Source organism: Cinclus cinclus, chromosome 13 (genome assembly GCF_963662255.1).
Source record: "Cinclus cinclus chromosome 13, bCinCin1.1, whole genome shotgun sequence".
NCBI lineage: Eukaryota > Metazoa > Chordata > Aves > Passeriformes > Cinclidae > Cinclus > Cinclus cinclus.
In genome coordinates, this window is record NC_085058.1 from 8,181,124 (window position 1) to 8,244,298 (window position 63,175).

General features: G+C 37.1%; 1 protein-coding gene across 1 annotated transcript; it reads right to left on the reverse strand.

The window, feature by feature from the left end:
* Nucleotides 1-4,022: 4,022 nt before the first annotated feature.
* Nucleotides 4,023-43,367, reverse strand: CGNL1 (cingulin like 1). The gene is made up of 18 exons (XM_062501473.1): nucleotides 41,787-43,367; nucleotides 41,172-41,266; nucleotides 40,155-40,248; nucleotides 39,115-39,216; nucleotides 38,560-38,708; nucleotides 37,930-38,065; nucleotides 35,960-36,172; nucleotides 21,234-21,440; nucleotides 20,805-20,909; nucleotides 17,393-17,545; nucleotides 16,599-16,769; nucleotides 14,067-14,228; nucleotides 13,190-13,279; nucleotides 7,609-7,692; nucleotides 6,441-6,565; nucleotides 5,780-5,888; nucleotides 4,734-4,897; nucleotides 4,023-4,167 (listed from the first exon to the last, which is right to left on the reverse strand). The coding sequence occupies exons 1-18, from the start codon at nucleotides 43,365-43,367 to the stop codon at nucleotides 4,023-4,025; spliced, it is 3,885 nt and encodes a 1,294-aa protein (XP_062357457.1).
* Between the last annotated feature and the right edge of the window lie 19,808 nt (nucleotides 43,368-63,175).

The following is a 63,175-nucleotide window of genomic DNA, read 5'->3' on the forward strand; positions in this document are numbered from 1 at the left end:
ATTTTGAGACGACAATGAAATCTCCCTCAGTATAACACAGTAGGGTCAGGGGGGTTAAACATGTGACACAGTCAGAACCTTCTGCAAAAAAAAGAATAAATTAGATGTGTTAGAAACCCTGGTGATTTCTAAAGAATGTTGCTCTTTCAGCAAAGTCTTTGAACATTTTGCAATGTTACTTGATAAGTGCAGTTGGTAGAAATTAAGCAGCTGAAATGTGTAGCTCTACTCACAGGATAGGAAACTTCAGTGAGCTAAAATAATCAACATTTAATTACTAAAATATGCTGTGTGATCCAGAAAAGACTTAAAAGCTGAAGCTATTGCACTGTGTAGCTCACTCAGCAAAGCACACAGCTGGTCTGTAAAAAATGATGAAAACACATGGCCTTTGGAACAGTTTAGAAAATAATTTATAAATCAGAATAGATTATTTAATCAGGAAAAGGGAAGAATTAAGATTAGAAGAAAGAGGATAAATCAGAGGAATACACAGATTAATCAACAAGTTACAGTCTCACCAGCAAGAGTCATGGGGCAAAAACATGCCTGGTGATTGAACAGTAAAAAGCAGTGATGAATTAAAGTATTTGCATAGTACAGGAGTTTCCTTAAATAAAGTGCAGTTCAGGGAAACATGTACAGGGGACAGCAAGATGACGACAACTTTTTATTTCTTCAGGCACTACAAGAGATATGATATGTCTGAAAGATCTTGATGCTTTTATGAAAAAGGGATTCCTTCCAAATGCAATGGCATTAAAATGCACTATTGTGATGAGTATCTTTAATTTCATTACTTAGTGAGTGAGGAATCTATGGAGGACAGAAGGATTTTCTTCATTTGTTTAACATTCACATATTTTGTATGGTATAGAAGCTGCCATGTAAAGATCTTGGAGCACTTGCCAAATGCTGGTGATTTAAAACATTAAAAAAATCTTGTAGAAGTAATTTATCTTCTATCTACAAAAACAGACTCAGAAAACCAAGGCCATTAATCCCAGAAAGGACAAAAAGTTAACTGCTCAACTATAGAATACTTATACTGAGAGACAAGCATCTACTGTAAAAATTATCAGTTTGGGCTTATAGAAAACATGATTTATCTTGGTCCATTTATTTAAGAGATATTATAGTACTGTGGAAGAAAACTGAAGGTCTCTACAGCTCAGAATTCAAGCCATTGTCTCTGTAATACACTAGAAAATCTGATGTTTATACAAACTTCTAGGCACCGAGTGTCTTGTAACCATGTTTCTGAACATATACCTCCCTCTTGCTTCATTTTATGGGTCAAGATTTTCTTCTGGAATTCATTTAAAAATAAATTACATGAAAAAAAGAGGAAAATTACTCTAAACTAAACTTTGACTGAAGATGAGTTTTGATCAGAGCAAACTGGAGGTGGAGTGAACAAATAAAACTACTGTAAGCTATTATAAATTTTGTTTGTGGCAATGAGGATGATTTTACCATCACCACAGTTAACATGTATTGAGAAACAGAGCTACCACCTTTTTGGTGAATGAATTGAAATATCCTTTTCAGTGTCTTAAGACTTTTAGTCATATTATCTGAGAACTCCAAAGAGGAAATGCTGGCAAGTCAAATGAAAAACTAAAGACAAGTTCTTTCTCTGAAAACACAGGTGGGGAGGGAGGTTTACTAAGAAGGATCACTGCCAGTAGGACTCTGCAACAATACTGTCTTCCTGTCTAAGATCAAATGAGGAGTCTTATAGATGTTACACCTGCCCCCTTCTTTACAAGTAACAAAGACAGTAGTCATCCAAAGAGATGAAAATGCAGAAATTTGTTTACAGCACCAGTATTTCCCATATAATTATTTTCTTGTTATGTTTTAAACAAATCTGTATGAAATTCAATTGTCTTATCAAGCTATATGCACAAAGAACTGTAAGCACTGACTATTTATTTTAAGTGAATTTTTCTTTTACAGTTTTGTGTAACCGGAGGTAGATGCAATATTTTTTTTTCCAGTGGTTTGAAATAAGCCATCTATGAACATTATAGGATAGATTACTAGGGATTGGAATCAGTTGCTTGAAGCTAAGTCTACATACACATGCAAATAAAACAACAAATAAATCACAGCAGTTTCTATGATGTTTGTCAGTACAGTGTAGCACAGGTGTTCTTGGATGAAAGGCTGTTTCTGTGATGTCAAAACAGTAATGCCAATACTGCAAAAAATTCCATGTGTATGCTACTGGAAAAGATACAAGATTCAGAGATAAAGTATTACAACTATGCCATTCCTATTATTTCCTGTATAACTCAAATAATCAAAAGCAAGTTGAAGGGAATCACATGGCAAAGAGTCTGTGTTCTGCTATGCAGGAATATATTTCTGACCTTGCAGGCAGGAGTTTCATTTCATGTAACTGTATGAAAATGGATACTGCCATTGTCAGGACTTTTGCCTTAACCACATCTGCCAGCCTCACTGTCAGAGCTGTTAAATGTGTTCTCTGAAGCAGATTCCTTTGTGGGAATAATGGAAGCTCCCAGCAACTTCAGTTCAAAGTATTTTTTACAATTCCATGCTTACTTGATCAAGTCAATTAACAAGTCCTCACTAACCTGTAACTGAGGACAAATACTGATAAATAGATAGGACCTAATTATGGTTTATTAACAAAATTTTGTAGTAATGCCCATTCCTTAGAATTCCAGATTTGCAAAGGAGCAAAACCAGTCTGGTGTAATACAAATAGCAAAAAATATTTTTAGCATAGCAACAAAATAGAAAATGTCTTTAAAATAAAATCTTCAATGCTCTTTCTTTTAAATTTTCCACAACGTTTGTTGAATAGATGGACAACCCAAAATACAGATACTTCTGTAAACTGAAATACTAATATGTATTGGCAGATATGACCATGCACTGCAATATATCAGAAGTAGATCATCAAGAAGAACTTAGAAAGAAAAATCAGATTACATACTTTCTGTTTTCTTGGTGCAATTTCTTGCCAGCAGCATAAAATTTACATATCAATTAACAGATTTAAGCATGTACTTAATTCAAAGACCACAAATAATTTTACTGGAACAAGTGGGACTCTTCAGAAGCTTGCAAGATAAGACAGTCCCAGTCAGCAGGCCTATAACATTCTGCCTCTGGCAGAACTGAATTCCTTTCAGGAAATGAAAGATACCAAATAATAACTGACATCATTCTCAACTTTCCCTACTAAGAACAGAAAGCTTCCCAAATGAAGTTTACCAGGAAGTTGAAGCCAACTTCATGCAGATATGATGGTCCTTTTAAAGTCAACAGGCAGGATTAACATTTGACCTCTAATATACAGAACACATACAATAAAACTTACACTGGTTTTAAAATGTACTTCCTGGCCCAGAAACTATGAATCTGCTCTGTAATGCATGAAATGTATTCATTTCCATTTGTTTTCCTCTTAGTGAAAACCCAAACATAGCATTCAATATAAACTTAAAGATTTTATATATCAAACTGATTTATATATATTTGAAACTTTACAAAATAGTACTAAAGTAGTCAATAAAAAGACCAAATTTAAAATATTTACATTTTATACATAATTTCCCCTTACTTACAATTATTAAATAATCTTCCACAGTTTCCTTAATTTTAGGGAAAAGTTTTTAATAACTAAAAGCTAATTTTGAATTAGGATCAGATGGCTTTTTACTTGAAGAGAATTTTAGCAAAATCCCATTTCTAAAATGAAACATTATCCCCACGTTTTCAGTAGCAGTTATATATATATATATATATATAGTTTTAGAATGCAATTATAAATTCATATATATATATATATGCTGTTTCATAATGCAGTTCTGTTTTCTATAATAAACAGTGGAGATCTAAATATGAAAATAGTACAGCATGGATAGAAATATTACGTTCCCAACTCTTAAATCCCTTTTTGTCATTTGGCTTCTAGAATATCCAGTTTCTTGATAATTCATGTTATTCTTCCAGTATTTTCAAGGAATTGCATCCATACTTATTTAGATTTTTGTGTCATCATCTTTTGACAAATTATTTCCTGAAGATACTTCACAGAGACTATCACCATCTGTGCTGAAATCATCATCGTCATCATCATCATCATCAGAATCAGCCAACACTTTACTTGGTGTCTTCTTCAGTCTACTAAAACAAAAATACACATATTTACTATTAAAAAAGCACATCTACACACAGAACACTTACACAAAGCTTTAAACACTGACAGGCAGGATTCACATTTTTGAAGGGTATCAAAGTGCTCTGGCAGGGGTATTTTATCATAGACTACATCTTACATGAAGGAAACATACACAAGATGGAGCAATCACATTTTCAAGCACCCCTAACTAAAGTGGCAGAGAGAGGAAAACTCCAAGCTTTGAACACTGGGATGTTCATAGATGGCCAAGGAAATCTAACACAGGATGACTGTACCTCTCAGCCATTTGGGAAATTTTTACTGCTACAAAGGTGTCAAGTCCCACCACTTTTTTCCATTTTATATTCCCTGCCTCAATTACTTTATTCAGTAGGAGGATCTTGGGAAGGAGGCTGGGATATCTAGAGAGTTTCACAGGTCTATGTCAAACTGTGTGTGCTGATGAAAAACTTGTAGAGGAAGTCCTCAGTTTATGGACTACAGGAGCAAGTGGTCAAATGTGTGAGAAGTAGTGTGATACAGAACTGGAAGGTCTGACAACTCATCCTACCTTAATTCTTTCTTCACAGTGTTAAGCTGTCCTTGCAATTGTTCATTTATGTCTAGTTGCTCTTCAAGTTCTCTCTGAAGTTTCTTTTTAGCATTTTCCAGTCTGTCTATTTCTTCTTCAGCTTCTTCAACTTGACGTTTCATTGCTTTCAAACGCAAACTCAACTGCAATATTTACATGTCATCTGGTTAGAGGACTATTTTAACAAAGGAATTTTATTCTTCCAGCATCTATGAGAGGGAGAATAAAGACAAAACTTTGCCAGAGTAGTGACACTACTAATCCTCTGCTTCAGAAATATTTGAAAGTCAGCATTAGACTTTAAGAAAAATAACATGACACGGGGTTGTTTTGCACAGAAAAACCAGCAACAAGCAAAGAGAGTTTTGGTAGAGTAAGACAGTATTATGTGATAGCAAGAGCTGGTTATCAATTACAACAGAGTAGTGTTATAAGTGTGTCTAAATTAAGCAGCTTTACCAGAAAGACACCAGAAAATACATTTCAAAAACTCAGAGGATTTTTAAAGATCATTCTTGTAATAGATGTTTGTAATTTGAAACACACTGTTTGTTTTCCAGGCAGAATATTAACTGTTGACTCATGTGCTGAAACAAACCATGTTTCAACCAACAAAGACTACAGTAATGGTAGAGCACATTGCTATTAGAACATCAGTGCGTGTTTAGACTTACAGCCTATATTAAACAATAAACATCTTTTTTCTTTAAACAAAATTTTATCATGGCAAAACAGAATATATTACTTGTTGGTGTATTTATAGGATCAATTACTGTCTGTTATTTGCTTTACTTCTTAAATTAGCATTGCTTCTGTAACTGCCTTCTTTTCATGATTTTCAAAATTAATAACAATTTAGTGCTTGACAAAAGCACATGATGCAATGGCAGCTGCAAATATCACTAAATGGGGATTAATAAACAGAAGAGTAATCAGAATCTACCTCCATTCGCATTGTATCTTTTATACATGATGGTTTATGCTAGTAGGATTAATATGAGATGTTTGCATATTAGTCTTTCTACCTGGTCCTTCTGGTCAGTCAGTGACAGATGTTCATCATCTACTTGCAACATTAACTCCTTCACTTTTCTCTCAAGTCTGCGGTTACTTAGCTGGAAATTGATTCTATCCCTAGGAAAAAACCAAAACCAACAGAAGACAAATTTTTAAAAAAGGATCTGAAATGCTCCCAATGCTGATAATTTAATTCCTTAACAATATTCTAAGAATCAAATAAATACTTAGACTCTCTGCTTGGATTTACTGATTCCATGCAACATATTGAAAAATTTGTCCATAAGCAGAAATGACTAAGGATAATTTCTTCTGTCACCGCAACAACATTTAGCAACAAAAATACACTTCTCCAAGAGTAAACAAAAAATGATCATGCAAATGGATGTCTCATAGTACACTTAATATTTCTAAACCTGTTCCAGACATTTGACTTTTATAAAGTAAGGAGCTATGTAACCATGTTACACTGTGCCCAGTCTTAAATTTTAAAGCAAACTTCTACTGTTCTTGCAGTCAAAAAGAAAATGTGCAACACTTTAATGAAACAGTAACCGTTTTAATTTGGTGAAAAAACCCTAGTTAATTGTAATTGAGACTTTATATTAGCAAGAGGCCATAATAACAAACAATATGTGCATATTTAGATCTTAACATAACTGTTTTTACCTCTCTTCATTTGCAAGCCGTTCTTCCAGCTCTGTAATCCTTGCCTCCATCTGAGCAACAAGTCCCTCCTTACTGGATCGGTAAGAACCCTCCAGGTGAAGGATTCGGCTCTTCAAGTCCTTGTTCTATAGTTGGAACACACTTGCTTAATACACACTTACTCAGATTGACAAATATCATCTTAACGCCAAATCCACATCTCCAGGAAAACATGTAACAGTCATCAGTATAGTATTTAGTGAACATGCAAAGTCACTGAGATTTTATAGTTTACGACAAACAAATTTTCTACTACTGTGGCTTATTGAAAAGAATTTACTGTTCAGCTTCAGTTAAAGTTTTAGGATTAAATGAACCCTTAAACCTCAGCTGCAAGCCCCTTCCAGCAGTACTTTTTAATATACCAATTTTTTTTTTTTAAATATTCTGTCAGATCTGTCTTATGGTCCACCCAATTCTTTTGTAAAATTCTGTGTTCCTGCCCTGTAAATCACTGGTGTATGGCTACAACAAAGAACAAGTAGACAAAGAAATTATTTACATCCAATACCATTTTACTTTATCAAAGCTATTAGTGGGGTGTCACCCTGCCTTTCTTAACTCTCTGATGCTATTCCCTAAGTCAAAGAGTTGACAGAAAAAAATTACCCAACAAATAAAGAGTTGCATGATGAACAGAAAAATAAAGCTCTTTGTTACAGAAAGCCAAAGCATGATCTCAGGTCTCAAACACAGAAAAAAGGACAATGACAGGAAGATCAGAACTAAAGTATAAGAATGTACATAGTATATACCAGTAGACAGCATTCTTTTTTTCTCAAACAATTAAGATGAGATCAATGTCACATAATTGAAAGCACCTAATTAGGTGTGTTGTACTAACATGTTCTCTAAATTCCCATTACAATCTGTTTGATGTTCTTGAGTTTTTAAATAATATTACCACTTGCTGAGATAGTTTTCCTCTGGATCTCACCTAAGGGCTATGATAAGTAATCTTGCTGTCAAAGACCACTGAACTGCAGGAGAATTGTTTACTACTACAGAAGTTAACACTCAATTAAAATCACAATTACTTGAAATATCTTCAACAGTGTTCCTGAAGTACTGTTAAGCCTTGGCAGAACAGCTCCTCCAAAAGTGGTCATTTATAACCAGACATAATTACCTGTCTTTCCAACGAAATCTTGTCACACTCCAGGTCCTGCTTTATAGCTCTTTCCTGAAGTAGCTCTGTCCTCATTTGTTCAATCTATTAGAGAAAGAAGATAGAAATTTTAGTAAGAGACTTAACATTTATCTATACGATACCGTGTGTATGTATATATATAAAAACTAGATACCTATGCAATAAGCAGTACATTCTTTCTCAGAACTCTAAATATATACGTGATTTCAGATGAGCTTTACAGCTACAACATTGGACAAAAATTTGTGCTTCAGGAAGTCCATGTTATTCCCAGTACTCATTCTAGGCATTTCACACCCACACTGGATATTGTTGATGTTTACCATATATATTCTGTAGCAAGGAACTGAACTCTAAGCTATTGTATGACAGACACATCATGTGGCAGGACACTGAGCTCTGGAACATCACATCCATCTTCAAACATATTTTCCAGTTGTTTTATTCCTACCTAAGTATGAACCTCTGAAACAGTACCTTACTTTTAAACTGCTGACTAGTCTAAATAAAGCTGATCTTTATTAAACACAAGCTGGTACCTGCAGAAGTGCCTAGAACTCAGTGAAACACTCGACAGAGAATTGCAGTTTTCTGTATGTATAGGAGTAGTAAAAGCTCTTTTTCAACAGACTCTGCTGCATGAGGGACACAAACATTGCTCACCTCCCTCTAGTCAATTTTATGCCTGTTTTACTGGAGGGCACCAACTTCTAGATTTGGAGAGGGTGTGGGTTTTGCTTGTTTTGTTGAAAGACAGCTTTTCCTACAGTTTCTGTTAGTATTTCCACTCCATATTCAACAACCACAAGAAAGATATATTGTCCATGTGTAAATATGTTAAAAAGCTACCTTGTCAATAGAGACTCAAGATAAGAATGCAAAATTAGTTTGTTTTAGCTCACTATTGGACTTGATTGGTAAAAAAAATTGAGCTGAAAGAAAAATTCTAAACTGCCTAACAGCTGCTGCTGAAACTTAGGTGCTAAAGAACAAAGTTTGTAGGGCTATTGAAATACGTATCTTGCTTCCAATCTTTCTGAAACTCCCCACAAATCTCTAAAAATGCTTTTGCAGGCACAGCAAATGTTACCACAGCATTTGTAGTTTACATTGCACAGGCTTATTATGATAGATAACATCTGGGGAATACAGTGAATATCTGTATAAATTACTGAAAAAAAAAAAAAGACTGATAAAGATTTCAGTGGCCACAGCATTCCATCAGTTACATATGAACTTGCATAAACACACCACCCCAGTTATGCAACTCTCAGTTCTCAGTTAAGGTCTTTCAAAAGTAATTGGGAATTCTTGCATAAAAAATCCAAAAGTAATGTTAAGAATGTGAAGGTTAAACAAATACAGTAGATGAAAATTTACCCTAGGCCTTATTTTTTAACTACATCATAATATTAAAAGATAAATTTTTAGTTAAACATGGTTAAAGGAAGTAATTTACACTGTTTCTGGAGCTTGGAAATTGATATATGAATGCAAATAATGGCAGCAATGCATGCACTTGCATTTGTTATGTCACAGGATGGGGACAGAAGAGTAAAGGCATTCCTGAAAACTAAGGTCATAACAGCTCCTAGAATACCAATGGCAGCACGTGGCTGTGTTCTCAACAGCTGGGTGATTTCTTAAAAGCTCTCATTGTCACATGGAAGCCTAATAATAACAATGTTTTATATATTATATAGTAAAATATTATATAGTAAGGTATTATTTTATAGACACAAATTAGAATTATATGTGTACAATAGCTGCATTTATTAATGAAATATATTACAAAAGTTATGAGGGATTACATAGAATTTAATCTGCTGTAATTGCTTTAGCAAGACAGACACAGGAAAAAATATAGCTAAATTTGTGTAAAATGAATGACTAATTTAAAATGTAGCTGTTAACTGAAGAAAAAGGTTTTGTTTTGTGTAGGAACTTGCTTAATGGACCACTCTGTGGTTCCACTGTGCTCTTACTGTGCTCAGAGGCTGTAACAAATTTGTGCTGTCTTCCCAAGATTCAAACGAAGGAATTATTTAGAGGACAAATATTATATTTCCAAGATGACTGCAAATGTTGTTGGACACCTCTTGGTAAAAGCAGCCTCACAGACAGGTAGTGGGAGAGAGAAAAAGAGTTGTATCAGATAAGGATCAGAAAGCTACGTGCAAATACATAAAAGAGCTTGCTATAAAAGAAAAGGGCAGCAGATACAATTCTTGCTGGAGGAGATATAAACTGTTTCATCTTCTTATGTTTTTCAAAAGTAAACACAAAACTAACATGCACAAAAGAGAAAAGCAGTTGTCTGCCAAAATGTGCTTGAAGTTCCACTTATTTCACAGCAGTAAGATGTACCAGTTTCATGGCCATATTTGGTGTATCTGCCACGTGGGACTTCATGTTCCATGTTCTACCTTTCCTAAGTCTAACATATCATAATTGCATTAAAAGAATAAACTATTTCTGCATCTTAAGGCAATAGTTATCACAGCTGGATTTGAAGAATGTTAACAACCAAGAATAGAGAAAAGCAACTGTATGAGACTTTACAAAGCTTTATATCATTTTGTGTCAGCTTTAGGATTATGAGCAGCTGTTGAGTTCATTACAGTGAAGGCAATTTGATTTCTAGTAATAATTTAGATGCCATCAGTACTGTTCACTATCTCACAGGTTTGTAGACTATGTTTCTTGTTAATTCCTAAGTAGTGTGTGTGTGTGTGTGTATATATATATATCTGCCCTAGACAATTTCCAACTATGTGACCAAAAAACCCAAGCAAGGGTAAATATTAATCAAGAAGAAAGCTAAGCAAATCCCTTTGATACTTCAAAATTGAAAAATAATCTTCATATCCAAGCTTCACTTCTTTGCTTCCCATAGCCAGGGCCAGCTAAAGAGCTCTCCACTGGGAACACTTTACCAAAAGGAAGTGAATAATGCAGGTCAATGCAATTTTATCTTTATCTATTTATTCTAATACTGTCATGAAAACTAGTAAGTCCATTTTTCACACTTACTGGAAACAACTCTTAAGTCAATAGACTCCTGCTTGCATTTTCACAGAACACAAGAATTAGTGAGGGTGTCATGAAGATTTTTCAATTGTTTGCAAAGTCAGTATGGCAAGAGGTACCTCATTTCACTTGCTCATAGGAAAAAAAACCCCACTTATTAAAATATGTCCTGTCCCTGCTCACTTTAGACTCAAAGAGTATCTGAGTGCACTAGCTTCCCATGTGTGTCTGTGGTAGTGTGGTTTGAGCATTTTTGTCTTTCTAGAGTTACTAATACGTTATCATTTAAAAACTAATAGGATATGACCCACTTTTCCCCAAAATTTTTTTCTGTTTCCACTCTGCTGTGGTGCTTCTTGAGAGCAAGGCAAGAGGAGATGAGAACGGTGTGTCATGCAGCCATTCAGATTCAAAAGGAGGTTTAAATTACAAAAGAATAACATTTCATGGCAAGTGAAATGTGAACTATTAGTCTTGCCAATATTTATTCAAACATTCAGCTTTGTGTAAAATAGAACCACTTGTTTAAATTTGTTTTTACTGGAAATTTCAGTATTATAGCTCATTATCAGTATGTTAAAATAACATACGTATAATAATAGTTTTAAAAATGTAGAGGAATACAGATATTACCCAAATAAATCCATTATAATTTCTCATGTCGTTATAAATGCTTAGCAGACCCTGAAATACTCTTTAGTAATTTGACTACTTAGTCATTCTGGCATAAAATCAAAACAAAGCAACCTTTATAACTCATGTGTGAAATGAGAAATTCCAGACCTCAAAATAAACATGTCTTTTACCCATTATGTAACGTTTTAGTCACCAAACTGTATTTTAGGTTTCCATTCAGTTTACTTCCATAGCAGCTATAACTAAAGTACTTTTATCCCAGGTTTACAACACAGACTCCACTATTAAAGGCTTCCTGATTTAACATCAGCATGACCCCCTATTATTATAGGTCCTTTACATTCTATTCCACCCATTGACTGGGAGTCTGTACTATATCAATGGAATAATAGCAGAAAGTCTTTACTACAATCAAATAGAATCTCCGTAACCTGAGTTCAAACAAACTCGTAATGGTGCCTTGGTGCTTCAAGGATGCATGGGAGAAAGCTGACCTCTACCTCACTTTAAACTCTCCAGCTGTCTCAGTAGAACACACAATTTCATTGAAAAGACACAAAAACTAAGATTTTACTTTCTGTTCTCCCTCTGACACTACAGCTATTCAAAAGGATGTCAGTAGGTTTTTTTTGGGTTTTTTTTTTTTTCTGGAGAAAGAGAAATGAGAACAGAACAGATTATGGTGGGTACCTCAGTGCTAATTTTCCCCTGAGCTTCTAGGGAATTACTATGAGCTGTAGTACTCCATGTAGAGTTACAGCAGCAGATATGCTGTAATGAGCTATGCATCAGTTTCACATCTTTCAGGAAGTAAAAATAAAGCAAAGAACATTATCTAGGCCATGATATTTCAAGACAGCCACATTACTGTATTTCTTTCCATTAATTATTACATCATTTGCATGATTCTGACTACTCAGCCATGAATGCCTGGCTACTTTTGCAGTAATCAGGGCCCATACTCTACTTTACTAGCTTATTATAAACCTTTCTTATAGGACCTATAATTTCTTATGTCAGTTCTTTCAGAAATCTTGAAGGATATTATTAAGGCTTCTGTCTTCACACCAATGAACTCCTAATTCTCCTAAGACTTGGTAATTTCCAACTCAAGGGTCTCTTTTCTGATACACTCGCTCCAACTGCTCCCCACCTGCACATTCACATTACTGAAGACAGGTAAAATGTTCCTTTATTTGAGAGGACATACATGGATTCCTTTTTATCTTGACTGAGGCCTTATCATACAGTCTCCACAACTTCTTCCCTCTTCTTATACAGACAAAAATCTTTTCATTACTTGTTTAACTTAGCATGATAGGTCTTACTTAGCTTGGCAAGTATTACTTAACATTTTCTGCCCCATGAGACACAACCTCAATAAATTCTTCTTCCCCTCTTTCTGGGCATATTACACTTCTGGAACAAAAGACTGATGTTCTTATGTTTTCATACTTGTAATGAAAATAAAGCTTCCTCTCTGTTGAAACTGGCTAGCATCCTTGGTTCAGCTGATTTGATTAAATAATTCCAAGTTTCCTAAAGCTCCTCCTCTTCCTTCTTTGAAATAAAGAGTCTGTTACGCTGAATTACTTTTCAGTATAATTAAAATTGTGATCTTTCAGTGTAAGAGACTTCACAACAGGCTTACTGGTCTTCAGTCTTTATATACATCCTGTGTCTGTTTTCCAGTTAGAACAACAGGAAAAAAATGGTCTGTGATGATGTGGACAGAGCATATTTAATCATGTTTGAGAACCATGGGTTTTTTGGATTTACCTGCTCTGCTCAATCCTATTGCTAATCATTATTTAGTTGACCAATATTGACTGTGATCCTAATAACACTTTTTCATAGAATCATTAAACAAAAGCTGGAAAACTTGCTCAAGTACCTGTTCTCTGCACCTGCTGATCCTTTCAGACAACAAATCTGAATTATTCTTTTCTTCATCAAGCTCAAGTTCCAGGTGAGACAACTTGTCCTAAGTGGAACAAAGAAAAGTAACCTCAACATACCACTTTCCATTCTCTTCAGATTGCTATCAGGGCATTCTTCTTTAAACTTCAAGGATCCAAAGTGTCTGAAAAACTAAGCTTGGAAACTGAAATGCCTCTTAAAACACACAGCAAGAGAGATGGCAGGTAGAGAGAATTTGTTTGACAGAAGTAAAATAAATGTTTTGTTTCCTTTTTAAAATTTTAATTACTTCCAACAATTTCAGGAATATAAGTGAAATTCTGTAATGTTTCTAGAGACTTTGAGTGTCTGCATTACATTATACATTTGGAAGACAAATTTCTTTTTATCTGAGTACAATGACATAGAGATGTTTATGAAAGTCAAATGACTACCTAGTTGAACAGAACAGTTATAAAGCCCTGTAACAACAGTCATAATGTTATTCAGAATCCTGAAATGAACTGATATCAAAGGCTAAACAGAACTTCCACTTCTAAATACTTTTGAAGTTCTGAATGATGGGCCTAGAAATGAAAATCATGTAAATTTGCATAAGCTCTAGATAAAATTAATTTAAAAGAAATAAATTAAAACTATTACAGAAAATTCTAATTTAGGACATATCATGTTACAATAGATATGCTAACAAATCACCTTTAAAATAGACCACATTAATTCCTGCAGTAATACTACAAGGATTTTCAACAACATGAAGTTATTTCGATTCCTTCCAAGCAGAATCAATGTCAAACACCAAAACTATTTTCATCTCCTCAAAAAAGAAACAAACCCTTAAGAATGCCTTTTACCTCCATTAGTTTGATTTGTCTTGCCCGATCGTCCTTTAAGTGGTTTTTGGCTTCCAGTTCATACTCCAAGCTTTTCACAGTCTGTTCCAATAACTGAGTTTTTGTTATGGCTTCATCCTGAGCTCTCTGGTGGTCCCTCAGGTTTTCTTCCATCAGACGCATCTGAAGCGAGAAGATCATGGGAATCCACTTCACACTGCACCTTCTACAAACAAGGGATGGCAGCAAGGGGGACTCGCTGCAACCACACAGAGATGGAAGCATGACTGGAATTCCACCGAGTTACTGCCTTTTCACAAGCTTTGTTTTGTCCACAAGATGGCACCAAGAAAATAAACTTGGATTATGACCTATAATGAAATGCTTCATCCTACATGTTTTACACTGACAATTATCTATGGTGTGGTTCTTAAAATTTATTTCCTTCTACTAAGTTACAGTAAGACATAATTTTGATAATTTTCTATATGGTTTTATCTTTGGAACTTTTTCTTTCCTTTTCAGACTCCCAATACCTTAGCTTTTAAATAACTATATAGTTTATATATAATGATGTACTTTCATGACATTGTATTTCTGATGGCATTTTACCAATGACATGACTGCAGATTTATATATACATACATATATATATATATGAGACTATTAGATACAGTGGGGCTACCTGCTGAGTACAGAAGTTCCTTATACAACAACTGCATGTTCTTGATAATATTATCCAAAAACCTTCATAGCACTTTAAATATATATATAATAAGTGAGAAGGGTTTTAGGTGAAATCATGACCACTCCTTGTGTGTGTAACTTGACTTGTAATACACACATAATACAGGATGAGAGGTTTTTTTCTTAAATAGCTTTCCACATTCTTCCTGTTACAAGAGCTTAGTTTAGTAATGAAGCTTAAATAATTTATTAGTGAATATCCACAGAGTTTGCTATCTACTGCTAAGTCCTGACACCTGCATGACTTCATGAACAGCTAGTAAAGTGCAGGGATCTGTACATTTATATCCTTTTATATGCATTTAATGTTTCAGAATGACACTGAATTGACAGCTTTCAAGATGGGTATCTTCTGTGAATCCACACCAAACCCAGAAGAGATGCAGCAGTGAAGAATTCCCATATTGCCTCACGAGACAAGTTTCACTGTTTTTCTACTGGACCAAGATGATACTCATGTTGCCATGATCATTAGGATCCTTGACTTTTGATGAGACTCTCAAGAAGAAAGTTTTGTGCATGGTGACACCTAGCCACAATTTTGATGGACAACAGTCATGTTGAACGAAAGGACTATTTATACTTGTTAAACATAAAGGAGGAAGAGGTAATAAAGACTTTCAATTGTCCTAAATATTTAGTCTCCCAGAAAGTCAGCTGTTTAACTTGCCTTTCCTATATTTTGTTTCCTCTTTTCCAGCTAGTTGCCATACTACATTTTAAAGCCCTAGCATATTGCCTCATAAGAAACATTGAATTTCACAACTGCTATTATTTTGCCCTTTATACAGTGTTTGGTTTACCTTTGTCTCAAATAAGGGTTTATTTTGTTCTTTTTTTTTTCTCTGTATTTGTTTTGTAATTGTAATAGATGACACTAGAAGTATTTTTCATAACTGCAAACACTGTGTGTTTACACTGTGTAAACATACATTTACATAGTTGATGTACATATTAGTGTAGGTATCTACATACAACTTCATGCAACTCAAGAGCTATGTACCCAAAATCATTGTTCTATCTTTCATTTTTCATCATGAATCCTTATCCCTTTACAAAGGCTCTCCATCCCTGAATGGAATAAATAAAAAAGGAAGACAACAATATACAGGAACTACTCTTTTCTCTGTTGCTCTTCTTTTAAATTTAATTCAAAACAAGCTTTCTGGGGGGAGAGGGCAATATAAGAGTTCTAAACTGGAAAAATCCTACTACTAAAATATTTCATATGGAGAAAACATCTGTGACCAATGTATTCTCATAGTTCTTCCAGCTGGAGAGCAGGTATATGCATATTTTTAAAAGACTGTATTGTCTTTATGCCAAAATTCACATACTACAAGGCACTCGAGACTGGTTGATTCTTGGTTGTACAGAAACCTCTGTCATTTAAAGCTGCACCTTGGCTCATATGAAATAAGATAATGTATGTTTGTGTGTTTGATTTTCCTAAATAACTGGTGGGTTTTTTCCTAATGAAAATATTTCTAAATTCTCAATTGCTTCAGTAGCAGGCATTAAAGAGCAGCAGATCATCAATGGAATTCTTGTAATATCACTTCAGGTGCATTCATTTGTCAAACACTGCTTTTACCTGTCCTAAACAGGAACCCCCATTTCCCCAGCAGAAATAACATGCTGATCACCGCCATGAAAAATCAAACTCAAAAGAATGCTGAGATCAGCCTTTCATTATGTACATGAGAGTACACAAAAGCATGATAGCAAACATTCATTATGCTGAAAACTACCTGCGCTGAATTCTGGGTCAAAGTTGAGAATTTCTCACTGAACATGAGTCATTACCTCATCTTGCATTCTTATGTTCATCAGGCGTGATTTTTCTACCTCAATGTTTTTCTCCTTTAATTGTCTCTGCAGATCTACAAATTCCCTGCGATTTTTTTCCTTGTATTCATCAAGCTGGGTCTGAAGCTCCAGAGTTGATGTTCTTGAGATCTCCACCATTTCAGACATCTGGGGGAAAAGTACATATACAGAAGGTTCTATTGTGCCAAATACAACAAACTACTTTTTCCTCCCGCTTCAGTATTCAGCTCAGTATTTTCAAAAAGAAAATTTATCAAACATTTCCAAATAAATTAATTTCTATACAGAAGTGGGAAAATACAAAACAGTAGAGTTAATTTCTAATAGCATGTGTGGCAAGACTATTCTCTTTTTGTCTGTCAGCAGCTCTTCCAGCTGAGTGACACAATGAACTATACAGTCACACTTCAGTATGTCAGTATTAGCTGTAAAGTTTACACACAGATGGCACAATAAATCTGATGCAGAAATTTTGAGAATCAGCTGTGAAATTCTGAAATATTGCTGTACTGTACATGAGAACTGAACTGGGATCTGGTTTATACAGAACTGGTTTACAATGCCATTTTGTGATAGTGGTGCTCTAATCATTATTCCAGCCCTGAAAGCTTTTCATAAGAGCCTCTAGATTAAAGAAATTAATACTAAACTTCACATTTTACTTTCTTTTATACATTTAAAAATATATAATTCTTTACAATTTGCCAGTTCATTTACTTCTAGTGTTAAATATTCAGATCCCTGCAGCCTCTTGGGGGGTGAACTCATACCTCCTCCTGTAACTTCTCAACAGTCTTGCTCAGTTGCAATCGTTCATTCTCCATTTCATTCTTTGTCTGCTTCAACTGCTCCTTCTGCTGAGTTTCATCTTTTAATTGCTGACTTAACTGCTGTCGCTCCTGTGAAATGCAATGGATGTTCTCCTGCAGTAGATTAAAAAATACATACAATGAAACGTAGACCATCTTTTCTAATGCCTTAAAGGTATGTTACTTAACACAGCAATACCACAGTAATACAGCAGCTGCTGTAAAATTAAGACAAATGTCATATTTTACAGCTTGCTAGCTAGTATAGGACAAATATTGATATGTCATGCTAGAAACAACTGAATGTCCATTTATACCTCTTCTTTTAACTCAAGTATTAAAACCATGATGCAATGGGAATGTTGCTGCTAATTATCCAACTGCTGCAGCTCTCTCAGTGTCTGCCTGTTCAGTACACTATACTGAATTTCAGTATTTGAAATCTGGATGCCCTACAGGACAGCTTCAATGGTCAATTTAAGTATAATCTCTAATTTGAGTGCCCTTCATGTACAAAAATCCTTGAGCACTTTTCAGCAGAATTGCTGGCCTGTCACAGTATAACTGCAAGTCAGGCAAACAGTCTGTCAGTTGCCAATTTAAAGCCAATCATTAGTGGCAATTAATTAGTTTGTGAAGAAGCTAAAGTGTTATTATATGAAAAGAGAACAAAATGGGGGAAATGAAAAGGAGTCATTTGTTTTCACACTGACCTAAAAGATTATACTAAGAATTCTCTATTTTTTTCAAACAATATTAGTTAAATGTACTCCTTGCAAAATTAGTAATTCATCTCAACTGATAACTGAAAATTAAGAATGTATTTCAACTTACAGTGCTCTACAATGCCAATTGTAGATGCCTACCATTATCTACCACAATGGAAAGATAAACTTCCTATTTTTCCACCCATTGAAAGGATCACATGTTCTGACTGTTTAATTTAAAATGCACAGATTACTTGATGCTGCCATCCATAATGTCAGTATAATTATTACTTTTTAAGATATCACAGTACAATATATGCTATCGTTAAGGCACAATAATTAGGTCAGTTCCTTTCTCAATGGTACAAAACCATTGAGATGTATTTCATTTCCTGAAACACTGACCTACATAGAGGTGGCTACCCTAAAACAGAGGTTAGAACACAACACGAAATGCTACAAAAATACTCCTCACTTGAGCACCCATAAACAAAACTTCACTACAAAGGATGATTTTAGATGAAAGCACTAATGGAGGCTATCTATTACAATTAAGTGCATACCAGCTTTTACTTTTCTGACTAGAAATCCAGAACAGAGGAGGAATAGACTTGGCTGTTTCCAGTAACTGTTACAGTTCTATTGGTATTGTCATTGTCTTTCTTATACTAGACCACCATTACAAGTAACTTGTGTTATGTAAAAAAGCAAAATGGGACAGTCAGGAATTACATTTCCACTGGGATACACATTATTACAGTGCCAGAGCTTGTCGTCTAAATTGTCAACGATAACACAAGGCCAAATCAACCTACTGCACAGCATTATTCATTAGAACAACTCTAAAGACAGAAAGGCTGAATTGTTAAAAACAAAAGGCCTGCTGATTACATCCCAAGGTCTGCTAATGCTCATATCCGGTGGACAAGAGTGTAGAATCAGAAAGAGGATTAAATTCAGTGTGCCAGAATTTAGACATAAGTTGTGAATAAAATATCAAGACAGACTCTCCAGTCACCTTCCCTAGAATTCGTTCATTTGGAGACTCTGCTTGGAGGCAGCATTATTTGGCACAATGCCCTGAAGGATGCATAAACAGAAAAAAAAAAGAACACACTTTTCAAACATCTTGACCCAAAGCTAATCAAGATGCAGGAGATGTGTATGGTGCATTGATCCATGTTACACAGCAAGGTCAAGTCAGACTGTGACAGAAGGGAGTTCTTAGGGGAGTATGCTAAATGCAAGCCAGAGATGAGCAGTGTGCCCCTACAGTGATTGTGCAGACTATCAGTGATACAGACAAGCAAACGAGGAGAATCAGCGAGGGAGAGCAGATAAACAGCTTTAAAATTTAAAAAAACCCAAAACAACACCCCAACCCAAAACCAGGCCTGACCAAAAGCCTCAGATGAAACACTTAATATTCATGAAGTTACAAGAAACATCAGCTTGAAAGCATCATTTTGTAGAAACAAAACTCACCCATACTGTTAAAAGCTTATATTCTTGAAGCACATTTAATTTTAAAGACATAGAAGTATTTTTTGCTGTAGTTATTTTTTCTTTTTACCCTAATTAACTGAATCATGAGAACATGCCAGTTAACACAGTCTTTCCCTGGCTTTTAATCCACTTAGAGGCAAGTTTCATTTTCAGATTTTCAGAACAGAAATGTAATAATTATGTTGAAAACAACAGGGGAAAACATCTATTAAATTTAAAAAGTGGCACTAACAATTTACATGTACCCCACTTTTGATTCTGATGTGTTTGATAGAATCCCTTGAAATTTTAGCCTCTAGAAGTAAAACCAAGAGAATTCTAAACTGATAATGTTGAAATCACTCCTTCTTTGGTTCACGTAAAAGGTGAATTACAGAGAAGAAAAATTAGGTTTGTAGCTTTTACAGACACAAAATATGAGGTCAATAAGAACAGTTTCAAGATTTATACACATTCCCCTTGTTACTAAACAGATTTGAATTTTCACGCCATCTGAACCACCCAATCTTGACTCATACACAACACTGCCAACATCTCTCTCCACTGCTCTGAAGTAGATGCATTCTCCACATGTTTCATTTCTGGGCTAATCTGAGCAAAAGGATAACTTTTCCTGGACACTGGGTGGACTAAGGAGCAAGGTGGAAAGAGAACTGCATTCAGAATTTAAGAGGCTGTAAATCCTAGTGATACATGTTAAACGTCTCTGGTTCTGTGATCAAACATTCCAGTTCCATACAACATTTGCAAATAAGACAGGCTCATAAAAACAGAGAAGCAAACGTCCTGATATTTGTCCATCAGCAATATTTTTGTTTATATTCAAGTACAGCTTTTTATTCTTTTACATGTAAATACCTTCATTAAATGCATGATCATTGAAAATAATAGATTTACGAAACCTTAGGAAGTTTATTTGGCAATTTGTATCTCCAAAATTTTGCTAGATCCATAGAAACAGGAAAAAAAATTCAGCAAGAAACCTATTTTAATTTGATGGTGCTATGGCTTCAGTACACATTTGAACACTGAAATGAGGTCTAAACTTTAAAACAAAGTGTACTTCAAGAAGAATGAGACGTAACTCTACAGAAAGCAATAGTGACTCAGGTAAACAGAAAATTTAAAATTTAAATTATCCAAATACTTCTTGTTCTTACCTGCATATCTTCTAGCTGGCTTTCCAAAGCAGCTTTGAACACTAACAACTCTTTTCCCTCCTTTTCAGCATGTTTCAAAGCTTCTTCTAATTGTTGCTTCTCTTCCTGTAATGATATAATTGGATACATTCAGAAACAGTGGCCAGGCCTTTAATCTGACAAGTAAACCGAGCTGTGAAGTCTTTTCTCTGAAGTCTGGCCTATCACTGATTTTTCCAAGGTGCAACTTGGTTTGGTTCCACTCTGGTTTTCAATGGGAAAAATCTTTCCTACACCTGTCAGCAAACTGCATCCTGCTTCTTGACAACCTGGTGGTTTTCCTTCCCCTTTCCTATGGCATTGTCCATCCTTCTCTTGGTCAGTCTTTATTCTACAATGAATCCATTGCAAAGAGGAAGACTACTTAAGGGGCTTGTTTTCTTAACTTACCTCATATGTCTTTAATTTTTCCTTCAGTGAATTTTCTTCTCCTTTCATAATATCAATTTGTTTGTGCAGCTCCTCAATTTTCCTCTCTAGCTCAGTAAGTGTTCTCTTCAGTTGTTCATTTTCCTCAATCAGCTCTTTGACTTGATTTTCTACACTATTTCGCTCCTCTTGTGCAGCATTTTTTTCACTTGCAAGGACAGCAGCACTCTAGTGAAAACAAATTATGTCATGCTTAAAAAGAAAAAGAACTGGTGCTGTTTTCCAACAGGCGTTCCATAAGGCATCACAGCAAATACAGCTAGGATATAACATTAAAATATCAAGAGACTTTAATATTTAGCATTTTTTCTTCTTGGGCATAGCAACAGATAAATATATGAACCTGAACAATCTTATGCTTGTCATCTCATATTTTCACCTTAACATCTTCTTCTTTATTGCCCTAAAATATTTCATTACCAAATCCCAATGTTAAGTAATTCCAAGTAAACTAAAAAATTCAACCAATAGGCAAAGCCATATGGACCTTTAAGGAATAATGTATTTATGAAGAGTGTCTTCCACAGCAAAACAAAATTTAGGCAGTCTCACCCTACTGATGATTCCAAGCACTAACATGCAACACACTACACCCAAACAACTATTGGTGGGGTTGCAGAATAAATGACAGATAATATAAAGAGGTCTTGACACTAAATAAACAGTGGTGGTTCAACATGTATTGAATACTAAGTTCAACTTATATTCAAACAGACACACTTTTTTATCCAGAAACTTAAATTAATACATAGCACAAACAAATTATAATAATGAACAACACATCACAACCTGTGGCACTGAATTTTTTACTTTTTTTTTTGCAGGGCAGCTGGCTGCAGCATGTTATTTTTCAGGGCTAGTCATCACCTTACCATTTACCCTCTAACACACCCTACCATTTACTGTGGAAACCATGAGTAGAAGTATCTGGCAATATTGTTATACTATCTATACTCTTGTAACACAGACCAGACATGCACTGATAAACATTTAATTCTGTAAAGAGCAGGAAGGATTTAATCTTTGCTCTTCATTGACTTCTCATTCAGAATACCCTCCAAAGAATGTAAAATAACCCAGGATCTAATGGGTGGCTCTTGCTTCTGGACATCCAGGGGCTGATACAAAACAGTACTCTACAGAGATCTGGTTCTCAAGTGCAACTCCACTGTCTTCTACATCAAGACCTTGAACACCAGCAAGAACACCAGAACAAATATAGGAAGCAGCCTAGACCAGGATTCTCTCTCATGTCCATGGCTGATGCTTACAGGCAAAAAGAGGAAAAACAACTATGGGGCAAGCCTTTCATCATCATACACTCCCAGCTCTCACTGGTTTTCTTCTGTGAATGTATCTTCCACTAATTTCTCTAATCCTTCTCAAATCCATTTATACCATTATCTGGTAACAGTAAGTAATTACACATTCATTACTGAACCAAGTATTTTTTGCATGTGAAATTGTGTTTATCTGGATGAAAACAAAAGATATCCTGTCATCAAACTACTCAGACACTATTTTGTGAAATAGTCTATGAAATCATGAAAATCACTTTTCATTTATGCTATTTTTGATTGTTGCTCCTGATCTTCCCCTCTCCTTATCCAAAAGGAATAAGCAAAGTTATATAAAAGGGTGTTTACAAAGAGTGCCCTCACTAGACTGTTTTCTAGCAAGCAACAGCTTTAAAATCATGCAAATTAGATAAAGCGGTAACTCAGAAAACACTTAGACTGTCTACAGGGTCAATGAACTTATTATACAAAAACTGGCAGCATAAGCAGGCTGACAAGTTCTGGTCTTTTGAAAATCCTGAAAAAAAAAAATCATTCTTCTATGACATAACTAGTTAAAAGCTCTGAAATAAATCTGTCAATGCTTTAAGTTTTCTCAAATTGAAATTTCAATAGCATTTATATATTCCTTTAATTTTTGCTTTCTGCATGCCGTGAAGTTTTACTAATTAGCAAGCACTCAACCAGTGGCTCCTTTTAGTCTTATTTCTCCTTTCTGGAGCCGAGTGAAAGCAGCTGAGGCATGCTGGGGAGTTCAGGGAAAGGAATGTTGATTTGTCTGTTCTTTTTCGTCCAACTGCCTGCATGGGGCTGCACAGTAAGAGAGGACTGCAGCAGACCCATATCAGACCTGGAGATTCCACTACATCAACCATGGTTTGCTCTACTTTCCCAACACAGGAAGCAGTATTTACTTAAAAGTGGATGCACACACACACATACAAAAGCAAACAACCCAACAACCCCCAACTCTGGCCCCCCCAAGATCCATATGCATAAATAAACACAGAAGTAATATCTATCTACATATATGATTTAACCTAAGAGGTTCAAAATTAAGTTCAGATTACACTGATGCCATCATATCTAGAGATCTGCTCCAGCCTGCTTCTTGTTTTATGCATCTTAGGATAAAGGCTCTAGCATTAAACTAAACTATTATTTGCTCTCCTTTTTCACTAAATATTTCAGTAAGTTAGCAAGAAGTTAGGTGAATACATGTAAAATGTAGAGAAGTGTAGAGGGCAAGTTGCAAGTATTGTCTTTATTAACCTAATTTAAAATCCTGGAAATAAACTGGATATATAAATAAAAACTTCCTAAAGTTCCAGCTGATTGAATGACCAGCACTTACCCAGCAGAACTTCACAGGTCTCTAACGACCTCATCATTACAAGGGTTACACCTGCACAAACAAATTCTCTAACATGTTAAGGATAAAATTCTTTTCTTTCACACACATATACTTTTTCATGATGGTGGAAAACTCTCTTGGTATATATGGGGAGTTGCACTGTATTGTAGCTGGAGAGTGAACATTTTTCTTACTTATATTCTGGGGAGATTACAAGGAATTTTCCTCATAATATCGTTTCACCGTACACATTGTTTTAACTTGTTTCAGACAAGACTGAAAAGAAACACAGGAGTATCTATCTTATCAGTTCACCCTACACAATTTTACTACACACATAAGGCACGGAAGATCACCCTGAGGATATTGTTCAGGAGGATACTATCAAAACAGTCCAAAAGTATCTTCAATTTGATTGTGAAGTTTAAACAAAGTCAAGCCATACAAATACAGTTTACATGTTCCTTGTGTAAGAAAAAGAAAACATAGCATCACTTCTCCAAGAGCCAAATTACACAGTTTGGTTTAGACAGAAAAAAGCTTATATTCATTTTTCCCTAGAGTACTGAGAATTTCATGCAGAGCTTCTTCACTGGCACAAATGAAGTTTCTGGATTATAAGAGCTTTTGGCAACGTATGCCATATGCTACAGCATATTACCACAGAAAGCTAAGGTATCAAAAGTCTCCACAAGTCTTGCCTTGTATTCTCCACTGTTAAGTCCTCTCTGGCACCTCACATTACCTTTTCCCTCCCCTCCAGGCCTGCTCCTGGGAAGACAGGTGAACATGACAGCAAAAAGCCTAGGGATCACTGGAGAGTATACACAAAGCAGACAAGCACTGAAATACAGTTCCAACAGACCTTGCAGCAACACCATTAGGGGAGAACCTGGTGGAGAGAGATCCCTGTCCATGTATTGAACACTTACATAAGGTTCGGGCCAGCAGCTGAACCATACAAGCCTACTGCTGATGCACAAAAGGATTGCTGCATCCTTTGCCTATGGAATCCCTATGGAGCACACAGGCAGAGTGCCCCAGCAGTCCCACACAGCTAGCAGGCAGATCACCCACATACAGAGCATAGGTACAATTCAACATTGTCATTAGAGATGGCTCACTATATTCTGCATAGCTTCCCTAACAAAACACAGAAGTAGAAGATACGAAAACCACTGCATTGAAATGGCAGTGAAATTACTATGTATGTTGATAAAGTCTGAATGGCAATTCTGTGTTTCATAGGCTAAAACTGAATGTGGCAACAACAAGGACAGTTTAAACTGTCCAACAGTATTTGCCAATGGCCAGGGGTAATCTCTGGGGTTCTGCCTGCATCAGAAGGAACACAATTTTTCCTTGAAAATTCACGGATTGGCTCACACACTCAAAAAAAGGAGTTATAGGCAGTTTGCAAAAGCATTCAATTGGTGGGTTAGAGTGATGAGGATGAAAGAAGGAAAACTGAACACTGAAGGGGTAGTAAGTATACATGAGGAAAAAGCCAGGCAGGGAGACACTATGCTATGGATCATTTCCCTCAGTCCACATGCAACTTGTTTGTAATGGTGCTGCACATAAACAGTGTGAGTTAACTAATGTCCTCAAGGCTTAATGACATGGTATCAGTTAATGACTGGTTGGTGGCCATTCATAAATCCTTTACATTTATTTATTTGGGGATGTTGGAAAAGCTTTGGCAATTATTTTAACTAAGTTTATATATTTAACCCATGGTAACAGAACTACATGAAGGACACAAAGTAATGATTTTAGTTGAATATAAAACATTAACAGACATTGTTAATATAAGAACTTTAGTTCAAAGAATTGTGGATCAGTCTCCTCAGAAAGTTTAAAGGAGAATATGCACATAAACATACAGAGCACAAAACAGACAAAACTGGTTAAACAAGATTCTTGCCAACAAAACCTGGAATGAAATACTGTATATTCAGACATATTTGCCATACAAAGGAAAAAAAAACAAAACACCTCCACAAAAATTCAAGCCCCTCAAAAAACAGGAAGAGAGGATTTTTTTTCTATAAAAACTTGAAGTGGGCTCCTTTGGATCTTAAAATTAATATGCGTGAATTCCAATTTCGCAGTTTCTTCCCTGTGATACAGAAAATGTTTTTCTTGTTAGTCACACTTATTAGTTGTGGCAGCATGTTTTAGAAAACCAATTTCTTACTGTTACTATTTACTACATTGTATTAGAGAGTTGTATCAATGTAAGTAAATACCCCATGGCATTTTGCTTATTATGCTTATTTACTCACATTTGTTTTGTCTTTCCTTTCAATCTGCCTGTCCTTGCTCTGTCTTCCAGGGCATTCAGTGCCTTCTAGTCCCTACATTTGGACTGTTTTACATTCAGATACTCATCTCCTCAATCTCTGAAGGAACAACACCTTTCTCTTAATAACTACATAATTAGAAAACTTCTTAACCATACTCATAACACCTTCTTATTTGTTACCTTTGAATCCACTGCATATTTCATTATACTTTCTCAAATTTGATCATGTTTAAACTCCTGATTAAGACTGTGTAAGCCTTATAAGCAAACTTAAATTACAGAGATTAGGGGAAAAGAGCTGGAAATGGGTTATGAATTTCTGGAAAAAGCTGGGAATAAAGGGAATGAAGCTTGTCTAGAAGAAAGAAAACACAGTTGTACAGAGAAATTCCCACAATACAAAGTCCTCTGTGACTGACTGAAGATAAGCTTCTGCATTCTGGTGTTGTCATTATGCCAGGTACACATGCAGTAACTACTTATTAGTCCAGCAGCAGACTCAAACCAAATAAAACAAGTTATCAAATCCTAAAAGAAAGACAAACTGAAAAAAAATCAGTTTCTGACCACAATAATAGATCATACAGGGCATAAAATAATCCATGATGTTCAATAGCCACGGACTTTTTAATTGCTCTCATACATTTTAATACTAAAGCTTAAAGGATTAGTCAATTAGCTTCAAAAGTTAAGAGTTTACAGCAGAAATGAGTGAGGCAATAAAGAGAAAGGACAGTTTCACAGCTAAGGTACCCAAAACCAGCCCTTGAGAATCTGGAGTCTGTTGTTGTCTCTGCCAAAGACCTCCCGAGGCAAGTCGCTCAGCCACATTTTCCAGAGGATCAGTAACTACATGCTCCTTAACTTCCCTGGTGTTTGAGACACTGGGGTTTGCTTTCCATAGATGTGAGTGCACAATCACAACTAAAGCCAGCAAAAATTGTACCCCAAAGTGAACCTAGGTACTTCAGTTTGGACATGCACAACTAAAGGATCCCCTCAACATCAATCTCTCTACCTCTTACTATATTTAGTACAGGGAATAACATTACTTAGATGGCAGCTATGTTAAGAAAAGGAACTAAAAATTTGTGAAAAAGTGTCTATAATTCTTTCTCCAGAAGATGTTTTTAATAGTATGTACAAGCTCCATTTAATTTCTAACAGATGAGAAGTGAGTGAATGCATGCACATGCATACATATATTTATATACATATATATGACCTATATATACATACATATACCTGATCTATAAAGCTTTACCTAGTAAAGGTCTGCTTATCTGAACCACATAGTCACAGCTGTTGGAGTTTATATGCATGTGGCATTTGGTTTTCAACTCTAAGCCTATGGAACCTAAGAGAACATGAGCAGTAAAATACATTTCCCTCACCTTCCAGCCTGCTCCTTTCAGGTGTTTTGCATAACAAGAAATTAATCTAATGAAACTTGGGTTTGTGTCCTTGTATATAGTTATATATGCATCCAGAAGTATTTTTAAACATATTAAATTTAGTCGAGACCAAGTTAAAATAAAACAATACACATTGTTCCAACTCCTTTGTTGCAGAAATCTCAGTAAATACACTTATACAGTATTTGACTCTGAACTTTGTTGCAAACAGTGATAGTATAAAAGGCATCAAAATCTTTTCCAGCACTCATTATCCTGTAAATCCAATGAAACTGGACAGCACAGCCATCAACATCCTTGAGATGCAAACAAAATGTTTAGTTTTCAACCTAAACACAGAAAAAAATACTTCTGGATAGGAATGCAAAAATTATAAATTATTCTGTGGTTCCACACCTTTTTTTTTTTTACCACACCCTCAGCACTGGCAAAGACATGAGAGAGGTTGAGTAACTGATCATTAAAAAATAGTTTTGGCTGACTTCAGTGTTTTAGCTGGTGAAACTCCCCTTTGGCAGTGACTACACACTATGGGATCCTTACGGTACTTTTACAAAAGAAAGGAAGACTTAAAGTGTGTAGAAAGTATTTCATTTGCCTCATATTAGAATAATTAAATTTTGGCTAAATCCAATGTTTATCAGGCAAAAGTCAGCAAATACTTCTAAAAACCTTTACATTTCTTTTCAGAATCCAGTTCAACTGAATGGCAGGAATTGCATGTCCAGTTCTGGGCTCCCCAGTCCAGGAAGGACATTGAGGGGCTGAAGCAGGTCCAGAGAAGAGCAGAGCTAGGGAAGGGTCTGGACTGTAAGTCTGATGAGGAGTGGCTGAGGGAGCTGGGGGGCTCAGCCTGGGGAAGAGCACGCTCGGGGCTGACCTTAGCTCCCTCCACAACTCCCTGACAGGAGGGTGTAGCCGCGTGAGGGTCGGTGTGTTCTCCCAGGGAACAGCAGGACGGGAGGACGTGGCCTCAAGCTGCACCAGGGGAGGTTCAGATTTGACATTAGAATTTCTTCTCAGCCCTTGTGATTAGACACTGGAACCAGCTCCCCAGGGAGATGGTGGAGTCACTGTCCTTGAAGGTGTTTAAGGAAAGACTGGACGTGGCACTTGGTGCCGTGGTCAAGCTGACATCGTGGTGTTCGCTTATAGGGTGGACTCAATGATCTCAGAGGCCTTTCCCAGCCTAACTGATTCTGTTAGTCTGTGAAAACCATTTCAATCAATTAACTGTTTGTTCTTTAACAGCCATACTTGAAGAATAAATCTCCATTCCAAAATGAGCTGGAGCACAAACTGGAGCTTTTTAATGGAAGTAACAATTTTCAATTTTTTTTTTCCATATTCAGAATTGTGCAGTCTAAGTAAACAACAGGATAATCTTCCAAAATCTTCTGAAAAAGGGAAATGGTGCTGCTGCTTACTTCATTCTATTCCTGGTTTAGAACACTTCAGGTATCAAGGTACTGGCTGTTGAAACCAGCTCTGAAGACTCACGGGCCACCTTTTTAGGTTGATGCTGGACTAGTTCAACTTCTTGAGCTACATGTAAGAAGTTCCACGTGGCTTCAGGGATTCATATCTGCCCAGCTCCCTCAGGTGATCCAGAGGGGGCAGCAGTGACAGCAATATCAAATATCTTTCTACTGACTTTTCCTCTTCTTTTTGTATATAAACAAAATAGTCCAAATAAAACTAGACGCTGATTTCCTTAGGTAACATACAGGTGATTTCCAAAGAGAGAAAAAAACCCAAAACCATTCTACACCCAAAGTCTGACACCAAGGAAAAACAAGTATAGTGAGTCTCCACAGAGGGACAACTCTGTAATTGTAATCATTATTAGCTCTTCTCTAAAGGGAGCTTCTGAAACCTGTATTATTCAGCTACAGTCATCTAGTTTTCAAAGTTCATGAATGCAAATAGTAGGTTTTTATTTCTCCTTTAACTTCTGCTTGTAGTTCCAGCATTTTTACCCACTGTTTACCTTTAGGCAACTCTTCTAACCCCAGTTAAAGCAGTTGGAAGCCTTGGGATGAATAATAGAGTAACCATAGGATAGCATGGATAATTAAATCTTCTATCTCTACAAAAGGAGTACAAATATTCCTTAAAAACTGAATGTTAGGCTACCAACCCATCCTACCTACTCCTCCAAAAAAGATAACAACAAAAACAGCAAAACTTCTGGAAAAAAAACCTAAGTGGATGCACTTACTGTTTTTCTACCTGGCATTGATTGTATTAATTCTTCCCATCATCTCAAACTGAGGCCTAGCCAACTTTAACACATGACTATGCCTTTGGAAGTTAACTATTATTAGTTACCTATTAAAAGGGTCAGCCTTTTTTTTTCTTCTCTTAGCAAGGTACACTGCAACTAACTTAAATTCTCTGCTGTACCTCAAGAGGTTGTTCAGTAAGCAAGTGCAAAAATTTACAAGCGAGTCAGACTGGTGTCTCATCTCATTTCAGCTAGAGCCACTCTACTAAGTCGTTAAAAATTCACTGGTGACAGTTTAGAGAAAAGACTTGTTTTCTTACAAGGTCATTTTCACTGCTTCAAGTTGTACCATGTCCTTAAAATTATTTCTAAAACTATTTAGGTTTTCATTTATGAGATGCAAAGAAAGATTTAAATACCTACATCTGAAGACTAAGAATGCAACCCTCTTTTACACAGAGCATGCTAAACAAAATTTTCCAATTTAGGCATGACCTAACATTTATATAAGTTATAAAATCCAGGGCCAGGAAAGTATTAACATCTTAACCAGTACCTGCATCAATGTCATATTATCCCCCTGGCTATGTATCATGACATACTCAGATGGGCTTATACTAACAGTCTTTTGAAGGTCAGAAGTTGTTGGATAGACTGGAGTAAAATATTAACTAACTCTGTGTTCACATTGCTCCCTCCTGTTTGACAGTCAAACACTTCCCATCCATACACAAACACACATATACTGTCACGAGACAAACCACCTGAATGCATAAACTGGCTTCTGCTAACAAGGATTAGAAATCCTCCTGATGGCACTAAAGAAGTACCTGGCTGTACAATCTCTTGCAAAGCTTCAAAAATAAAGAAAATTAAAAATCACACAAACAACCCCCCTTCCCAACCCACTCTTAGTCCTGAAACAGTCCTAGCAGAGGAAGGTACACAATAGTTAAATTACTATTACAGATAAACAGGACTGGTTTTTTATTATCCTATAGATGTGGTCCAATCCAACTCAAAAGGAACTCTGCTGGACAGTTTTGCAGAGAGGCTTTCTTAGTATAAAATCCACTCAGCTGTAGTTTCATGGTACTGTCTGCACCCAAACCCGCACACGTACCTACCAAATAAACGGAGGAGTAGACTGCGCAGAAGGAAAGGACTAGAGGAGGTGGAACTTCAAGACACAGTCACTAAGTTACATATTCAGAGTACATCAGAGGCACATTTTACATTCTTGTTGACAACACTAACACTCCATAATTTGTTCGGTACTTCATTAAACGGGTCCTTAAAACATGCATGACGCTATTATGAACTTCCTTTCCACACACAGAACAGACATGTTGGGCAAAACAAATCAAATCTGTCTCTCAAATTTTTCATATACAGCTCTAAAATAGGTGTTTCCAATAATGATACCTATTAAGGAGTGCCTGCAGCTTTCCTTTCACCATCACACTTCTGTCTGCATACCCTCCCTCTCTTTTCCCCACTCCATCTGTGTTTGTACCACACTGAAAACCAATCAGAATCTTACCAGGCTTTTAGAAGGCTGGTAAAAGAGGGCATAAAATGAAAGGGAGAAAAGGGTTAGGTCACGAAAGATGAAACATTGACTTGGACCAGTCTCTCCACCATTTGACTCTGTACACAGTTTAGATCCCTTACCAATCAGCTTCTAGAACTGAAACAAGACAGTGTTACTTCAACATGGCAAAAGCTGCCTCAGGACGACAGAGGAAAGAAAATACCCACCAGTGGCATTTCAAATCCTAGATCACCTAAGTCTTTTTCAATTGTTGTGTATCTTGCTTGAGGTGAACACGCCAGTCTCAGGCACAGCATTCAGAATGCAGGTTCAGATGAGTTATGGATGTATGGATAAGAGTGCATAACGATGTTTCCACGCCCAAGTAATTCTTATTATATAATTTGTTTATTTTACTGCTATCAAGACCATGGGTTTTTAGCATGATTTATTATAGCCCTGAGATTCCACCTTACAGCAGAACAAGGTAGCAGGATCCTATTGGGTTTTTTCTGGATATATATATAATTTTACAGTTACATACATTAAATCACTGAAAGTACCAAAGTGGCTTTGCAATGCTCCACACTTTTATCTTCACTTTTCCCTGAGTACCTTGGGTAACTGCTATTCACTGGACAGTATTATTCCAAAATAGATTCTCAGAATATACTAGATTTAGTTATGCTTCATTTTACATTCCAACTATGAATTCCAAGCCATTTCCATAAAAAGGCATACAGAGTATCTCTCAGTGTCATTTGGAATGCTTAAGCCCTATGGTCTATGTGGGAGAATTTTATTAGCTTTCAGGAAGACATATCACATTATCAGGTTAAGCAGAAAAAGATTCAACAGTTACTTCTCATTTCAAAGCTCTTTACAGTTTGTGTTAGATTCACGTAAATTAACAAGATGGGAAAAAACCAAAACCAAGGCTTCTTCTCATGTATAATACCCAGAGATTTGTATTTTTTTCTTATCTTAAAAGAGGACCGTTTTAGTTCATAAGACATGCAGAAGGCAACCACTGTCTTTTGCTGCTCCTACATTTGCTCTGGTAAAATTCCTACTTTTCTCTAATCATAACAATCATATGTAACACATACATGTGTTAACAGTAACGTGATCACCAGCTTCATTGCATTCTTAAATGTGGTGATAAATTAATCAGCTCTGAATGTCTGTTTTATCATTCTGAGAACAAGGTCAGACATATGATATGCTAAATGAATCAGTCAAGGTCAAGCTTAGATAAGCCTTTTCCTAATGTAATGATTACAGCTTTTTCTGAACAACATCATTTGTTCAGACAGCTTCTCTAAATACAGATCTAAATTTGAAGTGCTGTGCAGTTTGCAACTGCCCTCCTGAACTGATACAATTTCAGTGGAACTTGAACACTGCTAGTTGCAATATGCTACACAACCTTTTACCTGCATCATTTCATTCCAAAAGCTATTTCCAAATTTTACTGAAACAGTGGCACTTCTACAGAGACAGAGCGCTCATGGTTAAAGTAGTACAATTCTGGACTGTTGTGTTGTAGAGTCAGATTAAATAACAGATATTTTTCTATGGCATTAAAAACAGGAGTAGGATTCATATTAATCTGTTCTAGCACTTGCAGCTACGGAGAAATCTAGTTTTAGTCAGAAAGACATTAATTTTTAAATTTATTATTAAATTAAAGGCAATTATTATTGCACAGAGGTATGTCATGGAAGAGTAAAACCTTTCCTGTTGTTAAATGGAAATAGTCTGGTCTCAATCTCAATAAACAAGCAATGAAGTCAAGAATAGTCTCAGCCATCTCAAGACCACCACAAGCAAAAGGCATAACACAAAATAACTTTAAAAGGTAAATTGTAGAAAAGAAAAATAGTATCTTAATATCTGTGACTTTATTTAAAATTCTCTATAAAAAAAACAGAAACCAGACAATGACAACAATAAAAGCCCCACAAAAAACTCCCAAACTCGCATCACGTTACTGAGCATGAGAACATAATCATAATGACAAACAACCCTGCTCTGTTCTTCTATCGGGTAATGTTAGAAACATACTCAAGGTTATTTGCAAACAGATCTATGTGGCATTCTAATTACACAGACTAAATGCACTGCACATTATTTGCCAACCTATCTGATGCCTGCAGCAGATGAAAATTCTGTTGATTTAACACTGGCATAAAAACTACTTCCTTTCTCCATGCAAAAACTTCCTTAACAGCCCATGTATCAAAAAACACCTTCATTCATTGTACCACCCTGGATGATTCAGAAGCAACATTAAGTACAAACATTCCTGTACATAGAGGTCCTTGATAAAACCTGATCTATCAAACAACTGTATTCACATTTTTTTGTATGACAAACCACTGTTACAGCATTTACACTCCTGTTTTGCTCATCAAATACAACAGAATGGCCCTTCCCATTAATCTTTGATGTAGGTTTCTTGTGTCCTGCCATCAGGTATAAATTTTTCCAACTTGCAGTAAGAAAAAACAAAAAAAAAACCAAACCAACAGACCAAGTAGCTTCAATTGTATATGTCTCCTGGGTATTTCAGATTAATTATAAACCAAATAATTAACAATATATATAAGATCACAGCAGATCAGTAGGAAACTTCCTGACAAGAATGGTTATACTTTCCTGACAAATGACACATCAAACTCAACAACTAATCTCAGCCAGCCAGCATAAAGATAATGTTGTGCCTCAAGAAATCATTGAGTACAAATACTAGCAAGATTCAAAAAAATTCAAAAACTAAAGAAAACATCACCTTCCAAAGAAACATGTTAAAAGTTCTACTTCAAACAAATACAAAAATTTCAACTCAAATGGGAAGAGAACTGGTACTTAGACCAACATTAATCAAATAAACTTCACTTTTGAACATCTTATTAAATTTACTATTAGATAGGCTATGTCATGCAAGTAGATAAATGCTATTTATAATATCTCTAAGCCAAAGCAACCCAGTCATAGAGCCATTTCCCAGACTGTGTTATTGTTATGCCAAACAGACTACTCTTTCATTTCTTGTCAGTCGTAATTACAGTTCCATAATTGAAATACAGTAAATTACCATGCACTAACTTTGAAAGATGGTTCACTGAGGTTGAGCTGTCACTACAATTACTATGTTATAAAAAATAATTTAAATGTTCTACTTTTCCCTCAAAGAAAAAAATTAATTCAGTTCATGCAGCTCAGGCAAATCAAATATCTTCATGATGATGTAAAACAAAGAGAAAACAAAAGATTTCAGCAAAGCCGAACAATCTCAAGTCCTAGGCTGCAAAAACAAACCAGCATTTATAAAATTTTCTAACCTCTGAAGAAAATTGCACATTTAAAACCTTTAAAAGGATAATCTTTTGTCAGGATTCAATCATACAATGCCTATCCAGCATCTTCCACATGAACTCCTACTTTGCTCATAGAGCATACAAAGCTTTGGAAACTTCTTTCCAGCTTCAAGGTTAATTTTCTCTCAGTTCTGTGTTATGTTTTAGGTCATGACCAGCAGGATAACTACAACCCACTTAAGATCCGTGTAAGTAACAGACATTAATTTCCATGGCTATTTCTAAGCATAAAACTGAGCCTTACAGTTCTGACATATTGGTCAAGCATGGTTTGCCTGCAGAAATTTTCTCCAACATTTGAGAAATAAAATGAGGGAATACAGAAAAGACACAAAAAACTGTCACTGTAAAAAGAATGCTCAAAACTTTAAGAGAACTGTCCCCATACCAAAAAAGTCTTTCAATATGTTCCTACCTGCTATCTCTACAAAGAAAATGTCACAAAAGACATCTTTTGGAAAACAGTAACAAATACACACATCTGAAACCTGTTCTTATTCTCCCTCTCACAAAGACTTCCTGCTGATGCTGGAAGAGGCAACTCCTTCAGCTCTGTTTTCTTCCTGTCTGATTCAAAACACCCAAACCCCTACTGTTTCTTGTGCTCACACTCCTTTGACCATTCAGTAAACAAGATCAAGTTCAAGAAAAGGATGCAAAATAAAACACAAAACCCCATGCTGATATTGAGAAGTTGAATGGACAAGGTGGAACAATGCAATCAGGGAACAGGATATGACACAAGAAGCTGAATGTAAGAACAGTGGACTGCAAAGACTGGAGAGCTGCTAGAAATATTTCAGAAGTACAACTGGTAATGCACACTAGTGCTCTTCAAGGGCATCCTCAAGATTTTGGTGGCACTGTTTAACCCAGGACAAGCAAAAGTTCTCTCCACTATACTCCCATCTATCCTCCCTCAAAGTTTGCAATTAAGTAAATACAGTAAATAAGTGCTTGAAGAAAAGACCACAACTTCAGTTGTGACAAAAAAATCAAAACATCAGTTGTGCATTAAATAAAACTTATTCTCATCAGCCAAGAATCTCCTGGCCTTAATCTTTGCCTATTTGCTAAGAAAATGGTAGTATCAGAAAGCATCTAGTATACAGCATCTGAAAGAGGTAGGATCTCTTCCCTGTAAAGGTAGTTGTTAGCACTTATGTACCTCTGTAGCTTTCTCCAGGCTCTGTCGAAGATCCAGCAATTCTTTATCATGTTGCTCTTTAAGTTTATCCATCTCTGTGTCATGGCTGGATACTTCTTCTTTAAGTGCTCCTTTCAAAGCTGTGAGCTCTCTCTCTCTCTTTCTCAAAATCTCTTCTTGTTGATCTTTTGCTAATAATACTTCTTGCAGATCCTGCTTCATTTGCATCAGCTCCTAAAGCCCAAAATTAAACACAGCTGTGTGTCAAACAGCCCTTGTGGATGGTCTGTTTATGTCTCACAGAAAGAAAGCACATAAGCTTCCCAAGGACAACTTTGTTTCATATGACTGATATATTTTTTACAGCTTTTATAGTAAGCTAAAAATTTGTTCAACCCTAATATTATTAGAAGTATAACATATAGCTAATGTTTTATATAATAGGTCAACATAAGATGCTGCAAAACAAAAGATTTTAATGGTGTATGTTATGCCATCTGCAAATAATGCAGGAGTTGCTCCTATGTTGTGCTTTCAGTAGCAATGAGGTAGATAAGAACAAAGACAAAGCATTTTTTCCCCCATTTGCAAGAGAAACAAACTTGGTGGTAAGTCTTTGCTTTCTTTTCTGCTGGAAAGAATACATAAAGTTGCTTCTTCAAGTGCTGAAGACAAAACAAGTGCTTCACAACCAAGTCTATCATCACACACTTCCTCCTCCCACCAGGGTAACCCTAGAAGTCATTTCCCCTCTCCAAATCCCTGAGAAGGAATGGGAGAGTCAGTGAATCTGAAGACTAAAGATGCATACAAAAACACAGACTAACACAAACAATCAAAAATGTACTGCTTCAAGAATTCTCTAATTTGGTATTTCTCCAGCTGTGAATAATTGTACTTCCAAAGAGAATGCAGGCTTTCCCTACACTGAAGGAGGGTCAGTACATCTAAACCACTCCTGACACACATCACCTACTCTGCCATTAAAAGCCTACAATGGAAGGGATCCTACCACCATTGCAGACAGCATCTTCCTCTGTTTAATCAACAGTATTAACAGAAACTTTTTCTAACACTTTCTTTAAATCTCTGGAGCTAAGTCTCATTTCTTACTCTGTCTCCACATAACAGAAAAATTGCTCACTATCACCTCTACAGCAACATTCTGTAAAATGTTTTTGACTCTTCCCTCACTTCTCCATTGAGATTGAAGTCCTTCTTTAAATGTAATGTTTTTCAGTACTATTGTCATTATTTGTGATATTCCCCTGCTTATGTTCAACTTGCAACTACAATGCCTGGGATTTAAGAAAGTCATTTAAGGGTAACTAAATCTCACCCATACAAAACAAGGTAATTATTCAACTCAGCAGATCTTGCGTGCAATCACCTTTAATATTTCTGCACTGATACTCTTACACATCCTTATCAACAAATTTAATAAGCTGTGTTCTCTGTTTCATCATCAGTATCTTAGTATAACCAGGGTACAGCCAATTCCTCTTTCATCCCAAGGTGACAGAAACCCTGCAACTCTTGTTCCTCTCCAGACTCATCCCTTCTCTCCCTGGTCCCAGCAATAGAAAGGCAACAATTTAGAGACTGCTTTGTTGAGTTCTTTTAATTTTCTTAGCTGAATCTCATCTGGCTTTGATAATATATACATTTTCTTTAAACTGATCTTCCTGGTCTGACCCCAGCTCATAACTGCTAAAGTTGACTGAGATTATTATCTGATAATAGCAGATAACTCATCTATCTGTCAAGCATTAAGATACCTGTTCTCCTGCTCCATAAAACAATGGTACTTACACTCTGCATTCATTTTAGGGTTAATGTTGCTATCGTAACATGCTTTCTTAGGTTACCTAATAATGGCACACTGGTTTGGATTAAAAGCAGAGGAAAAGCAAAAGCATGTATTTCTTCCATCAGTATCTTAGTCTCCTCTTTCCATTTTCATGCAGTTTTTCTGATACTTCATAACTAACCTCAATCAGAATCTCTTTCTCCCCTTCATCGGTGTGTTTCGCGTTATCCAGTTCATCATGCATCTCAGAGAGCTGGTCTTGAAGATCTCTGATCTCAGTCTGGTGTTTTTCCTGCTCCATCTTCACTTGAAAAAGCCTCATCAGTAAAAAATAGACAGGATTTTTTAATTCATAGAAATACTAATTTGTTCATTCAAGTACTAAAAAGACACACATTCCCATGTTGCCCACAGGAGAATGGGATATAATGAGGCAGAAAAATTAAATATCAGAGGGGTAAAAATGAGAAATATTCTAACTAGGTATTTAAGTGGGGAGTTGTATTTTATTTCAGACCCAGTACTCTAGTCATTCAAGTGTTTCCACATTTCAAAGACTTGAACTATATATTTTGACCATGAAATATTAAAAGCAATTTGTAGTAAGAGAAAGATTATAAATTCAGCAATCTTTCTCTTCCTTCCAGATATTCTAAAGATATGACTCTTTTAAATGGTGGAAACATTTCCTACAGTTACAAATACCACTTGTCTGGTTCCATCAACATAATCTGTGGACACAGGTACTTTTCATCTAAAAGGTTTAAGAAATGGTACAAATTTCAGTAACAACTTTGCTAAATTAACTCACTCCTCCAGGTTTTGCCTGAGTTCCTTCTCGTTTTCTTCCAGCTGCTTTTTCAATGCTTCCTTTTCACATATACTTTGATCAAGCTGCAACTGAAGATCTTTCAGACTTGCTCGTGTGGCATCTCTCTCTTCTTTGGAATTTTGCTGATTCTGAATTTTGTACATCAAAAGTTAAGCAAAATAATCGACAGCAGCTACATGATTAACACACAGCAGCTACAGCTTGTCTCTCAGTCCTTGTCTGTCTCACTGCAATCAACAAATTAGCATTAACCTTAGCAGACACCTAAGAAGTGCTTTGTGCCCGTGCTTAACACTTCTGTTCACTGCTCAATGCTCTATTCAACTCCTCAAATACTCAGAACAGATTTGTTACAAAGTGTAACAATGCTGTGACCAACAATCCTTTAAAAAAAGAGTCTTCTGAAAAAGCACAGGTATAACTGGATTAAGAAGAATATGAAGCAAAAGGGATTTAGCTGGAGGATCAGTTGTCACTTATTTCAAAAAGTGTATTTGAAATAATCAGAAGCTTTATAACATTAGAATGCTGTACCCTAATTTCCAGATCCAGTTTTTTTTCCAACTCTTCCACTTTCCTTTCAAGTTCTGCTTTTTGTTCCACCAATGCTTTTACTTCAGCCGAAGAATCTGAAACCTACAATTAAATAGAGACATTTACTCCCACAAAGCCAAGATGTTCTTTGAGAATAGTTTCTCTTTTTTTAATTTAAAGCAAAGCTACAAGCAAGACTAACAAAGCGCAGCATCAACTGCCTGAGCTCACCAGGGATTTTTCATATGGGTAAGGCCAAGCTAAGATTTTCAAAGGAACCGTGATTTGGTTTTCATAAAACTTCTTGGTAATTGCTCAAAGCATGTTGACAATAAAACAGAAAATATACAAATGTAAAGAAGAAATCAAATTAGGCAACATATGAATCAAATCATGTGTATTTTGGACCAATCTTACTGAGATATCACTAATTACACAAAATGGACATCAAAGGAAAGCATGCCCATATGTTAAGACAGGTTTTCAAATACCTTTTTTAGGTAATTGTCTGGGATGTATTTTGCAAATAAACAATGCTGTCATTAATATCAAAAAGCTACACGAGTCTCTCATGCTATGCCTGTCTCACTGCAATTGAAAGATTAACATTTATCTCTGCAGATGAATTTTATCTCTACCCAAGAAATTTTATGTGAATGTGCCTAACATTTTTTTTCTTTGTTGCTCTAAACTCCTTCTCAAATACTAAGATATTTCTTAAAAAAGGTTAACTGTGTTGTGAGCAACTACACTTAAAATCTTCTGAAAAAGCACAGGTATATCTAGAGAAAGAAGAATATGAAGAAAAAATGTATTTTATTTTTTATATCCCAGGATAAAATAATAAACAACAAGTATTTAATCCTTCTCACACCATCAAAATCAAGCTATATTCCAGAGGGACTACATGAATGAAAGTAAAATCTGAATCCCCTTATTGACTTTACTAGTAAAGTCAGTAAGGGGATTCAGATTCTTAAGGCCCTGTCTGAATACTGCACCACTTTGAAACAAGCCAAAGCGAATTAAAAATTCTTTACCTGCGTCTTTCCAGCAGCTCTTGACTTTAATGTCTGAATTTTCTCAAAAACCAAGTTCACTTTCCTCTTTGTTGCATCGTCGTTATCAGGACTTCTAAAGCAGACAGTACAAAAAAGCAATGATAGGATTAAAGTTACTATTTTGTTAACATCAAACCAAATTCCGACCATCCAAACTAACAAAAATCTCCATAAAACCCCCCAAAATAATGCAAACAAATCAGAAATTATCTTAACTATGATTTACAAAAATCTTTAAAGAGAGGAGTTAAAAATTTGTATTCCGAATTTTTTCTAAAAAGCCAACCAACCAAAAAAAAAAAAGACCACTGAACTCCTAAAGTGCAAATCTCTTCTGTAACATTGTGGCTGTGAAAAGACAGATATTCAGCATGTATATTACTCAGACATATAGGAGTAAGAAGTAGTTAGTTCTAGGTTTTAGAAGTCTTGACTACTGCACCATAAAACAGCACCTGAAGAGGTCCCAGAACTTGCTATATCAGGAATGAAAAGAAATTTAAATGCATCATATATTTTTAATTAATTTAACCTTCCTTTACCTTTCAATAAGTTATTAATAGAAAATATAAAGAGCTACAGGTGCAAAAAGTATTAAAAGCACAGCAACAAGAGGGCTTCTGTCAAACCTGAGGAAATAACCCTTCATTGTTGTTGTTTAAAAAACCCAAAGGCTTAAAATTCCATTATGTACTATTTGAATTCTCCAATAACCTCTATATTATACCAAGTTTAATTCCAGATGTATTTGAAAGACAAACCATATTTTGATTCAAGCACATTTAATCATATCCTATACAATACCTTATGCAAGTCCCGATAGCCTGGGTATTTTGAGATAAGATAATGCCTTAGAGGACACAGCTGAGATAGAGAATTGTGAAAGAGATGTTTGATTTAATTATAGCTTTCACTTTGCTGTTTCACATTTCAGATGTAATAGAAGACAAATATTGAGAAAATACAGTCTCCCAACCAAAAGTTATGTTTACTGACCCTTCCTTAAGGTAATTGTAAAGTATCTGCTTAGCAGTCTCTTCATTTGTTTGCTGTGCAAGATCTTGCTGGCCTTTTAAGAGATCAGGAGTTGCCTACAAGACAAAGATAAAATGTCAAAAGATAATCCTGTGAGAGCTGTAAATACAAACAGTACATTTGGACTTCTCCATTTTATCCTATTAATGAAAACTGTTATATACTAAGGACCTGAAGTTCTGAAAGATGCACTGGAGTTCTGGCTTACTGCAATAAGAAACCATGCTCCACACCAAAAGAAAAAAGAAAACAACTTGTTTCTATATACATATCTTTTCATATTCTACTTTAGTGCATCTATGCTTAAGACTCTCTATAACATCATTCACAAGAATCTGTTTGGCCTCCCCATCTTCCTTTACTCTTGCAAAAATCAGTTGTTTTACAATTCAGGTTTTCTATACTTAAAGTAATGAAAAACATCATATTTACATTTCTCCAGAACAATCCCATTTGGAAATATTGTATGATGGGAGTTTGTTCTAGTGAAGACCTGAAAATATACACAATTAACAATATGGCACCTTTCATATGCTAAAGTACAAAGGACAGCTTAAAGAATAAATTCAAAATTACCTGTATATTAGGGACAGATGAACATGTTTTTACAGAAATCTTCTTGGCTCCTGATTCAGGTGTAATTGTAACTCGGTTTGGCAACAACAAAGTAGAAGTTACTGTTTTAACCTCCTCTCTCTTACTCTGTCCTGGGAGTGTAGCTGACCTACCCATCAAGCTCTCTGTATCTGCTCCGTTCTGTTTATGGTGTTGCAAAGAGCTGAAACTGCTGCTCTGAGTGTCTTTATTGGGCATTTGCAGTTTTTCAATACTTCGAGCAGAAATCTTCGTCTCTTTGGAAGGTGAATTTTGATCTCTGGAAAACTGCTGGTGAAGGCAAACTTTAGATGGTCTTAGCAAGTGCTCAGTTGACTTACCCAAGCTTTTACTGAATTCACCTAAATAATCTGAATTTACATCAAGTCCTAATGACAAGGCACTATCAACACTTCTTGACCTTTTACGATCGTCTGGATGAATTCTGTTCCTTTTTCCTGATCTGCCTCTTCTGTGAGCATCAACTTTCCTATCGAACTTTTCAATTAGCTGATCTACACCCGGAAGTGAACCAGTGTCAATATCACGACCAGTTCCTGGCAGGAATGGAATGTATCTCCTGTTTTCATGCCGGTTAACGTTGTCCGCGTAGATGGCGTACTCTTGGTCATCCAGTAAAAATCTGTACAAGGAATTTGCAGAAGTGGGAGTAGCTGATGAGGATGAGGATCTTCGGGAGTCATTCAATACTGGCCCAGTTGAATCTTGCCTGCGGAAGGGAAGAACATCTGGTCTAGGTTTCCTTGTCTCAGGATAAGCAGTGGGACTAACACAGGGGGATCCTCCTGCAGGTGAAAATGACTCTGAAACACACACATCACTGGGGCTCATTGTGCTACTGGGACAATCCTGCAGCTGCTTCTTTGGATCTTCTACTGATCTGTTTGGATGTATTTTTTTTGAATTTGCTTTGGTTGGCTCGGCAGGGTACGTATTTGTTTTCTGTAGGGATGTTACTTTAGATGAGGAAATCCAAGGTTTTGCTTCCATTTTTTCATCTGCAAAAGACTTAGATTTGCTGCACACAGAAGACTGGCAATTATCCAAGTTCAAGTTATTTTTTTCAGGATCATAAGGCTGCAAAAGTTCAGGATGTCTTTGAAAATTCAACAAATTTGAAGATTTCACAGATTCATCTTTAAAATCTGGCATTCCACTTTCCTTTTCATTCACATTGGTTATCTTCAGTTTTTTAGGCACAGAGGGTTGCATGAGCTGTGTTCCAGCAAATTTTGTACGTTCACTGATTTTGTCCTCCAACTTAGAGGCAGTATTGGAGTCTGCGGCTGGCTTGCTTGCAGTCTGAGGAATGACCTGCTGTTCTTTTCCAGGAGGAGGAATATTTTCTGGCAAACAGCCTTCTGTATTGTTCAGTACTATGTAAGGATGTCCATCGATTCCTTGGACTCTAATGCTGACACCATAAGACCCCGTCCTAGAATTTTGTGCATTTTTAGTTTTTTGAGTCTCTTCACTTGTGAGCTCAAGAGTGACTTCATAGTCCTGCTGCTTGTGCTTAAAACCAGCAAAATATGGCTCCATGTCTATCAGAGGATTATATCTGAATAGGAGAAAAATTACAAAATTGTCATTGTTTTAAGTTAGATTATTTCATTAATTACTTTATTCCACCATTCAATGTGACTATGAAGACTAATGGCAATATGCAGGGAAATCAATATCCAAGCTCCATCAAGCGCAAAGCAAATACACTGGGATACAAAGACAAATGTCAGACTAACACATTCTGAATCAATGTAATGTTATTTTATGAATATTACCTTCACAGAGTTGATGCTCATTGCTTTAGAATCAAATCACTTCAAATATAAGCAACTCTGGTACAATTTTTCTGAGTAAAAGCATGACTTTTGGCTATTTCCACTACATTTACTGAAGACTGTACCCTTCACAAACCAATGATCATTTTAAAGCCAGCATTTAGTGCCAGCCATATTGACATTTAAACATAAGCTCAGAAGAACAAAACACAACCAGGCAGTTTTAGGTTATATGAGTTTCAGGTAACTAAAGTACTGCAAGGAAGGTCAATATCCTCATTCCTTTGAGTTGTGGTTTTTACATACTTGGGTTACAACATTTGTTTCTAATGGCATCTGACAATAAACTTTTTAATTTATTATCTCATTGTTACTGCTAAGAATAAACTTCCCAACAAACAGATTAATTTAACAATCTCCCAAATGCAAGCTTGTTCAAAAAAACACCAGTTGCTATTTTAAAACAAGACACTTTGCTGAGCAACAAAAATGGAAAAACACTGCTAGTATTTCCAAGGCTGACAGTGCCTTTTTCAGATCCAACAGGAATGCTAACTCCAGTCTATATGTGCCAAAACTGTTTCAATCTAGAAAACAATAAATTCAACTCTACCTGTGTTTTTAATGTTAAATGCCATTCTTTCTTTCTCTAACAGCTAACAGGCTTTGCAGGCAGATTTACTTTACTGTCTGCTGCAGATCATGCACCAACTGTCTAAAGGCAGAGGCAGTGCAGCGACAGTACGAGCTGTGTCTGTAAGAGAATGGAACACAACTGTGAGACTGGTACAAAACCTGGAGGGAATAAACTTTTGAACTGAGCTGGGGAGTTGAGTCATCACTGAAGCCTGACAAACCCAAGATCACTAAGCGATGGTAATCAGCAAGAGGAAACCAAAACAACAGGATGTCTCATGGAAAAACAATCCTCTGCAGCCAGTTTCACTCTTTTGTCTATCTCAGCATGAACCACCTCCCTCAGATTCTAGTCAGGAGCAGAGTTCTCATTTTTCCTGACAGTGAATGAAGAAGTTTGGCTCAATATTCACATTATACTAATTTCCATCCAATTCTTCCTCCTAGCAGAGGAAAACCTCAAAAACCTCTTCCTTTCCAAAAACCAACTCCAGCTCCTCCTTAGCAGCAGGTTTATAAATTGAAGTCTCACGTGGCACATTTGAATGTGGGTGTTTGAGAGAAACCCCTGGTTTACACATAGTTGGCAATACTCATCTGTAATGGATGGGTATGTGAACATCTTTACACAAAGCTCTCCACTCAGTAATCCCAGCTACATTAGAAATGCCATTAAGACAAACTAAGGAGTGTATGAAACTTTACACAACACCTTCAAGCTGTATTAGCAGATCTATAAAAAGAGTGAAGTTTATCCAAATGTGTCAATAATGGTAACAACTAAAAAATTTAAAAAGGAGTAAATAAAAATAAACCTAAAAGCCAAAAAACTAAGAAATATTTACATCAACCAGCACAAGGAACAAATACACAATACATTACAATATGGCTGTTTGGGGTGACTGCAAAAGCAGTGCTTTCAAACTCGTTGCAAAGTTGCTAAAAACATTAAATAACCAGGAAAAAAAAAAAAACAAACAACCCCCATCCCCTCGAAAATACCCACAAAACACCAACTTCCCTACTATATAGGGGAAACAATATTTAAGTTAATAATCTACCTTTAATTCATATGTTTAATTTGTCTCTAAAACCATAAAGAAGTATGTGGTTTTGTCTTCTTCCCATTCATTGTACTAATAAAACTCTTAATTTTACTGTACAAAAGGATAAAGCCTTGTGGAAATAAAAGAGCTAAACAAACAATTTTTAAAATAACACTTTTATCTTTCTGGAACTACAAAAAGAAGATTGCATTTACAAATTCCCATGACATCAGCAAGAAAGCATGACAGATGACCCTACTATTCAAATATTTGAAGGTTTTATATGGAATTTCTATTTTATAGGATGTCAAGTTGCATTGGGCAATACTCATATGAACTACATAATATTAAATAGTTGTAATAAAGTGGTTTTGCAATTTTGTAAGCATTTTTAAATTAAAGAAAAAGCATTACTGGCTTTCATCACACACAGCCTTTCTGAGGAAATCCTGAAACTATGCTAATTGATTAATTACAGTTACAGTCATTCTCCCGCACACACATGGTACAGTCACATCTCAGGCTCTGGCAGGGTTACAGCAACAGAGGAGGAGAAGAGGACTGAAGCTGTTCCTCTCCCATCTGTCTGCCCCACTCCTCTGACAGATGTCACCGTGTCAAAAATGAGAACATCTGAAAACTCTGCTGGCTGAGCACACACCTCAGCCATGAAAAACTGCAGATTGGCATACTGGGGTAAATGAAATCAGCCTTGTGCTCCATGCTGTGACCGACTGAAATCCTGACATCTGATCCAGTGCAGGAGCTGGCAGCTGGGGGCCCTGACAGCTACAACTGCCCGCTTTTAATCTTCCATAAGACTGCTGAAGCCCTCAAATGTTATGACAAAACAGTCTGTTCACCCTCCAGCTTATGCAAAGAGGTTAGATATTTCAATGGCACCTGGGAAGGCAATTTCCCTGTTTGTGCAGCTCCTTGTTACATACTTGGAGTTACTCAAAAACATAAAGAAGCCTTTTTTTGAAATAGAGAACTATAGAAATCCTAATTCCAGGTTTTCTACCAAAGTAATTCTTTAAATTTTAAACAATACAGTCTTGCTAGTAACTTTATTTGCTATCTCAGAGTTCAAAAATACAATTTTCAGAAAGTAGAAGCAATTACTCTATTAAAGTTTTAATTAGGTGAAAGACTACCATTCTATTATAAAACCAGTTCCTATCTCCTAGCTTGAAGCAAGTGTCATTACAACATCATATACAAATTAATCGGGACATAAAAAAAGACTACTTCAATAAATTATCTTCTTTTGAAAATATTCTACTTGCTAAAAAGGGTAATGCAGTCAAGGACACACAATTATCAGCATCTTGCTATCAGGTCAGCAAGTAAAGTACCACAGAATGATGGGATCACCTATTTTGTTCACAACATGGCCTTGGACTGCTTGAGGTGAGCAGAAAATTTCAAACTGAATTTGTATTTTAACTTCATTGTCAAGGATAGCAACCTTTAAAAACTTCTGTGACCAAATAAACAAAACTGGCAATCAAAGCTGCTCAAGCCTTCCAGTTTTGAGATTTCTTCCTAAAATAAGACTTCACAAAGGTGTTTAAACACTCATTTTAAAGACTGACTTCAGTGAATATGGAAGTCCCACATTTTATCATCACTCAGAAATGGTTTCATTTTTCTGAACAACTTATTTTTGCCAAAACAGAAACTATGACATTTTTGTTTGTAAAGAGAACTTGTCAGCAGAGGTTTTCATATCTGAAAATCCAATACTCTACATGTTCTTCTGTGGCAGTTTGTTGTTCAGTGGTGATATGATACTCTACAAAGAACCACAGGAGATGAACACTGAAGGTTTAACAGCTCAAAAAGTTTTTTTTTTAATTCCTTAAAAACATTTCCTTTCACAGCAATTTTATAGCTAGCTAACAGGAGCTATGTGAGACCTGCCTTACAAAAAAGAAAACCTCAGTCATGTGGAACCCTGGCTGCCCTCCCTGACAATATGAGTAGAAAAGAGTGCCTTTGAGAAACATACTCCTGTGCCAGACATGTCTCTTCCCTTCTTAACATTACATCATCAAAAAGGCATGGAATTGTCTCCACCACCCATTTCAGTTCTTCTTTAGCCAAAACTACAAGACAGATATATTCAGAAAAACTGCTTTCCCAATCCTGCTAAATGCCAAACTCTGCATGAGAAGCTTGCTCTGCTTTATCTTGCCCACACACCCTCATTACAAAGCATGTCCCACCTTGTGCTCCAGCCTGTGAGCCAAGCACCTGCCCTGGACAGACAGACAGACAGGGCTGCCAGGATACACAGTCCAGGCAGAGATGATGACCATCATGGGGGGACTATCCCCCACACTATCCCACCAATGGATATGCTCCCTGGCCTCCTGAACGAGCCACTCATCCTTCAAAGGCATTGCCTCACGTTACACATATGCTCCTTTTGCATACATCTAGTGAGGGATTATGGAGGAATAAAAGAAAAAAAGGAATAAAGGACTTCTCTTATGGCACTAGGACTCTTCCCTGGCTTCCTTAATGTCAAAAAACTAGGAACTCCCCCAAATCAAATATCATAATCCTGAGTCTCCTAAAACTGGATTACCTGAAGATTTTTCATTAAAGGAAGATAAGGGCATACCCTCATCTCCTCTTTGGAGGGGAGAACTTAAGGAATTCTGAAAATTTTAAATTATTTCAGGCTGAATTACAAATGATATTTAGTTCCATGTAATTTATTTCTAAATTTTATTACCATAAAGAAAAAAAAATCCTCATGGTCCACATTATTTAATAGTGTCTTTTTAGAAAAAGCGGGATGTAACAGTTTATGAATGTTTACTTCAGATACTTCACATGCACAGCAAAATGCCAGGAAGGAACTATAAAATTTGTTCTCACATAACACTGAGCTTGCTCTCCAAGCTAAATAATGATTCTCTGTGCAGCTGACTATTCAGAAAGTATCAGCAACATCACACAAAGTGGGTGTTAGGTCAATAATAAATGACAGTGCTCTGGAAAAAGGACAGGAAATAACTTTACAAGAGAAGAGGAAGGAAAACTTACATACTGTGTGAGGGTAAAGAAAAGGAAGCAGACAGGATAATTGATGGAAAGAACAAAACAGCAATGTTTTTACACTTGATGGAAAATATTCTCACAAACATGCCTTCCAAGTATGAGGAGAAACTTCATAATTGTCAATCCCACCTACAATTAGCTTCTGCCAAAGAAAAATGGGCCTGGGTTCCTGTCCCTTTTAGTCCATGTGGAAGACAACTCTGGAGTAGGATAAGTTTATTTGATCTACTGCTAACAGAGAGCAGAAGGAAGAAAAGTACAATTTTTAAATTCTATATATGGTGCTGTAAAAAAAGACAGTAAAACTCATTTAAGAGCAAACTGACAATATCCAGCAACAGAAAGACATCTGAAACAAGCCAGCCATCTTTCCAGCAGATTCCTTATTCCCATTTAAGATTGTTTCCTATTTGAGGTTTTCTGTCTATATAAAATAGTATTTATAGCACATGTAGCAGTTACTCCCCCCAATTATTAGAAAGAAAATTATGATAGCTGCAGTATACAATGAAACTGTCACCATTTGTTTTCCCCAGCACTGTCTGCAAACTGTAAACTGCCATTCCCTGGCTAGTGGTTAGAATTCAAAATTTTCAAAAGGCCTACAACAAAGGATTTTCTACAATATATCACGTCATTCTATATCTGCAGGCATCAGCGAGAAAAAAAAAATTACTCAGATTTATTTTATTATTGCTGTTGGCGTTTCTGATGTCAGCATCAAAAACCTACCCAAAATTTCTATACATGAAATAAACAATCAAACCCACTGAGTTTTCAAATATTCATTCCCTTTTAAACCAGCCCAAAAGCTTCATGTCCCATCTCTTCTTCCTACTTGTTGGAAGAGAAGATACTGAGACAAATTCTACACTTGAAAGCAATCAGCAGGTCCTGTGAACCTAAGCCACACAGCAAGTATTTTTCAAAACTCCATATACCAGTGTTAGACTGCAAGTGCTTATGCTTGGTAACAGACACAAGACCAAACCAAAACATCTCTTTCAACATCCAAGACAGGGCCAAACTATCACTATAGGCAGAATTAGCCTTAAATATTTCATAAAAAGCTAGCAAATTATATTCTTCCAGAAAACTTCATCTAAACGCACGTCACACTGGACACCATGCACCACTCTAGCTGCAGTCTCCCCATACACCTGCATTAGCAACTGGGGCAGTGCAAAGAGAAAAGGAGCAGGTTCAGGCTGCTGCATCCCACGGTGGCTCCAGGGCTGTACATCCAACCCGCACTGCTCCACAGTGAGACTCACACCCACTGCCAGCCCCAGCTGTGCACAGTGCCCATGGAGAAAAGCAAATGCTGCAGGGCCACACACCCACACTGCAGCGGGCCCTGCAGGCCTCCCTCTGAGAGCAGGAATTCCAGCCCCCACACCAGAAGCCAGGTAGGTTTGTGCTTTCCATAAATGCAACAGGAGTTGGTTTTTTTCTCCTTTGATTAAATATGGGCGTCATATAGCTTTGGGTGTATAACGAAAAATGAAGTCCAGCCAGGAACACCGAGCCAGAGAAATACCTTTTTATAGGAAGTATTTCAACATTTCTGAATTAACTGCTTTCATTTTTATCCTGTGAAAAATACCACTCTCTTTTCTGATTCCAGATGGCAGCCTATAGATGACCAGTTAGAACTTTCTGCAGGATGAAAATTCCAAATAATACCTTTCTTCCATAGGTGTTAGTGAAAGCCAACAGCCATGCTTCGGTTAGTATGCGCTACAGATATTATTTTATCAATTTCTCCCAAAATGCAGTAGAGCAAAGTGGATGATCTTTGGGTTTGCTGCTTTAGAAAGGAGAATTTCAGTTTCGGTTCCACCAAAGTATTGAACAACCTTACTCAGATAGTCAGCCAACAAAACAGAATATTAGTAGCCACCTTTTCAAGGAGAGGAAAAGGCTGTATGTAATAAAGACTGTCAGTAGAAGGAACAATTAAAAGCAGTTAGAGCAAAAGATACTGTTCACTTGCTTACAGCTGGGTTCATACTCCCTCTGGCTGAAAAATGCTGTGTATGAGGAAGTCTCAAGTGTTTGAAATGTAAAACATCTTGTTAGTCCTATGAAAGTATGTGACAGATCAGCCAAATACTTGAGATGTGTGACAAATAGCAGGTTTTGTTGGATTATTTGCTGGTTGGTTGGGTTTTTTTCCAAATGAAAATCTGCTTCAATGGCTATAAGTCAACAACAAACCATTTTGGCAGATACTCAGGTCTCAAAAATTTTCAGTTTTATTGAAAACAAGGACATAATAGATATATCAAATTTTCTTTATGCGCTGAGTATGAATTCATATAATTGTAATTTTACAGGATTCATCCCCAGAGGAAATAACACAAGACCTGCTAACTTCATTTACTGGGTCCAAAGTAAAGTCTTAATTTTGTTTATGATGAAAATGTTAAGAAACCTCCACATTTCTCATGCAATATTCTAAACTATTACCACTGCATTTTCTTATATACTTTGTATTATTATTTAAGAGCTCTCTTTTTCTTTACTGAAGCGATGTTTCCAGATTTTCTTAAATCATAAACAAAAGGGAGTCAGAAATAAAATCAAATACATTAAGATTATACTAAAACAGAAGTCAACTCGTATCTGAAATACAGCTCCAAGAAATAATTCCTGGGATCTGTAGTGAGCAGTCCCAGGTCCTGCAGACTGTGACAGTGGTTAAGTCACTGGAGGGAGATGGGAGCTGCACTTGTTTATTAATGGTTACTGTGGTGCAAGCTCTCTGTGGACAAGCACCTGCCTGAGTGTATTTGTGCCACGCTACTCTTTCATCTCCCATAAAGGCTCAGATAAAGCTCCTGAATGAGTTGGGTTTTGCCACTAACAGGATACAATCACTGGGGTTATCTTGTGAGTACCTGACACTACTGCACTACAATTAATATCTACAAACTTCAAATACAAAAAAGCAAGCGAACAACAAAATCCTATAAATACTTACTTCAGAGTTGACGATATACACAAAACACTCAATTGTCCCTCATTTTTCTTAAAAACTTGCAAAATAGGTTAAAAACAAGGAAAAAATTAATACAGTCGCTAAGAGGAAATGTTATTATATTTACTCTCCTCTATTTTATTGAATTCTTAATGCTCATATCTGCTACGTATTGACAGTAAAGACAGCTGAGAGACACAAGGATACTCAGATTCTAAAAGAGGTTTGTGATTTCAAATACAATAGCTGGTTTGCATCCAAACATCTGAAATGATTACACTTATTCCACAAGAGATTTGCTGTTGTTTCATTACATTTTCCTCCAATTGTCAGTGTTAGAAACCGTATTTTGTTCCAAAGGAAATAATCTTAGTACATCCCAATGATATCATTATTGTTTAAATAGAAGACAGTATCCTGCTCATATACTTAGAGGTTTGAGCAAAAGATCTCAGGTTTGTTAAGAGTCTCTTAGAAAGCCTTGGTCAAAGAAATGGGAACAGCTAGGGCAAACTTTGTTTAGAAGTTTTACAAGTGCTTCAGGAACACATTTATTTATAAATTATCTAATATAATTAAATAAAAGAGGTTCCTATACTCCAAACATTTTTCCTTCACTTCAAATGTGACATTGCACTGGACCTTCTTCTCATTATTCCCATGCAAAAACTATAATCTTGTCCACAGGAACTACTTTTATAGCAACTCAACAGATGCAACTTGCATGACCTTGATTATATATGCAAAACTTATTCCTGAACGAAATTAATGATGAACTATGAGTACAGCTGCCTGCAAAGACCAAGGTCTCACCTATATAGACACACAGGGTTAATCTCTATGAAGATGCAAGTATCTAAGTACAAAATCTATATGTAAAATAGGCTGTAGGAGTCATATTTACACAGCCAACATAAGGTCACAGCTTCACATGTATTCAAGCTAGTTATGCCTTCCAGTTTTCTACTGTTAAACTTTGTCTTAATTATACTGTATTCTTTAAACACTTGGCTTCACACCCATTTAGTTTCTTTCAACTAACTCAGCCATGCGTTTACAGATTTAAATATGCAGTAAGAACTGCAGGCCCTGAGCCCAGGCCCCACCAGACAACAAGATGATTTCATCACATTCTGTCTGAGAGACAAGCTGAGTACAGAAGAGAGAGCTTAGAAAACTCCACAGAGGAAAGGAGCTTCATGGTGAGCTGAACTGAATCACTTAGAAGGGCTTACAAAGCCTATGCAGCTAAAGTGACCTGGTGTGGGCCCTGTGAGCACAGGTTTAACCAGCTCCCTTAAGCTGCCACACTTCTCACCTTCACACTAGAATAGCATAATTACTGGGGAAATGAGAGAGGTAGGGCTGCTTCTTTATGAAGCTTGAAGTGCTTGTGGAATTGTAATGTAACATTACATGCCAAATGTTCTTGCAAATAAAGGCTGCTACTGCTGAACATTTGCTCACTGCATATAATAGCTAATGGTGTGCAAATAAATGTATGAAGGCATACCCCAACCAATTTCAACAAGGCCAAATAAATATACTGAGCTTGATTTACTCACTGGAAACACTCCCCCATCTCTATATAAAAGCTTAAATTTTACCCTACTTTTGCATTATGCTTATGTTGAAGCAGAATGCAAGTAACTGTCCCCTTTTGCACATCTTTATGCACATGACTACATCTCCCATTCTAATAAACCCCAACAGCTCTTAGAGATATCTTTCAACGGAATTCAAAATATGGTTAAAACATTCCTAAAGGCTGGCAATTACTCACTAGGCTTCTGCAAGTGTGTACGAGAGTTTACATATACACTCACAGAAACAAACAAGCACATGTCGGTATCACTATGTAAGCACGGGCAGCCTAGACAACACATCTCCTTTTCACACGGTACTTATTCTCCATGTCCACATTTTAGCTACTTTAAAGTGGTGCATGCTATGCACATGCAAACAAAGTATTATGAACTGCTGCAAAAATATGGTAATGTTCAGACTGCTGAGAACCATATCTGAATGGTCATGACTCCTGGTGTGCCTGGGGACCCTCACAGAAAGGGACCAGTGTGGTCATCACTGAAGCATCTTCCAGTCTTACCAATCTCCCCAGTGGTTTTTTGCAGTCGAGTGCTTTCTGACACATCTCTCCAATCACGTTTTCCTCATTGTTCTCCGTTTTTACCAAAATCAAGAAGAATGTGAAAAGTTGTTATAGAATATTAATTTTAAATCTCATACTATCAGTCTGGTTAATGAAACTCATAAATACAAGAGATGGACCAATAGAAATGTAAACATTTAATCTGGCTAAAAATTTAGAGGTATTCTTGGAAAAATGAAAACTATTTACCTAAAACATCTGGTTATGAATTTTGTCATCCACTTTATTTCACATAAAATGAAAGGTTATAAGCCTACATGTGGATAAACTCCCCCAAGGAGGCTGCCAGCTCTGTTGGCAGAGATGGTACAAAATCAGAAAAAATACAGTGAGCTCTAATCCCAAACACTGGCAACTCCATGACTACCATTCCACTAAATCTTTAGCACATGCATTCTTAACGTGTTAAATTTTTTGGGTTTAAGATTAAATTTTCATACTTGGCTATACTGAAAAATATTACCATTTTGATTTAACACCATTCAGAGTCAAGGTCAAAGCAGTTTCTGAAGTGTTCATGTTTGCAGATAAACATGCCTGGAATAAACACTCCACAGACATGTGAAACACCTTTCCTCACACAATAACCTGGTAATGTAGCATTGTTAGTGAGTGAATTCTCCATTCTTCTGCCAAGTAAGAACAGAAATAGCAAAACCAACCTATTTATCGAGTTTTTGCACATCCTTCCAACACATCATTCAAGATGCATTAAAAACAGAATTACCAAACGTTCAGTTCAGGATGCATCAAGTCTGTACCACCGCCCTCTGTTTACTGAGACCTAGCAACAAAACCAGAGAAATTTCTAACACCTTCATCTCATCCTGGGCATTCAAAACATTTTTAATGTCGGTATTGTAAGGATGTAATTCTTAGCAAAACCTGCCTCTGAAAGGTAGCACAGAACTGAGCAGGCAGAAGATAACTTCTTCCTACCTCTAGAAAAGAAGTGGGACAGATAGAAGAAACACAAATTTCTTAAGCCTGCTTTATCTGAGCATGTGGGCAATAGGTAGGTGCAACATTTCTGATGTCATTCAGAGCTGCAGAGAGGGTGCAGAAGTGAAAAAAATGCCCCATTATTTTAGTGTTCATTGCTATTTCTCAGAAATCTATTAGTACCAGTGACCTTGACGAGATTCTTACCAGTTCCTTTCTATCAACATAGGTAGATGTTGCCATAGGCTGAATGTTGGTTTGCATAATCAGGCTTGTGTGCTTGGTATTAATATAGAGATTTCAGGTTACCTCCATAGTAAAAAGGCTCTAATAATAATGAAATCATCATCACTATGACTTCAAAAAGCAGAAATTGTAAAACAGCAGATTATAGAATGAAATTGTGATGGTCTACTTTTGTGTTTAAATTTTCACATCCACAGAATTATTTGGCCTCAAAATACTTCAGTAGCTGTTTTTTAATAACAACCTGCCCACTATGATCCAGGCTGAATAAACTCATAGCACATATGTTCATCTTGCATTGTTCTATGACAAAAGATTTAAAAACTCACATTTGAGGTCATGCTGTTTCACCTGCACATTTCAGATGACACTGCAGAACCCAGACAAACCAGTTTCACCAATACTCACAGAAAGATCAACTTCCTATTACACAACATATACCAGAAGAAGGAACTGTCACCAATTATTTTCTAAAACTTTGTCATCCTTTTATTGAGATAAAATTCCTCATACAGGACATACTGTAGACTATTTCTGCAGAAAACAAAATTGCACATCTCCCATAAAAACCCTTCCAGGGGAACGTAACTGCGTTCTCAGGCATTTTAGTAATGACAGCGAGATCTAATAATGCAATTAACAGAAATTAAAATAAGATGTTTGCTTGGAGACAATTCAGGCAGCCTAAGCAGTTTAGATTAATTAGATTTAAAGGCAAAATGTAACGAAGTCAGATAATGGCAATAACACTTTTAAAAGCCCCAAACAGTTGTGTCATAGACTCATGAAGTAGACAGGCTCTTGGAAATGCCACACAAATTGAGTTATCAAGAGGGTTAGCAATATAAGGCCTTTCTAGTACTGTCACAACATTAGTTACCTTCGTAGTGTGTATTTGCATTCAGGTGGCATTTAGAAACAGTTAATGTCAGTAGCAATTCAAGGTGTCTGTAAGCCAACTAGGAATACTTTTCCTATGATTAACATATTTCAGAAACACAAGCATGTAAAAATATCAGTCCCTTTATAAGATACTTCATTTGAAGCACTGCGTTTTCTGTTTATCTCAGATTATTTTTTAAAAAAAATAATATTAAACAACCGTCTGCTACAAATAAAAAAACTCCTCTTATATGAAAGATTATCTTAATATCCTAAGAGAATTTTAACAAAACCTAGAAGCATTGTTTTCCTATTTTACAGAGTTTTCCATTTTAAAAGTGTAGCTGTATTTCAAAATTAATAAGATAAAATAATTAATTGCCTTCCATAACATGGCAAGCTTCTAAAACATAATGCTTGCTACGCTGTTAATCGTAGGCTTCAATACTGTAGGAAAGTTTTCATTTCAATTTATTGTATTTTTCCAAAAGAAAATACTCAAGTTCAAACTAATTATAAAAAAGAAAACAAATGCCCCTCCACCCCCCAAAAAATTAAAACCCCAAAAAAACAATAAACAAAAAAACTGATAGCAACTTGTTACACTTTGACATTAATCATCAGTAACCACACCTGGCTTAGAACACAGAGTGCATATAAGCAGATTTATCCTGGGTCTAACACAAGAAAAAAAGCCAAGACAATTCAACAACTGTGACACTTCTAGAAAATATAATTGCTAGTCAAACAAGTTCTTACAAAGCACCTTTAAAAAGTAAACAGTAGCTTGGTTTTGCCATTTAAATTTTATTTTTATACTAGTTTTAAAGGTCTGTTAGAACAAGCTCTATAAAGAAAATCATAACTACAAGGCATGTGACAGTTGTCAGCATAGGCGTCAGACATTGAATCTATCAAGTTCCCATGGGAATACCAGAAGTCAGGATACACTTAGGGGATCTCTGACTCACCTACAGGATTCACTTCTAGTAGTCCACACAAGATAAACGCAGTAAAGAAGTTCAGCAAAACAGAACAACTTTCAACAAGAGGTTTCCACTATTTCTATTCTGATAATCATTCAGCTTGCACTGCAATAGTTTTTAAAAAATATCTGCATGCTAAAAAAAGGGGAAGATAAAAGCTGCAGCAACTGTTCTGTCAACTGCAAATCTAATGCAAACTCACCACAGAAGCTTTATCGCAGCACTGATCTCCCCATAAAGTTGTCATCAAATTGAATGGATATAAATTATATCATATGCAAAGTTAATTGGAAGAAGAACAAATGGCAGAACTGCCGTTCTAAACTTTTTCCCACGAAAAAGAACACACACAACGCGAACACACCCTTTAGCAAAATTTACGCTAATTCGCGGAATAAAAGGGAGATGAAGAAGTCAAGAGTACCCTCCGCCCAGGAATGCCAGGAATCCTCGGAGGAATGCGTGCGAGCAGGCGGTCACGGCGCCCCGCGGGAGCCCCGGGCCCCGCCCGCCCACCTGGAACCCAAGGCCCGCAGCAGCACCTCCAGCTGCGGCACCGCAGCTCCGGGCCAGCCGCGGCCGGACCCTCTCGCGGGGAAGACCCCCGCTCCTGACAGCCACAGAGAAAACGAAGAAGGACTCCAGTCTTACAGGAGTCTGTTCTCCCGGCAGCTCTCCCTCCGCTCGGCCGCTGAGCTCGCCCGCCCCGGGGCGGCCCCACTCCGCTCAGCCAGCGCAGCCCCGGGAAGCGCCCGGGGGAAGGGCTGCCCCGGCACGGCCGGCGCTCCGCCAGCTCCCCGCGCGTCACCCGCCGGTCGCGCAGGGAGAGCCGCCGTGCCCTTGCCTCACGCCCGGGAGGGCCCGGCGCCCTCGGCCTTTGGAAAAGCGCGTGTTTAACGGAGCTGAGGAAAGCAGCGACCCAGGGCGCCTCAGCGCCGGGAGGCACCGCCACAGCCGCGGGTGCCAGCGCCCGCGGCACCGCACGGCGACGGTTCCCGTGCCCGCCGAGCTCCTGTCCGGTCGCGCCACAGCCCCGTGCGCGCCCGGCCCCGGCCGTCGCGGCCGGGAAAAGCAGGCAACGCCCCCCTCAGCTCCCGCCGCCGTTCTCCTCACCCGTGCCGAGCCGCTGCTCTCTCGCAGGAGGACCCCCACCAACTCCGCGCCGCTCTCGCCGCCGAAGCCGAGCGCGCACTGCCCGCCCCCTCCAGCGGGGGAGGGGGCGCCGCGGCCGGGCCGGGCCGGGCCGGGGAGGAGCCAGGCCGGGGGCGCTCCCGCAGGTGAGCTCGGGGCTTCCCGCCGCTTTCCCGCCCGCCCGCGGCCTTTGGTCTCCCTGAGGGAGCGCGCGGCGCGCCCGGAGCCCCCGACCAGGCACCTACAGCCGCAAAGAGGGGAGAGCGCCCCGCTCCTCCTCGGCCAGGGCTGCGGCGAGCCGCGCCGGGACGGAACGGCCTCAACAGCCCCTCTGAAGAAGAAACCCAGCCCCGGGCCCGGGTACTGTCGGCTCGAGGCCGCCTGACAGTCGGGTTTGTTTTCCCTCGCCGTGTGGAGGCGGCTGGCGAGCCGCCCGCCCGGCGGGAAGGGCTGAGGCAGCACCGGGACGGGGCAGGGCGGGCGCGGCTTTGGCCGTGAGGAGGAGGCGAGGGAAGCGCGGAGAGCGGGGCTGCAGCGGGGCAGCGTGCCCGTGCTGCTCCCAGAGCAGCGTCACCAGCACCCCTGGGCACACCTTGGTGCCTCGGGCACTTTGGGTGCTTTCCACACGCTCTTTAGCTAGACTGGAAATGTCACACGGTGATTCCAGAATATTCCACGCATACAGTGCGAACTGAAGTGCTGCCGTACTGCAGCATCTTTCCACCAGTGAAGGAAAGGTAGGTCGTACAGACTGGGGATTCACAGGTGTCGTCCAAAAACCCCCAAAAATCAGTATCTGCAACCGTGTCGCAAGAAATGGGCCTCAGACAGTTTTTTCCTTGCTTATAAAGTTGTTCTCAAGGTTTAGACAACATAAACCAAGGAGTATTGTCAGAAGAAAAGTTATAGTGAATCTACAAAGAGGAAAAAGCCACAACAAAATATGCTATATTCTTGTCTACAACAGAAGAATGCTGGGCAGTCAACATGAGAAAGAAAAACTTAGTATATGAGTCATGAAAGCCATGTCAAAGTAATTCAACAGGAGGAGCATGGGTAGGAACATATCCTCTCTTCAAATCCAACAGTGCTGGAGGTCACTGCTCAAATTTCTGTCGGAGCTGCTCTCCTACCTGTTACATGTCTGTGAAAACATGCCCAATTAGCAAAGACTACTGTGTGTATGTGTATATATATATGGAATTTTATGTAATTGTATTGATTTTCTGTAGAGGATGGCCCTGTCTTAATTAGAATGTAAAAACAGAAGAGGTTCAACTGGAAAAGGCAGTGTTCCAAATACAGCATCACTATTAACACTGCTGGGCAGCTGTATCCAGGTTTGGGTTGTGTGTCAGGAAAATAAAAGGTAAAATTCTCACAAATCTACACCAGAAAATTAAATGCATTCTAAGAATTTTTTTAAAATATGAATTTCAGTAGTCTTACAAGTTGGTATTCCATAAGGATCTATTGAGTCCTGCAAGAAACAGTCAAAAGCAAAACAATGAGACAGTAGTGTCAAACAGCAACTGCTTGTGATAAAATACTATATTGATAGTTAATCAGTAGAAAGAGTTGTAAACTGTAGGAATTGCACAAATTACAAACAGTTCTAAGGGAGCAGCTGGTGAGGTGTTTGCAGACACCTGACAGTGTTTGCTGAGAGGATGGAAGTATTCAGTGTGACAGGGTCTGTGAAGACTTCTGTTGCATGTCTACATAACTCACTGATTCTCCCTCAAAATGGTTATTGAGAAGAAAATCATACATATATGGAGTTTTCTGCCCTTAGTGGTAACAAAATATATGTTCATGAGACAGAACATCCCAAACTGTGCTGCTATCTTGATCTTTTACATACTTTGCCGTTTAACGCTTATTTTTCATATGCTTTTTTTTTTTATATAACCCCATAATCTTGGAACTATTTAAGTAAAAGATGCATAGAGTTTGCTTAGCTCCTTTCCCTGTAGTTTTGGAGAAAGCACACAAAGCTTATACCTTCACCCCACCTGAAAATACTGGGAAACAATTATTAGAAAAGAAAGTAATTAAACTTTTTTTTACTCAGTTACATGAGTTGTGTGGCAACATTTCAGTTGAACTCACAGATATTATAAGGACATTTATAATGGCTGTATTTTATTACAATTAGAGTGTTAAGAAACATGCTGACAGTTTGTTCATCCTCATACTGTAGTTTGGTAAGATGTGAAAGAATTGCACTTAATAGAAAACAAAATAATTAAAAAAGTGTATGCACCTATAATTTTCACGTTGTTGTTAAAGGTTAATGTAGACAGTGTCAATCGATCTTGTACAATAAAACATTTCCATTGATATCAGATGCAAAACAGAGAAAGGAAAAAACGTGAGAATATTTTCTTGCTAAAACAACCAGGCTATGACAACTACTAGTCATTACTATATAGTCTATAATTAATTTTTTTTATTATATACCTCTAGGGAACACCTTAGGAGACAATTCAGTTGCTATCTGTCATGCTCAGCGTTAAACTGCTCAGAAAACCTTTGTCTTGTTCTGTGCTGAGTTTCAGAAAAATATGCCAAGGCATTTTTGTGTCTTTTATTTCTTTCTTTCATGTAACTGGTTTTTTGTATACAAAAAGGGGACTGGAAAAAAAAAAAAAAGGTGGGACAAGCACAATTGCTAAATTACTTGTGTTGGCTGTGAGCATCCCAAACCAAAGAGTTTTGACGGGATTTTCACAAGCTCTATCCTACACTTCTTGAGCCTTTGAGGAAAGTTTATTTTGAACTTTGAGCCTTCAGTATTTCATTGAAACTGTAGTTTAAGTCAAACATTTTGTCAGGCAGTTTCTTAGAGATCTTTGGCATATTCTGAACATGAGTTTTACAAGTACTTGGTTACAGTAATGCTGCAGACATGAATTGTTCAGTAAGAACCATAGCCCAGCTGAAATACTGAAAAAGTACAGGGTTATTCCGTGAGGTAAAAATTTTTTGAAGGAACATATACAAACCCAACAATTAGCTGAAATTGCACTGAGGACAGACTTAGGTCATATACAGAATATAATCTCTCTGCATGCTGCTCTTTCCCACCCCTCATCCAGTTACTTTTCTTCTCCTTGCCTTCAAGTGAAGGTTTTGGTTCTTGTTTACAAAACTGGTTTGACACTGTGATTGATGTCTCTCTGTTCAGGCAGTGTATTATCAGGCACTTGTGAAACACAATACAAAATGGAGCTTGCAGCTAAAGCAAAAATAAACAGTAATGCCCCAGCAGCCTGTGCTGTAGATTAATTCCAGCTGCTGGTGGCTCCAGCACACCCCGGGAGCTGAGCAGCGCTCCTGCATTCAGCTCTGCTTGTGCAGTGAGTCCCTCTGTGGTGAGAGCCTGCTCTATCAGTGCTGTGCTTGGCTCCTAGCAAGATGCACCTCTATCTCTCTGCTCTTCCACTGCACGCTTAACTGAGTTTTGGCACTTCATTAAAGTCCCCAGTTTCCTTTCAGGAAAGGATCTAATCCAATAATCACAGTAGAAGGTAGGGGGAAGAAAAGTCTGGTACATAATTCCATTGAAACACTGCTTCTGACTTACCTTTTACAATATATGTTGGAAATTTTCTTTATTATCAAAGATTAGATGTCTGTTGCTTAAGAAATAGCAGTTATCCTTCTTACCACTATATTCAGGCTACTAAATAGATATTTTAAACTATTTCTTATTTCAAGAAACACAATCTTAAAAATTCAGGTGTTGGCTCTCAGAGAAGGAGATGAGGTATTTAAAGAAATGTAATTATACACTCTTATCAGATACTTTTTAATGTATGATCTCTGGTTTTTCCTCAAATATAGCTAACAAAAAGAGGAGACCTTTCATTTTCTACCTTTCTTATATTCCTCCCCTCCCCCCACTTTTCACAGTGGACCTTCTCTCTCTCCTCTTTCTTCTTCTCTATATCTTACCCCCTTCTTCCCCTCCTCTCCCCCTCCTCGGTTTGGGGGTAGCCCATCTTTTACATTTCTCCCATTTCCCTCTTCTCCCACATACAGCTGTCAAACACAGGGTACTGCTGACAAAACCCAGAGCACAGGGTTCTCTCTATCTCTAACCCTAGCACTCCATGTGCTCTAAAACACAAATAAAGCCTGAATAATCCTGGCCATTAGCCCTAGCCATATATTCAAGAACATATTTACATTACATTAGGAGAATAAGACTTAGTAAATAAAATGTATTAAATGACAGAGTAAATTGTAAAACAATAGATTTATATTTTCAGATCACTTCAACCCTGGAAAATATATCAGCTAATGCATAGTAAGGAAAAACTTTGGAGATGAAGATTTAAATTTTAACTTGTCCTCTGTAGAATTTAATTTCATCTTAGCTGAAGTTTACAAATACTCTTCATGTTGAATATAAGACTGTACAATTATTAACCTTACTTATGTACATAGAAATCACGAGTGAGATGAAGATGCCATTAACTTTAAAAACTTTTGAGGGGAAAATATATACAACAGAAAGTTTGATCATAAATAATATGATAGCTTCAATATTCACTTAAGAAAAAATGCATAGTCAAATAATTAGGTAAATAATTAGCATTGATATGGATTTAAGTTGAAGATTTTGGACAGCTACCAATGAGGCTTTCTGATCTCCCATTCTTCTCCATGGACAACTTTTGCCTAAATCCATGTTTCTTCCTTCACCTTAGAGACACAGTCTTACTCCCACTAGTCTTATTTCAGTAATCCTAGCAATGAAAAAAGTTTGTTGTTTTGTGGTTTTTTTTTTTCCAGAAGGAGCCCGCAAAAAGCCTAAGTACTACCAAGTGCACCTACATGAAACTTTCAGAAACCACTGCAGTTGTTACCTGCTCAGCCGTGGTCTGTGCAGCTCTCCGTGGCCAAGCCCAGGCTGCTGGGATTTAGCTGTGCCCAGGCTGCAGGAACAAACTGATTTTTTTAAGAGTAGGGTAGTTTGAGCCTCTATTTCTACAAATACATAAATTTAGTGTTTTGTTGGCATTGTCAATATATTTATTTGTAGAAAGCTTAAAGGGTGTATTGTTTCAGTCATTGCAGATGTAAACATTGACTCATTTACCACAGAAATAGTAATGTAGTAAATGAAACGACATCTATTCTCTTTATGCATATAGCTCCTATTTATTTAAATAGAGAGGTGAAATGTTCAATCACCTGGGTACAAACCTAAGCATCACTATCCCAACTAAAAATTCACTCTTCTTTTCTTATAGGCATGTATGGATATCTTAGCATTACGGTTTGGGGTGGGATTTTTCCTACTTGTGGACGAAGATAAGGAAACGTTTTCGGACGCCTAAAGCCGTAGCTGATCCCAGCCCTTTGTCCTGCTGAGTTTGGGGGAGCGGCCACGGGGCCTCTCTTTTGTGCTGTGGGGCAATGGCACCACCTGGTGGCCTCGGTAACTGTAACAGTCGGGTC

Bases quoted from the DNA above. Each gene is read 5' to 3' on its own strand.
- CGNL1 (XM_062501473.1), bottom strand. From the start codon at position 43,367: ATGGAGCCATATTTTGCTGGTTTTAAGCACAAGCAGCAGGACTATGAA. The intron at 38,709-39,114 runs GTACAGCATTCT...TACAAAATTCAG, and splicing joins AACTGGATCTGGAAATTAGG to AATCAGCAAAATTCCAAAGA. The intron at 16,770-17,392 runs GTATGAGTTCAC...CTTTTCCCCCAG, and splicing joins TTGAGAAGTTACAGGAGGAG to ATGTCTGAAATGGTGGAGAT.